Genomic DNA, 69,587 nt, shown 5'->3' with positions numbered 1-69,587 from the left:
CTATGGATATTATCTGTCCCATACAGGAAACAATGGCCATTCAGCTGCAGACTGACCCGTTTAAGTCCTCATAAGGGCCTCATTTTATGGCCAATAGCTGCCAGTCCAAAGCATTGTTGGCTCCAGTCTAGGTATGGGGAATCTGTCACCAGTAGAGAACAACCCCCTTATGGTAATTGGCTATGGTGCACTCAGTGCGGTCAGGTTGAAGGTTCATATACATGGTGACTACCCTGCACTGACATCTATTCACATGCTAGAAGTCCTCAGCCTCACATGACCACTGAGACCAATCATCAGCCTTAGTGGAGGCTGGAGAGGAACCACTGATGCGCTCAGATACGTCCCAATGACACGGACATAGTTGAATTATAATATTCAGCCATCTTTCTATCAGAGTGTCTCAGTTGGGAATGGGTAAAGTACAATGCCAACTGAAGTTAGTACAATTCTGACTTTTTGTAGCAAGCATTACTTTTAAAGGGGTATTCCCACATCGCATACTCACCAGTCTTCGTTGCTGTAAATTCTTCTTTCTTCCGGCTTTATTGCGTCATTGGTGGGCGGGGTTACATATGCAAAGCCAGCGGCGAGATGCCGCTGGCCCTGCGTGCACGCTCATAGACCAGTCTAGCCTTCACAATGTGAATACAGACCCGGCATCCGCCTCTCTCTATTACAGTGGATGCTGGGTTTGCATTCGCATTGTGAAGGCTAGACTGGTCTATGAGCGCGCACGCAAGGCCAGCAGCATCTCGCCGCTTGGCTTTGCATATGTGAATACAGACCCGGCATCCGCTGTAATAGAGAGGCGGATGCCGGGGAGTGTAGACGCCGGCACAGATGCACAGATGCCTGCAACATCGCTATGCTCCTGCCCTGCGTGAAGCCAGCAGCGGCAGAAGCGATGCTGTTATTCTGCTCCTCCGCTGCTGGCTTCATGCAGGGCAGGAGCATAGCGATGTTGCAGGCATCTGTGCTGGCATCTAACCGTCCCCGGCATCCGCCTCTCTATTACAGCGGATGCCGGGTCTGTATTGGTGGCCCCTTCCCCCAAAGGGTAAACTACCCCCCCCCTCCCCTCCAGGCTCGCTCCCGTGCACTTAGCCCCTCCTCCCTCTCCCATCAGAGCAGCAGATACATCACTTGACTTATGACAAGATAAGTCAAGGGATGTCTCCCAAAAAAATGAATAAAGTAAGATAGTGGACAAACAAAGCAGTTTTGCTGAAGCAATGTATTTAGGAAAAGTCTTACATTCACATTAGCAAACAGTATAGATAGGATCCTTGTGATGGGACAACCCCTTTAAGCCTTGCATTATGTCGTTGGCAATTGTTCTTATACTATCATGACCCCCACACTCATCAGTAACAATTCACCCTTTCCATGCTTTGAGGTGCTTTCATACATGTTGAATGACATAATCTTACAGGATGTAATGTGGTGCCATTCAGAACTTGCAAAAACACTTGTAGTCTGAGCCAATAGCAAACTGTAAACTAAGGAAATACATAGTGGATAAGTGTCACGGAGCAAAAGTATACGTCCTTCCTCCGGAAAATATCTTGAATCAACAGGGACGCAAGAGGCCGGGAGACAACAGCAATTTATTGTAATCCACAAAGTTAGTAGCCGGCGGCGGTCACATCAACCGTAATAACAATAAGTCCACAGAAGTCACAATCCAATGATAACTTTGGTTCCTTGGTCCTGTAACTAAGTCCTGGCTCTCTGCAGAGCTGTGCACAGGCCGGCTAACCCATACTAACTGCTAGCTACATCTATATACTAAACTGTTACTTCCTATATCTGGAGGTGGGAAGGGCTGAGTCACAGATCCTTCCCCCCTCACCTATGCCAAGGAGAGCAGACTCCCTGTCTCTTTTGAACAATGCACAGTCCAACATCTTCTTGGAGACACTGATCAGATTATCTCCACCCATTGTCCTCACTAGTTAGAGGTATTTGCATACAATGTGCTAACACACTAGACCCTAATCAGCCAACTACACACTGATGTTTACAACAGGTTAGAGAATACATTCCACATGAAATATATATTACACATTGCCTATTGCCGGACTCTAACCATCCCGTGACAACCCCTCCCCCTCTCAAAACATGTGCATGACACAATTGGCCTACACAGGTAAATTGGGGAATGCACATCAGTCTCTATAGCTCATATGTCCTCCTGCCGGGATAACCCATCCGCGTTCTGGTGTTGGCTCCCTCGGCGGTACTGAATGGTAAAGTTGTAGGGTTGAAGGGCTGGCATCTGTCAGAAAATCCGGTGGATCCATGTTGGCTTCTCCCTGAGCTTGGCTTCGGGTCACTGCTTCCACAAAGTGGCACTGTAGATTTCCAACATCGTTGCCTAACAGAACATCGGCCGGCAGCCCGCTCATCACACCAATTGTGCATCGTTTTGGTCCATAACCATAGTCGAGTTCCACGGTAGCTTTAGGAATACGTTTCCGAGTACCCCCTGCCAACTTGATAGAAATGCCAGGGCCCTCCTCTAGGGCCTCGGGTCGCACAACTCGGGGGTCCGCTACCGTTAGGAAAGCTCCCGAGTCCCGGAATCCAACAACTGTTCGGCCATCCAGTAGGACCTCCTGCAAGTGCTTCCGCTGAAGGTTTGCGGGATGTGTGGCGGAGGGCTGAATCCCATAGACCCCTGGAGGTGGAACAGATGGGTCATTCATGGAGTCATCTGGAAATGGGGCCAAACTTTCTGTCCTAGGGGTGGTTCCCAGGTAGTGAATAGGCCGGGATGCCACGGTGGCCCGTGCCCCCATGTTAGCAGGGCAACTAGCTTGCAAATGTCCAGGCCGCCCGCACCCAAAACATCTGCGCTCTAGCATTCTTCCAGTGGGTCGTTGTCTAGGGACAGGGTTGTTCATAGCTGGAGGCCGATGGGCTGGGGCAGGGGTAGAGGGGGAATTGTAATCCTGAGGCCGGACACGAAAGGTGGGTGGCTGGCTGAAGGGTGTCTGGCGGACTGTGGTAGTTTTCCGCTCCTCTGCAAACAACCTCTTCCACTGCGGCTTGATGGTCAGGCCCTCATCTGCAAGGGAAGCAGCTTGCTCCACTGTGGCTGGGTTCCGTTCCAGCACCCACTCACGGATCTCAGCGGGGCACTGGGAAAAGAACTGTTCCTTAAGTATGACTTGGAGGATCTTATCGACTGTGACAGCCTCCTCTCCTTCTAGCCAGCGCTTGCATGCTTGCTTCAACTTGTGGGCGAACATGTGGAAGGAGCTTCCCCCATTGTAAGACAAAGAGCGGAACTGAACTCGGTAGGTCTCTGGAGTGACTGCATAATACTTCTGCACTGCTCTTTTAATGGCCTCATAGTCCCGCTGATCACTAGGGTCCATGGCTCTGAGAGCTTCCGCAGCCCCATCTCGTAGGTGCCCCACCAGATACCGGACCCAATCCTTCTCTGGGACTTCCATCAGGCGGCACTGGTGTTCGAAGTCCTGAAAATATCCATCAACATCCCCAGCCGCTTCATCAAAGGTCTTGAAGTGTTTATGGGAGACATATGGTGGTTCTCTCACTGTTGGGCTGGGGGTCGACGTTTGATTATAATTCCGCGTAGTTATCTCAGCCATTCGCATTTCATGCGCCATTCTTTCCTTTTCATGCGCCATTCTCTGTTCCTCCTTCTCCGTTTCCTGAGCCCTCTGTAACGCTCTACTCCTTTGCTCTGCAGTTGCTCCTAGCCCCAGCACTGCCAATTCCTCCTCATACAAAACAACCCATCTGCTCTTTTGGGTCTGTACCTGCCACTCCCGTATCTCTACTGTCTCCTGGGGGCAGCCCTCCTCATGGTCGCTTTGCAGGGTCATCTCCTCCAGTGCCTCGATCAGTTGATCTTTCGTTCTTCCCTGGTAACTCAGGTTTAGTTCCCGGGCCCTTACTTGTAGACTTGCCATAGTCCAGTTCCTGTATTCTGAGGTTGTGGCTCCATTAATCGCTGGGCTGCTGTAGTCCATCTCGCTGTCCGCTGTTGATCCCACCGCTGCCAACCAGTTGTCACGGAGCAAAAGTATACGTCCTTCCTCCGGAAAATATCTTGAATCAACAGGGACGCAAGAGGCCGGGAGACAACAGCAATTTATTGTAATCCACAAAGTTAGTAGCCGGCGGCGGTCACATCAACCGTAATAACAATAAGTCCACAGAAGTCACAATCCAATGATAACTTTGGTTCCTTGGTCCTGTAACTAAGTCCTGGCTCTCTGCAGAGCTGTGCACAGGCCGGCTAACCCATACTAACTGCTAGCTACATCTATATACTAAACTGTTACTTCCTATATCTGGAGGTGGGAAGGGCTGAGTCACAGATCCTTCCCCCCTCACCTATGCCAAGGAGAGCAGACTCCCTGTCTCTTTTGAACAATGCACAGTCCAACATCTTCTTGGAGACACTGATCAGATTATCTCCACCCATTGTCCTCACTAGTTAGAGGTATTTGCATACAATGTGCTAACACACTAGACCCTAATCAGCCAACTACACACTGATGTTTACAACAGGTTAGAGAATACATTCCACATGAAATATATATTACACATTGCCTATTGCCGGACTCTAACCATCCCGTGACAATAAGTATCTAACAGATTATAAATATCTTTCCAGTACAGCGCTATAATGAGCTGAATATGTGATAGCACTGATGACTCCTTGTGATTCGGTCCTGCCATCACACATGGAGAGGATGAAATATTTACATCAGCAATCAGCAGATCCTTCTGTGGCAATCAGAGCGCTAAAGTTGTCTGATGACGCAATTATGTCTGATGAAAGGTAAGGATCTCCCGTCTACAGTTCATCAGGTGAATTGAGGGATAGCCATGAAAGTAAATTAACTTACCAACCTGGTGACTTCTCCTTCCACATGCCGTTATCTGTTCTTCTTACTTAGGTCGGGGTTATACACATCTTGCTGAGGGACATCTGCATTAGATACTAATCTATTAAATTACATATTGCCCAGATTTTTTTTTTTACAAGAGCTACCTGAAACTCAGTAGCGTTATACGTACATGTTATGGGCCAACAGAGGCAACACTTGTAGACAGGTGTAGATAGACTCTAATGAAATGAAGCAATAATATTAATAAATTTGCTCTACAGATGTGAGGTACAGAATCTTAAGGCTGGATTCACATTGCTTATTTTAATATATAATGGCAGTAATGCCCAGAACATTACTACGAATTTCACCTGAAAAGTCATAGGCACTGCTCCACCGATTCTGGTGACAGTGGAATGTTATCTCTAGCTCTGACTGTTCCCAAGCCATCAATGCAGTTAGTTTTAGTAGATGTAATAATAATAATAATAATAATAATAAGGCATCTACTGTCCAGTGGGCAGTCTTAGGCAACAACAGGATCTGGGTGTGAATCTGATCTCTGGTACTGCAATGGATAGCGGATCATGGACCCATTATACAGATGACTGTTCTGACACGTTATAATGCTGCTTATGGGAAGACAGGTTGCAGCCATGCACTTATTTACAGGTACATTAACATTCAACTACCAGTGATAGCTATGTCTAAGCGGTATACTTTGTTAAAATTGGTGAGAGATTTGGGCTGCCATGGACCATTCGGGAGCCTTTGGGCCCCAGGTAGCCACCCAAAAGGCCATATTTTAATTCACCGTTGGTACCAACCAAGAGCTGGGCAGTAACTACTTGGAGCCATCTGGCCATTTAAGATAGCAGGTGCAACATATACCTGCAAAGTGCCTTGGATGTAGCCTAGTAAGCAAACAATCTGCTGAACCACAGGGGTGCAAGTGAACACAGCTTATAGAAAATCTCACCAACTCCAGTTTTAGCTATGAAGTATATTCTAGTGGGTGGGGTGATAAAGAAATATGAAAAACTATGTAAAGAAGTAAGTGTGCCCTGACTGTAGCTGTATGGTCCCCACAATGGTACAGCTAGTGGCTCTTATCTCTATGACACATCTGCCCACATCAGGAAGCATGGCCGCAGCCAGATAATAGGTTTATCCTGTCTAGAGGTCAGGGGCTAACTCTCTTGCTCCAGCTCCACTTTATCCCAGAGGAAATAATGGCATCTGGATATTCTGCGTTGTGATGTCTCCATACTGTATGAGTGCACAGCTTTTATACTTGACATCACTGGTGTCCTAGGGGGATTTCATGCCGTTAAAGTGACATAATGAAGGGAGGATTTCTGTAATGTGGCTGCCTTACTTTCCTGCTGTCCCCCGCACTCTCCTTCACAGCAGGGCGGCTCGGTAGATGGAAAGACAAATAATTTCGTGTATACAATGGGCCATGCTGTCAGCCTGTGATAGAGAATGAGACGACACTCGGGGACAGGCTGTCTCTTCTATTCATACTGTACACCGTGATGGTGACAAAGTTAATGAAGACGCTATTCACAGAAGTCTGTCATGGTAAACTCCTGTCACTCCGTGATATTATTAGTTTATTGCCATTGTTACCACAGCAACCCGAGACCGTAAAAACTAGCAACGCAACCTCTCAATATGGAAGGTAAACTTGCAGAGAGCAATGAGTGACTGCTTTACATAAGGCTCCTTACCAATAAAACATTATCAATTTCTATATTGCAAATTATACATATGCAAATACATTATAGAGCAACGTGCAATATGGACAGATAGCCAAGTTGTGTACAGGGACTGCTCGGTGTCTGGGATTCAAAGAAAAGATGGTCGGGACCCCAGGTGGCGTTAACACTGTGGGGTTTGGCTGCAGCAAAAAATTGGTGTTTTACAATCGTGAATCCCATCCACACACTGCGGGAAAATATACGCAGCGGACATGCTGGTATTTCCAAAACTGTTGCGGTTTTGGAAATCGCAGCATGCCAATTATACCTACAGAAATGCTGGCAATTTCCCTATAGGTATAATAGAAGCAAAAGTCTGCAGAGTAAACCCCTGAAAACTGCAGCAGGAAAAAACGCAATGCATTACGGCTTTTCCCCACAGCGCTTTTTTGCTGCAGGCCGCTACATGGATCTTAGCCTCAGGCTAAAGCCAAAGCTTGTGGAAATGCAGCAGAAAGAAATCTCTGGTTTATCCATTACTAGCAAAGTGAATAAGATTCCATTCATCTCATGCACATCTTCAGCCTTAGCCTGAAAGTTGTCCAGGATTCTGCAAACGTGTCTGCTTCCTTTCAGCACCACACCTATCCTCAGGTTAGGAGTGATATTACAGATCATTCACTTAAAGAGGTTCTGCTATAAAAAATTATTTAACTGTTCTCTATGAAGGATCTTTGACAAGCCTAGGGAGCCTACTGAAGCTTCCACGGCTTGTCATTGTATCACGTCTATTGCAGGCTTCACGTTTATTCTCCAGTTCCATCACAATCTGATTTTTTTTCTCCAGCTTCCCAGCACATCGTGCAGAATATTAAATGGGACCATTACAAAGTACAATTTATCCCACAAAAGCTAAGTGCTCATATGGCTCTGAGAATGAAAAAAAAAAAATCAAAAAGTTATGGCTTCTGGAAGGTGGGGAGTCAAAAATAAAAATCGCAAAATGGCTGTGGCAGGGGTAAACAAAGTGGATCTGCAGCACTGGACACAACCATGGACATGTGTGACACTGTTCTTGGAAGAAATCAGCCATGTGTCTATAATCTTTGGGGACTTTATCTTCTTCTTAAAAAATAAGCACAGTGGATGAAAGTTTTTTTTTGTTTTTTTTTAAACATTAGTTTAGTGATGAAGGATGTAAAATCCGCCATTCTGACCCCAGGAAATTTAACAGCCCATACAAAACCAGTCCCCAAGTTGTTTTCTGTAATTATGGATAGTGTATGGACCCATTCATTTCTATCATCAGAGGGAAGAAGCCAGCGGCTCAGGATGAAGATCTGTGCTCACTGGTCCACAAATTGGACCGTCAAACAGAATAGATATATTGAATGCCCTTTATTTGACAGAAGTGTAGTTCACAACGCGTTTTGAGGTCCACAAGCTCTTCTTCAGGTACATAATTACTTGCCGGGTGAGGTCAGATGCATCTGATCTGATGAAGAGCTTGTGGAGCTCGAAACGCATTATGAAGTACACTTCTGTCAAATAAAGGGCATTCAATATATCCATTCTGTTTGACGGTCCAATTTGTGGACCATTGAGCACAGATCTTCATCCTGAGCCGCTGGCTTCTTCCCTCTGACTACTGTCTGGTCCTCGGTGACCAGTCTGTGGATTCTGCAGCCACCTTCTCCTTCTATGCCTCCATTGGTGTTGTGACCTGTTTACAACACCTGAAGGTGAGGGACCAACTGGTTCATTTTTATTTCCACAATTTAAGGCCAACACATCTACACTTCATTGGTCTCCCCTTTTTGTCTTCATTCATTTCTATGGCCCCAGAAACCATCTGCAAAATATAGAGCAGGTTGTACTCCTGTCTGTATTTGCCACCTAGACTTGCCCACACAAGTTTACAGGATCATACAAGTCTTTGGATCTGATCCGACTCAGACCTCTCCCTCAATGCACTAGCAGACTAGATTTCTTTCCACTTCTGACTGCTTGTGTTATTACAGATGTATATAGGCACAGACAGTACACAGCTTTCCTTAGATCTCCCTTTTTGTGTATGAGATCTTTTTAGTTACATCGTGTGTTTTGATCTTCTACGTTATGTTCTCTTGACCTTTTCTCAGCTTTTTCTTTATTATTTTAATTATTCCTGGACTTATTACATGTAGAGACCCTATATAGTGCACACCACGAGCCCAAGGGAGAAAAGTAAAATGTGCTGAACCTGTAATAGGGATATTAGCAGTAGAAAACCCTCTAGGACACCAGAGAAGTCCCAGCAGTACTGCCTATTTTAATAGGGAGACTGCAATATGAATGGACTGGTTTGCACAGCTGAATGTAAAGTTCAGGCTTTCCATACATCTTTGTTCTAAAATGGGAATTGATCCAAGTGAGAAAGGGAAAGAACTGCAATACCAAATTCAGGGCACAACTTCTACCTCCTTGTAATCTCATCAGCAATAAAAATTCTTAATATCTACTATCCTCTGAAACAATATAAGCATCAGGAAATACCTATGCAGGTCAAATGCAAGTAGTAAAAAAAAAATAAAAAAAATAAAAAATATTATATTAATAGAATAATGTGACTACATAAAAATAGGTTTATGGCGCTACCATTTACTTATAGCATTAATGGATATAGGTGGAAATTATTGGACATTAGCTTGTTCAGTAGAAAAATCTTGTCGTTATGGAAACAGACTTATTAGTGAATATTCCGGTACAATCCATCAAGGAATGCTAGATAGAGGTTTCTTTTTGTCTTGCAATTAGAAATGTCAATCACTAAGTTGGTTACGTCCATGGGAAAACCTTATTTAAATTAATTGACAAATAAAAGTGAAACATTTTTGTAAATATTAGAGTTGGGCGAATCAGTTTATAACAAGTCCGATTTTTACTGAATATTTCAAATTGTCCAGTCTTTAACAAAACCAAAGAATTTGGGATTCGTTTCGGATGAACTAAAATGGTTGCCGCGAATGGATGATCACAGGACCACGGCCACCATTATTAGCAAAGGTTCTGCCGTCACAGAAGAGCCAACTGAATGAGCTAGTGGCGGCAGCGGCTCTCCTGTGATTGGTCCATCCCAATTTAGCATCAGAACAGCTACTTTGGGGCTAAATTTAGATGAGTCACAGGAGAGCGGCTGCTGCTATTGAATCCAATTTGTGGGGGTGAATCACAGCAGAGTTGCCACCACCATGTATAAACATTTTGAGCATTTGAATCTAGCGCCAAATTCAAATGGGGGAATCACAGGTTTCTAGTGCCCTCCAAGAGTATTCTCCACTAGGTGTTAAGCCAAATTAAGGTGTGGTTCGGACCACATTTGTAGACCCAAAACTATACCTGAGGGATAGACCCATCACTAGTAAATAGAAGTCATTAAAAAGGTTTAAAGATTTTCTCTAACCCTCTTAGATGTGACAATGTTGGTCAGATCCTTTGGCAACCGGAGTGTGGGAACGGCCTATGCTATGGCACTTGTCACAAACCCAGCAATGATTTCCTTACTGTGGCCGGGTTATCTTTATATACATATATGGACCCTGACTATCCACAAGGAAATCCAGGCCGGGTTCCTGACACGTGCTAAACCATAGAAGGTTCACCTATCCTTGGTCATATCCACTGGTTAGAGAAAAGCAACTACCATATTTTTATATTTGTAGGCAATGAAAAGTCTTTTGCACATATAAATAAAACACATTGTAATGTTCCCATATTTACTGAATATAGTAATGTTTATTGGAAAACCCCTTTAACTGGGGGTGAAACATGTAGAAGGAGTAGTACGTTATGCAAATATTCTTGGGATACGGTCAGGCCTGGTTCACATCTGCGTGTGGGTTTCTAAACCTATACGCAATAAAAAAAAAAGCAGTTACCTTCAGACCCCTAGACTCCCCAAACGCAGATGTGAAAAGGGCCTAAGTAGTGGGCACTCCATTAATATTATGCTTAATCTATCGGAGGTTGATAGGGAATTTGTAAATGTAACCAGAAAAAAAAAAAAAGGTTATACGTACATCTGAACGCCCAACCACTGCTCCAGTAAAACAACTCCTTGACAAGACAACAATGGGGATGGAGAATCAGGGCTTCCCATTCTGTCAAACCCCTCCAGTCTATCATTTATTGCCCCTCCAGTATGTAGGTGATGTTTCAGGTTGAAATACTCCTTTAATAAAAGGTCTGTGTCAAGTCCGTGCTAAAGGTAACAGATCAGCATTATTTGGAGCCAGTTTAAAGAATACAATGGGGAATTGTATAAACAGACATTTCCTAATCTGGTAGAACATTACAGCTGCTCTCCAATGATAAAACGCCCAGTTAACCTGAATATTATTCTTTGTACTCCTTTTCTCAGCAGAAACCTCATGTCTAAAGTCCACAGACAGTAATGGCTCCTGGTTACCCAACATACTCAGACCTTGGTTTAGGGTCAGTGCACACAGTTTTTTGGCATAGATTTTGACGCTGAACCCGCCTCCAAAAAAAGCCTTTGTATTTAGATACGAGACTAGGAAAGAACATTGACTTCTTAGGGTCCGTTCACACGATGTAACGCGCCGTTGATTCTGACACGTAAACTCGTGTCAGAGTCAGTGCTGCAAAACAGAATCCCACTGACTTCAATGGGTTCGGTTTAGTGCACCTCACACATTGAAATCAATGGGAGGCTTTTTAACCCATTGATTTCAATGTGTTACGTGCGCTAAACGGAACCCATTGCAGTCAATGGGATTCTGTTTTGCAGCACTGACTCTGGCATGAGTTTACATGTCATAATCAATGTCATGTTACATCATGTGAACAGACCCTTAGAATGATCTTCACATATCTCATTTGCTCCCCCTTCCTTCCCTAGGGTACGTCCTTGTACTTTCCTATTATCTACCCATTAGTACGGAACCACAATAAGTTAATTTACAAGGAAAAATTCACCAACAAGTAGAAGGATCATCTTTGTAAAAAACGGCTTGGTTTATTTTACATACTGATGGCCTGCAGTTCTCCAGGCATAGAGTTTAACATAAAATGGTGTTAAATATAAGACCCAACAGCCTGTCATGTCCATTAGATATGCGTCATCATAATCACTTAAAATAAATGCACTAATTAGTGTTTTAATCCTTTACTATACAAACGATATTACATGATTTGTTTAGTGGTGAAAACACAGCGAATGACGGCGAGGCCGCCAAACACGGCTTTCCTTTTACTTAGTACACAAACTTACAGAATTCGAGTTAAATTGGCTTTGAAAAGACTTATAAAAAGATACAATTCCATAGTTTCTGTATAAAGCCCTTAAAAAAAATGATTTGCCTCATTAAACAGAATGCAGGTAATAAAGCGGAATGATGGCACCGCCATAAAAGAGGAGAAACAAGAACATCTCAGGCGCTGTAAACAAAACACATTACCAAATGCCTTTCTGTCCTAGAGAACCCATCTCAGACCTTTACACGTTGCATCATCAAATGTAGCATAGGATATACCGGAGCTTCATGATGTATTGTTAGATAAACAGATTTGTGAAGAAAAAAAATAAAATAAATGTTTATTGCCAGATATGTGTCAGCTGCAATTGTGAAATTTTGCATGAGCATACATGACCAGCCAGCTCCGCACTGGGGATCATATGCTTAAACCACAGTAAATAAAAGTGTCATTAAAAACATTCACATTTTGTCTCCAGTCACCTCACGCTAGTGTTCGTTGTTACCAAAGAAAAGCCAAAAGTGCTGTGGCAGCGAGCCCTGCACTAATGGATGGGATAGGCTAAGGACCATATTACTCAGGAGGGGACAAGAGATGGGATAGGCTAAGGACCATATTACTCAGGAGGGGACAAGAGCTGTAGATATGAAGAAGGATTCAGTTTTCTGCAAATAAAGATCATTCCTTGCATAATTGTACACAATATCCAAAAGACTTTCAGTATCAATTCTTTTTCTTCTTCAAGATCCCTGCTGACTGTCCTGGTCACATGGCTATGACACATACACAGCTTGGTGTGGTGCGATACCTGGCGACACAATGCGCCTTCAGCCCACAGCTTTCCCTTTTTATCCCTCCATACGCGTGTGCTTGGCTGAGTATCATCTAAATAACAGCAAGGGGGTAGAAAGCTGCCCCCAGACACCCCAGAGAATGACCACCACCCCCCACCCCTGCAGTACACTTCATTATACAAGGAATAGGCTTTATTATGTGAAACTGGAATACCCCTTTAAAGCCTTCTCTATAATAATAAATGTAAGATTGCATACACACGATTATCTCCACTTACACTCACCACTCCAGATTAACCCTCTGTAGTCTGCAAATGCTCACCATAATATATGCCGCCATTATGATGGCTACACAACCGCCCCCTGAAACTGCCATTCTTTAGAGACATGCAGAGCAGTATAAAAGCCTATAGAGGCAAACCCGTGATACTGCAGATAGCAAGAATAAGGTGCTCAGTACCCTAAAGGACAACAGTGACAGTGGCGCCACCTATGGCAACAGCAGTACGTTCTTCTTTGACCCCCACCAGTTAATTTCTAGTCTATAAATAATTTGCACCTAAAACCTTCAGTGGCTCATATAGAATAATGGGTTGAGTAAGAAGCATTGCCACTGCACCCACTGACAGGCCTTTATATAAATGGCAGTAAAAAGGGATTTATTGTCAATCTGAGAGTCAGGAAAATAAACAGAATATATGATGACCAGCATTTAATAAAATAAAAAAAGAGGAAATTTTTTTGTAGAGGAATGAAATGTTTGGTCCAGCGAGCTCCGATTTATGACCTTGAAATGTTGGGCTGGACAATACTCTCATGGCTTTCTTCACCATCAATACCAAGGAACTTTTCTTTGGGACCTGCTCTGAATCACATGATTTGTCCATTTACAATACTTTCAAAGTGGTTTTGTGCAACCGTACTGTGGATTTCCAGTTCGCCATAAGCATGCAGAGTGATCGCGACTCTCCTTTTCCTTTTAGAAACAGGTAAGAATTTATGTAAAGTCTTGCTTCTACTTTTGGCAGATTTGTGCATTTGATGTCTAGTCTGTAATCTTATAGATTGTCTCCAGGTTGGTACTGTGGCTCTGTTGCAGTAAAGTAGTCTTCTAAAAAGGACTGAATGTATTCAAAGGTTGGCCTTTCATCCGGGTCCTTCTTCCAGCACAGTTTCATTAATTCGTGCAGGGATTCTGGGCAGCCTTGAGGGCAGGGCATCCTATAGCCCCGCTCCACTTGTTCCAGAACTTCCCTGTTCACCATCCCTATAGAAAGGAAGGAACGCCGTTACTACATAAAAACTACCATCACTATATGACCCCCGGAAGAAGGCTTAGCGTGCCGAAACGTGCGTCGGGCTGACAAACAGACACTAGGTGTTCTTGCCTTACATCACAGTGATTCTATATGGGTAAGATGGCATATTTCTTCTTGATGTAGACCTATCCTTATTGTATTTTACATTATGTGTGCATTATACCTGCGGCTCGGACTCCCTGATGACAATATGTTGTAAACATGGGTTTATCCCTGTTCCTGCTTCGGAAATACATATTATTGGCCATTTTCTGACTTTATGTGGAATTAAGGAGAGTGTTCTTTCTGCAATCAGGATATTATGACTATATACATGCTTAGTCAATACTAGGAGAGTAGTTTAGCTGCATTCGGGTAGTGTGATTATTTAATAAATTGTTTGTGGAGGTTGCATCAGGTGTAGTTCATCTTACTATATATGTGCAATACTATTTCACTAAGATTCATCTATGTGTACTGTTTTATACGGTGTTTTGCATCTGTCCAGTATATGTGTATTTCTCTATATTGATGTATATAATTTTTAACATTGTGTTAATAAAGGCATATATCTTTTATACTTGAACCTGTAGTTGGATATGTTGAGTGTCGACAACCATCTGGCCTGTTCCAGTTTTGTGTTTGTATATCTATGTTTGTGGTTTAAGACATGCTAGGTTTGAAGGGCTTAATGAGGGAGGGAGGTAGGATTGAATTATGATGGGTTATACCTATTCCTCCAATAGATGTGCTATACTTTTGGTATATTCATCACTATATAAAGAATTTTACTATGTATTTACAGGTTGTGTCTGTCTTTGTAACCAATTGTATTTTCATTCTTCCAGTCAGTTTATAATGAAGCATCTGTACAGTCATTATTAATAGCGATGAGTGAGTAGTATTCGATCAAATACCTCGCCGGAATAGGAATGTGTGTGTTTAACACCAAGGGGTTAAACACTTCGAATATTCAATGCGTTTAACCCCTTGGTGTTCGGCCGATTACACGCATTCCTATGCCGGTGAGGTAGTCGATCGAATACTACTCGCCCATCACTCATTATTAATAAAATCTCCTAGTGTAGCGTTTACAATCCCTGTCTCCACAGTAACAGACTACAAATCCCGTGTTGTCTGGTTCTACAGGTGTAATCCTCTTATATATTCTCCATACTACTATTTACCGTACTTCACACCGGCAAAGCAAAGTGTTATTTCTACTTGAAACCATCAAGCACTCAGAATCCGCCGAGGTTGACATTTCTATTATATAATGCCTCTCTAGCCATCCCTCCAATTTCTTCTGCCTATAATTTCATATACCAAATACCATATTCATCTTTTGATTCTGACCTACCTTATAAAAGTATAATAATTCTATATAATCATACACAAAAATACAGACATAGACCGGCATTGATACACTACCTGGATATGGCACTCTCCCTTTGGTAACCAGCTCTGTCAAGAGGATCCCAAATGACCATACATCAGATTTTATCGTAAATCGCCCATATAAGGCCGCTTCAGGCGCCGTCCATTTGATGGGAAACTTTGCTCCTAGAGAGAAAGACACGTCAGTAGGACCAAAAAAAAAAAAAATACAAGTCAACTGTTATCTGGTCTGTGTGATGAACAGTAAATGGGGCTTTGTACTAATGCGTGCTCTTATCTATAGGTCTGTCTATCTTACTTATACAATCTACTAAAAAGATTCTAGAAATAAAAGACCGTCCTATCTCAGCTGCAAAAAGCAAAGACAACAGCTAGTGTGAAACGTTCTAAGAAACTCTCTGGGTAGTCACAAAGGATATAAATGACTACACACCATACACACAATGCTACAATTACAACCACATACTTATTTTATTAAAATCACACAGCAGATTGTAATCTTTCTGACGAGTCGGTGCTGTATACCCATCTGAGAGAAGAACAGAAGTAATACCTTGTCTTGCTGTGTATTCATTATCTTCTATCAATCTGGCCAGGCCAAAGTCAGCAATTTTACATACAAGATTGTCCCCCACCAGGATGTTCGCAGCTCTGAGGTCTCTGTGGATATAGTTCATCCTTTCTATATACGCCATGCCATCTGCTATCTAGAAAACAGAAATAAGCTAAAATACTGGTTTTGTTGTATCAAGCCAAGCAGGACTTAGACAGGGGAAACTTCCATACCTGTGCAGCCATGTCAACAAGCTGTGGCAGCTTCAAATACTTCCCATCCCCCTCCTTAAGGAAGTCTAATAGGCTACCTGTGTTATAACAAGAGGAAAACGTGAATTAATAGAAGTATTGGTGCGGACATAGAGTAGAAAATAGATAAATTATCTGTTCCATGTTACAGGAATAGCAAAGTACCTGGGCATGGGTTGTATTTGGTATTGCAGCTCCAGTGAAGAGAATGGGATTAAGCTACAATACCACACACATCCTTTGGACAAATGTGGTACTGTTTCCAAAAGAAAGAAGTCATGCTTCCAATTGCTTTCAGGCCCCACTGAAGCCAGCAGAGTTTGCTTTCTACAAGCCCTGTAGTTTACTTATTATTGAAAGTCAGAACTAACAATGTGCTTACACATATACGGTACAGGGGAGGGTATACATTATGGAGTATGAACAACCCTCTGACCTTCACTGGCACCAGACCCTTTGCCTTATACACTCCAGGTCTGGCTTGATCATCGCCACCTGCTTGTTGATCTGAGAACTGCACTAGAACCTACTTTCTACATGATGGACAGCGCTTACTCATGAATAGAATACTCCAGAATGTAAACTAGAGGCACTCAGCTACTTTCACTGAAGGTCCACTGACCGGGTTCTGCCTTCAAGTAAAGGCGCAAGCTGAACACGTCCAGTGTTTGTAGTATTTTTTGTAAAAAAATTTTAAAAAAATAGATGCCTCCAATTAGAAGACGCTCCCCTGGTTTAGACCAGAACAATTTGGATAATTGCCTAACAAACCATTAATTATACTGTGGACAGGGGCACTAATAAGACATTAGTGCCCCAACAATGTATAATGCTTCATTATCATCAGCCCTCACATTGTGGAGGGTACTAAGAAGCATAAAGTATAATCCACCATTAGTGTCCCCTCAAATAATTAATACTAATGCCACATCCTGCAGCTGCATTTTTCTATTAGTTAGCATGGCCACTTAATGTAGAGTTCACACTACCGTTGGAGTCTGCTCAGAAGGTGTCCGTTTAAAAACAAAATGGACACCTATCATAACGGACACAAGCGAACTATCAGTTACTGTCAGTTAAAGTCCGTTGCCCATAGACTTCAATGTTAAAAAAAAAAAAATATATATTGCTGTCCGCTTTTTCAAACTGACAAAAGTCCTGCATGTAGGAATTTTTTGCTTGCTTGAAAAAACGGACATGGTTGTAAACAGACACTAAAGGACAGAAGATAAAATCCCATTGAAAGGAATGGAAATTGCAGACAGACCAGCTAGTGTCCAGTGCTAAAATCTTGTACAGACAATAGCCATGGACAATGCTGAGCGGACACCAAGGGTAGTTTGAACGCCCCCCTAACAGTGGCCGGGAGGAACATTCACCTCAAGACCGCTGTCCCCAAGTCATGATGCGTAATGCGTAGGAGGCAGAAGGAATCGCCAAGAGCCCTCATGTGTAAAGGCAGCAGTTATGATTACTGATCCCTGCTTCTGCCAGTGAAAGGGATCACAGTTTGGGGACAGCAGACGGTAGATGAAGGTTTCACCCATCTCTCTCTCTAATATATATTATATATATATATATATATATATATATATATATATATATATATATATATATATATATATATATATATATATATATATATATATATATATATATATATATATATATATATATCTCTACACTCTGCACGAGTAAAGTGGCTCCTCCTTACTGCTACAATGGGTTGGATAACTCTGCCATATAGCACCAGGCAATGTGACACCATTTTGGAAACTAGCCCCAAGGGGTATAGTGAGCACTTTGACCCTACAGGAGTTTCACAGAATAGGGCCAGTAAAAGGGAAAGTGACATTTTTTTTGCTATAAAATGTTCCTTTAACCCAAAGTTTTGCATTTCCACAAGGGGTTAAGAGAAAATTCACCCCACAATTTGTTAAGCATTTTCTCCCAACTACAGAAATACCCCACATGTGGATGTAAAGGTATTTCACCATTTCTGAGGCGCTGCGCAATATGTGCCCTAGGGAGGCCTCTCTGATTTCTGCGCACTGTCCCACAAGCTGCAGTTCCTCTGGAACCTAAAGAGTGGGATGCTGGTGTAAAGTTTTCCACATAGAAGTGATAACCCTCGTCCAGCAGTGGGTGCAGCAAATCCCACACTATTTTCCCACTACTTCCTAGGATTGGGGGGCAGTCTGGGGGGCTCAATCCTTGTGTCCCTTCCTTCATACACCCTAAACTTATTAGCGTACCCTGAGATGCTCTCACACAGCTTGTACATTTTGATGCCATACCGTGCCCGCTTACTGGGCAAGTATTGGCAGAATTTTAGCCTCCCTTTGAAACTGATCAGAGACTCATCAATTGCAGTGTTCTGATCAGGAATGTAGGATTCTGCAAATTTGGCGCTAAAGTGGTCAATGGCTGGCCTAACATGGTATAAGCGGTCAAAATTTGGGGCATCTTGAGGTGGGCACTGAGAATCAGCATTATAATGTGTGAACTTCAGGATCATTTCAAATTGCTTCCTGGACATAGCCGTTCGATAGATTGGAGTATTGTGTGAGATGTCTGTTTTCCAATACTGACAGGTTTCTTCACCATGCCCAGATGCAGAATAAAGACCCCAGAAAATCTTCATTTCTGCTGCATTTACTGGGGTCCAGGTCTGGGGCCTGGCATAGGAAGAGGTGGCGTTTTGTTCAAAATAAATTGTTGGGCGTACAAATTAGTTTGGGCCACCATAAAATCAACAAACTCAGAGAAAAAAAAAAAGATTTTGAAAAATTCATTTTTTCTGAAGCCCTCAGTCTCAATTTGTATTCCTTACCGGCCCTCAGAGTCAGGAAGCTGAGGTCCATAATTTTCTATGTATAGCACCAATCCCTGTCACTTATACAGAAACCTGCCGGCACAGATGCAATTGGTTGATCTGAATCGATCAGTCATTTGCAGCCATCCATGTGGAGGGGGTTAAACCTCCTGTTTCACATAAAGAATGTTGTCTGCTGTCATGGACAGCAGCAACCTTCATAAAATTTCTGTGTCTTGTGATACGGAGACCATACGGAGATACCGAGACCATTTAAGACGTAGTATTACTGCATGGTGCACGAATTACCTAGCGCTCATGACATAATACTACATCAAAAGTCGCTAAGGGGTTAAAGGATTTATTTCTTGTGCACACGTTGTAATTCTGTCTTCCTGGAGGAAAGATTTCTTCTTTACATTAGTCAATTACCACAACCTCTCTCTACAAGCCAACAATTCGGACCAACCTTTTGTCATGAACTCCGTTACAATATAGATGGGCTCTTCAGACACCACTGCGTAAAGAGGAACGAGTTTATCATGCCTGAGTTTCTTCATAATCTGGGCCTCTTGCAGGAAGGCTTCAGGCATCATTGTTCCCGGCTTTAGTGTTTTGATGGCTACTTTTGTTGTTCCATTCCACGTTCCTATAATGCAAAACAATCCAAACAAGAAGTCAACAACAATGGTAAAAAGGCAAAAGAATAAAAGAAAAAGCAACATCAGCATTCAACCATTCATCCATTCCACCTTACCAGAGGCAAATAGATGGCGCTACTGAACTGACCAAGAAAGGGAAGAAATCCTTCTGTACATCGTAAAAATGGATTCACACACTCGATTTTCAATGCAGACTCTGCACCAAAAATCTAAGGCAATTTAGAGTAAAACACATGTGTGTGCGCAATTTCAGAGTAAAAAGGAAGGCGTGGGAGGGACAGTTTCTTGAAGTGATGACCCAGTCAGACACTCATCAACAATATTGATGGCCTATCAATTTTAATATGCAAGTCCCAGAAAATCCCCTTGGATGGCCTATCCTTATAATAGGAGATTAATAGGTGTTAGGTGGGGGTATGACAGCTGCTTATAAGAGGCTATGACACTCATGTGCACTGTGGCCTCTTTCCTTTGCTGAGGACTTCACATCCATGTAGTGTTAGCCAAAAGTATTGGCACCCCTGCAATTCTGTCAGATAATACTCGTTTTCTTTCAGAAAATGATTGCAAGCACAAACTCTTTGGTATTAATATCTTCATTTATTTTGCTTGCAATGAAAAACCACAAAAGAGAACGAAAAAAAAAGTCAAATCATTGATCGTTTTTACACAAAACTCCAAAAATGGGCCGGACAAAAGTATTGGCACCCTCAGCCTAATACTTGGTAGCACAACCTTTAGACAAAATAACTGCGCACAAACGCTTCCGGTAACCATCAATGAGTTTCTTACAATGCTCTGCTGGAATTTTAGACCATTCTTCTTTGGCAAACTGCTCCAGGTCCCTGAGATGTGAAGGGGGCCTTCTCCAAACTGCCATCAAGAGATCTCCCGCACAGGTGTTCTATGGGATTCAGGTCTGGACTCATTGCTGCCACTTTAGAAGTCTCCAGTGCTTTCTCTCAAACCATTTTCTAGTGCTTTTTGAAGTGTGTTTTGGGTCATTGTCCTGCTGGAAGACCCATGACCTCTGAGGGAGACCCAGCTTTCTCACACTGGGCCCTACATTATGCTGCAAAATGTGTTGGTAGTCTTCAGACTTCATAATGCCATGCACACGGTCAAGCAGTCCAGTGCCAGAGGCAGCAAAGCAACCCCAAAACATCAGGGAACCTCCGCCATGTTTGACTGTAGGGACAGTGTTCTTTTTTTCCTGTAAACTCTATGTTGATGCCTTTTCCTACTTTTGTCTCATCTGACCAGAGAATATTCTTCCAAAACGTTTTTGGCTCTCTCAGGTAAGTTTTGGCAAACTCCAGCCTGGCTTTTTTATATCTCTGGGTAAGAAGTGGGGTCTTCCTGGGTATCCTACTATACAGTCCCTTTTCATTCAGACGCCGACGGATAGTGCGGGTCGACACTGTTGTACCCTCGGACTGCAGGGCAGCTTGAACTTGTTTGGATGTTAGTCGAGGTTCTTTATCTACCACCCGCACAATCTTGTGTTGAAATCCCTCGTCAATTTTTCTTTTCCGTCCACATCTAGGGAGGTTAGCCACAGTGCCATGGGCTTTAACCCTATAGAGACACAGCTCAAAAGTGACTTGAGGACCAGGCCTCTTTTTTCAAAACTGACATGTGTCACTTTAAATGGCAATAACTTTGAGACGCTTTAACTTACACAAGTGATTCTGAGATTGTTTTTTCGTAACACATTGTACTTCATGTCAGTAGTAAATTTTAGTCGATATGTTTTGTCTTTAATTATGAAAAAATAGGAAATTTGGTGAAAATTTTTTAAAAAATGCAGTTTTCAAACTTTGAAATTGCAAGCCTTTCAAATAGAAATCCATACTACCCAAATTTTTTCATAAATATAATTAATCATGTCTCTGATTTATGTAGCAGTCAAATTTTAATTACCCTTTCATTTTTTTCAGATATTATAAGGCTTACAAGTCAAGCAGTAATTTTCCAAATTTTCAAGAAAATTTCCAAAACACATTTTTCAAGGGACCAGTTCAGTTCTGAAGGGTACTTGAAAGGCCTCTCTAATAAACCCCCCCGAAAGTCACCCCATTCTAAAAACGTCACTCCTGAAAGAATCCAAAACAGCAGCTAGAAAGTTTCTTAACCCTTTCAGCATTTCACAACAATTACAACAAAATGGAGGTCAAATTTACATTTTTCAATTTCTGTCACTAATATATTCATTTAGCCCTAGAATTTACACATTTACTAAGGGTTAAAGGAGAAACTGCACCCCACATTTTGTTACACAATTTCTCCCGAACATGACAATACCCCATATGTGCTGGTACCCTAATGTATGGGCACACGGTTGCTCTCAGAGCGGATGGAGCGCTAATTGGATTTTGTAGGCCAGATTTTGCTACAATACTTTTCAGGCACCATGTCCCATTTGCAGAGCCCCCAATGTGCCAAAACAGTGGAAACCCCCAAAATGTGACCCCATTTTGGAAACTAGACCCCTCAAGGAATTTATCAAGGGGTATAGTGAGCCCTTTGACCCTACAGGTGTTTCACAGATTTTTTTACCGTTGATATGTGAAAATGAAAAATTACTTTTTTTATAATAAAATGTCACTGTAGCCCCAAATTTTTCATCTTCACAAGGGGTTAAAGGAAAAATTGCACCCCAAATTTTGTTACACAATTTCTCCCGAACATGACAGTACCCCATATGTGCTGGTACCCTAATGTACGGGCACACGGTCGCTCTCAGAGCAGATGGAGCGCTAATTGGATTTTGTAGGCCAGATTTTGCTAGAATACTTTTCAGGCACCATGTTCCGTTTGCAGAGCCCCCAAGGTGCCAAAACAGTGGAAACCCCCAAAATGTGACCCCATTTTGGAAACTATACCCCTCAAGGAATTTACCAAGGGGTATAGTGAGCCCTTTGACCCTACAGGAGTGTAACAGAATTGGCCCAACAAAAGGAAAAGTGACATTTTTTGCTATAAAATGTTGCTTTAACCCCAAATTTTGCATTTCCACAAGGGGATAAAAGAGAAAATGCACCCCAAAAATTGTCAAGCATTTTGTCCCAACTACAGAAATGCCCCACATGTGGATGTAAAGTGATGTATGGGCACGCTGTGAGGTCCAGAGCTGAAGGATCGCTATTGGGATTTTGGAGGGCAAATTTAGCTGAAATCTATTTCAGGCACCATGTTGCATTTGCAAAGCCCCTGAAGTGCTAGAACAGTGGAAACCCCCCTCCCCAAATGACCCCATTTTGAAAACTAGACCCCTCAAGGAATTTATCAAGGGGTTTAGTGAGCACTTGGACCCTACAGGTGTTTCACAGATTTTTTTTACCATTGAGATGTGAAAATGAAAAATTACTTTTTTCCAATAAATCGTCCATTTAGCGCCATATTTTAAATTTTTACAAGTAGTTAGAGAATTAAGAGCCCCCCAGTTTGTTACACAACTTTTCCTGAACATGGCAATACCCCATATGTGGTCATAATCTGCTGTATGGGAACATGGCGGGGCTCAGAATGGAAAGAGGGCTATTTGGCTTTTGAGGGCAGTTTTCTGGTGCCATGTTGCATTTGCAGAGCCCCTAAAGTACCAATACAATGGAAACCCCTCAAAAGCGACCCCATTTTAGAAACTACACCTGTCAAGGAATGTATCAAGGGGTATTATCATTTTGAGCCTAAAAATGCTTCCCAAAAATTAATGTACAAAATGAAAATTTTAATTTTTAAAGAAATATGTCATTTCGGTGCCCAATACGTTGCACCCACTTTGTGTTGTCAGAGACCTACACTCCTAAAACTATTAAGTGGGCCATCCCGAGGGTCAAAAAATTATATATGTGGGTGTAAACTGCTGCTTGGGCACACAGCAGGGTTCAGAAGGGAAGGAGCACTGCGCTTTTTAGCTTTTGGGGTACAGATTTAGAGGGACTTTCTGGGTGCCATGATGTTTTTGTAGAGCCCTGGAGGTGACAGTGAAATAGAATTCCCCAAGAAGTGACCCCATTTTGTAAGGGCAATTTTAGGGTCTCTGCAAAAGTGTCATGGCATCCAAAAAAAAAACCCAAACCGTCTAAGTCTGTGCTACAAAAACCAAATAACCTTCTTCCCTTCTGTGTCCGGCTGTGCCCTAATATCAATTTATACCCACATATGACATTACGTACATTATCCTGGTTACACCAGTATCATACATGTGTCATACATGTGGCATAAAATGCAGTTTGGGCGCACAGCAGGGCACAGAAGGGAAGGAGCGCGATGCGGCTTTTGGAGTACAGATTCAGATGTTTGGTATCTGGACGCCATGTCATGTTTGTAGCGCCTGTAAGGTACCAGAAAAGTGGATTCCCCAAAGGAGTGACCGCAGTTTGAAAACTGCACCCCTCAAAGAATTTATCAGGGGGTGTAGTGAGTATTAGTATCCGGACGTGACTGCACAGCGGATGGCGAAGAGGGAATATATAAGCGGTGCGGAGGACATTGGGAACACCACATTCCCTACTATGTCCCAGTAGCTCCTATAATTGGGGGAGTCACTCTGGGGGTCACTTCTGGTATATTTTCCCTCGTAAGCTCTAAATCTGGGGTGGCCCCTGATATTCGCTCGCACAGCTTATATATTCCCTACATGACGCAGCCAGTTGAGTTCTAATAATTTGGCGATTTTTGCGGGTTTTTGTTCTTGCATTACTAGATGCTATATTTTCTTTATTTTTCTGGTGATGCGGCCATATAAGGGCTTGTTGTTTGCGGGATGAGATGTAGTTTGTAATGACACCATTTTGGGGTGCCTACAACTTACTGAATACATTTTATTAACTCTTTTTTTGCTGGATTTAAATTAAAAAAATCAATTCCGGCATTGCGTTTTACCTTTTAAATTTTTCACCATGCAGCGTACAGTATAAGTAACATATTATCTTTATTCTGCGGGTCGGTACGGTTACGGCGATACCTCATTTATATTATTTTTTTTATGCGTAACTAATTCTGCAGAACAAAAACACATTTGGAGACATAAATCAATGTTTTTTGCATCGCCATCTTCTGAGAGGCGTAACATTTTTATTTTTTGGTTGACAGTGTTGGTTGGGGGCTTATTTTTTGCGGGACAATGTGTGCTTTTTATTGGCACTGTTGTGAGGTGCATTTGACTTTTTGATCACTTTTTATAGCACATTCTGTAAGGTGAGATGGCGAAAAATCACTACTTTCGGCGGGTTTTTTCCGTTTTTTTTCTCCGTCATTCACCGTGTACATTAAATATTGTTTGAGTTTTATTGTACAGATTGTTACGGATGCGGCGATACCAAATATGTATTGTTTTGATTAATTTTTAGGTTTTTTTTTTATAATTCATTTTCTATAGAAAAAAAGGGTTTTTGGGGCTTGATAACTTTATTAATTGTTTCAAAACACTAATTTTTTTTTCCACTTTTTTTTTTTTTTTTTTAACTTTTTCATGTGTCCCCTATGGGACACTTACATGAGTGAAGATTGCACCACTGATCTTGTTTACAGAGTGAGTCACAGGCTGCAGTAAGAGCCTGCACGTTATCACTCTGTAAACAGGAAGTGAGGCTCGGCTCGTGCAGACGGACGGGACAGCACAGCTCCAGAAGACACCGGCCAGGATACAAAGGTAAGTGGGACTCAGAGCTGGGGTGACTAATTAGACCCCTGGCTACATAGTAGGGATACCAGCACCCCCCGATCTCGCAGCGGAGGGTGCCGGGGATCCCTACAAGATCGGGCAACCCGTTGTTTGCCGTGATCATGTTTGATCACGGCAATCAACGGGTTAAAACCCAAAATCAGCACTCATGTCTGATGGAGGGGGATGGAGCAGGATGTTAGGTGTCAGATACAACTAACATCCGCTCCAAGAACGCCCGCACTGCGCTGCGGGGATTGTTTACATCCATGACGTACTATTACTTCATGGGTCGTTAAGTACCAGACATCCATGAAGTAATAGTACGTCATGGGTCGCTAAGGGGTTAAACTTCTTGATAACACTGCGCACGGTGTAGACAGGAACATTCAGGTCTTTGGAGATGGACTTGTAGCATTGAGATTGCTCATGCTTCCTCGCAATTTTGCTTCTCAAGCCCTCAGACAGTTCTTTGGTCTTCTTTCTTTTCTCCATGCTCAATGTGGTCACACAAGGACACAGGACAGAGGTTGAGTCAATTTTAATCCATTTCAACTGGCTGCAAGTGTGATTTAGTTATTGCCACCACCTGTTAGGTGCCTCAGGTAAGTAACAGATGCTGTTAATTACACAAATTAGAGAAGCATCACATGATTTTTCAAACCGTGCCAATACTTTGTCCACCCCCTTTTTTATGTTTGGTGTGGAATTATATCCAATTTGGCTTTTTTGACAATTCTTTTTGTGGTTTTCCATTGAAGACAAATTAAATGAAGATAATAATACCAAAGAATTTGTGATTGCAATCATTTTCTGGAAGAAAAATGAGTATTATCTGACAGAATTGCAGGGGTGCCAATACTTTTGGCAAACACTGTAGGTCATACAGTACAGCAACAGCTCAATTCTATTCAAGTCAATAGGACCGAGTTGTAATACCAATGTACTATGGTTAGTATTCAAAGAAGAGACTGCAGTGCTCAACCTGAGGGCTGCAGCTTCTTCCATCAACTGATCTAGGGGTTCAGGGTATATCAGCCCCACCAATCACATCGATCAGTACAAGTGCTAAAACCCCACATTGCGGCAACGCAGCTTGTTTTGGTGCAGGTTTTTCATGCGTTTTTTTTTTTTGAGCCAAAGCCAAGAATGGCTACTACTGGAATCAGAAATATATAGAAAGTGCTTACACTTCTAAGTTCTGCTCAGTCTAGTCCTGGCTTTGGCTCAAAAAACCACAACAAAATCTGCTGTGTTTCTGCAATGTGGGTCCTCAGCCTAAAGGGCAATGTCTTAGGAAGTCTGGTAACAAGTTGGAGATAAGAATCTGGGAGTAAATTTTATGGATGACACTCTTAAGTTGTCACATTCATTTGTAAAACAAACAATGTACTAAAAGCAAATCCTTTGGATTTTTGTCTTTTTTTTTTCCCTTATGAAAAAAATTTCAATAAAACTCGATTATACATAAAAGCAAATCCATATTTTTTTCAAGCTTAAATGGCAAAATGAAGATAGAGACTGGGTAGACACCACAGGCGTCATAAAGCCTAAATACATGAGATTTGGGATGCAAAAAAAAAAAAAAAAAATCAATGAGGTCAAACAATAAATTTCTTTGGCATGTAAAAACACTTCAAATTGAGTCATATCCAAAAGTTTAACCCTTCTGGATATAAATTACATTAGTAATGAAACATTTGCTCTTTGCAGTTCCTACATGGAAGATTTAGCCTTAATAAATTAGCTGCCTCGGTGAACATGTATCATGTACTACATGTTTACAGTATTATATGAGGGTGGTTGTGTAGTTTTAGTGATTAGTCTGTTAAAAAAAAAAAAGTCACATTAAAAAAACCTCAAAAATAAAAGTACTCTCACGCATCACAAACATTTCTAGAGTCAATAACTGGATCGACCAGCGACCATGTTGGAAGGGAGTGGACAGAGTTTAGTAGATGAATACGACAACTTTGTTTTATCAAGTCACTCCTTATGAAGAATTAATTTTAACTCCAGCCAGAAAACCCCTTTATGCCGGGGCCCCATTGGACGGAAATGCCACGATTTGTCTGCAGCAGAAACGCCATGGGAAAAATTGCGGTGCTTTACAGTACAGGCAAAGTGGATTGGATTGTAGTGAATCCCATGCCCTCTTTGCAGTAAAAACCTCCATGCGGACACACCGCGATTTCCGAAAACGGTGCGGTTTTGGAAATCGCAGCATGTCAATTACACCTACAGAAACGCCAGCGATTTACCCATAGGTATAATTGCCAGAAAGCCCGCAGAGGACAACTCCACGAACTCTCTGTTTAAAGCACTGCGAGAAGAACCGCGATACGTTCCTGCTGTGGTTTTTCCCGCAGCACTTTACTGCTGTGGCCTTAGCTTTAAAGACTTCCTATAGTACATTAGATTTTAGAAACATTTAACATTCAGGTGGGTATACGGATATACAGAGACATGCACTTTATACTTACCCATCCATACTTCACCAAAACATCCTTGACCCAATTTAACTTCAAGTCTCAAAGATTCTCTAGGAATTTCCCACGCATCCTTTGCTAATCCCTGGGTTTGTGGTTTCACGGTGGGGCATACAGTTGTTAACCTGTAGCACAAGCCATCAGCATGTTCTTTATAGGGGAGGGAAGGGGAAAAAAATTAATACACTGGAAGTATCAAAACACACAGATAATGTGGCAAATTTAGATCAGCTCTGTTTGGGTTGGAAATTAATCAACTGGATGGAGACGTATTAGTTCTTTTTCATGTGGATTTGTACATAAAGCTGTAATACAAATGTCCTATTGCTAATAAAATTAATGTTTTGCATTTTGTGTTTCTTTTCACTGAATTTTGTTGTGTAGAGAAACTCAAAATCCCTGAAAAAGGTAAGTTCACCCTACACTTATTATAGGTAGGTACAGCTTTAAACAAATGCGAGAGAGGCTGCCTTTGCCCGTGGTTTTTTTTACATTAGAGTGAATGGGTGCAGACGTAGACTGAGTGGCTCCATCGACACCAGTCCTTCTACCGCAGCTTAAGTTCATTGCTCGGTAGAAGGACAGTTGAGTGCAACAGACTAAACTAGCAGTGTGAACCCGCCCTAAGCAAGTACATCACCAAACCAGACCAGGTTATCTAATAAATCCGTGCTCTTACCGGAGTAGTGTTTTACAAGTTTCTGTAGTGATTCAAATTGTGCCCGTGTAGTGATGTAGTATCCTCCATTGTCAAGTTTTCTTATCTTGTAGTGTTTCACATTGTCACCTCTCACTTCATCCCAGTCCCGGATGGATAGTGAAAAAGCTCCTATGAAAACAAATGTGTACAAGAGATTTTACTAATCTATCATTACGTCAAGACAATGACTCTCTCCAAGATCCTGATTAGGAGTAGTTGTGGACGTGCATCACTGACAGCAGGCGGGACACACAATTCCTAGGAACAATGCTATGAGTGTAACTTTGCTCCATAACTTGTATCCCTTTCCCCACCTCCAATGTACATGAAAGGGTTTCTCTGTTTTCACAATAATATGTGCAGAGGAAACACTGTCAGAGCAGAGACTGGGATAAATAGATACTATGGGCCTCCTGAACACACGGCTGCATTTGGTGAATTCTTATTTTGGGGACTCTGTAATAACAGTGCTGACCTGTTTGATCCTGTTTAACCTAAAATACAGGTAGCAGAGGGTCCATGGAAAGCAGGAGTGTGCTGTGCCTGAGCTGTATTTTTGCAGAGCGCAGGTGTCAGAAAGATATGCTGAAAAGTAGTGAATAGAAACTTTCATACAAAAATCTGGTTTCACAGCATGTCATTTCTAAAATTAGAATTTATAGCACAGCGGATAGCACAGCTGAACCGAAACACAGTCTGAACAAACAGCAACTAACTAGTCATCGGCCCTCACAGTTATTAAAGGGCAAGTCTTCTCCTATTTCCACACCTTTAGGGCAAGTTCACACAGAGGGTTTTGGCCTCCACCTCAGGTTCTGGTCCAAAATACAGGTAGCCGCGACTGAATGCTGGTGCACTGCATCGGTATCCAGCTGCACACTCCGCTCCGGAGTGGGCCTAGTCGGGAGGAGGGAGTGTGTTCAGGCCGAATCGTGAGGCGAATCGGCCTGAAGAATGAGCACCTCGCTTCTTTTTCTGGGAGCCAGAACAAACCAGCTCACGGAAAAAAACTGACAGGCTCCCATTGAAATCAATAGGAGCCTGCCAAACTCTACAGCACTGGTAACCACCGGGGGGACAGGGAGCAGGTGCCGATTCCAATCATGTGACCCAGGGTTAGAACTAGCCCAGACTCTCATATACAGCATGACAAAAAAAAAACAAATATCCCCAGACATCTTCGTTAAACAACTGAACCTACCTTAAGTTTTCCTCTAAGTCCAGTGATTTAGGATAAGAACAAAACAAAACAGCTAAAAAGAGGAGTGTATGACATGCAATCCCCAAAACTACTGTTTTGCATTTTTGCCTCCCCCTTATAGGTCTTAGGCTTCATGCACACAACCATTTGCATGGTCTGTGTGCTGGCCATATTTTTCATCGCTAGCACACGGACCCCTACACACGCCAATGTATGCGGCAATGACATGTCCTATTCCACTCCGCTTGCTGCCCAGGCTCACTGAAGAAAGTGACAGTGCCATTCTATCCATCGTGTGCATGTAGCCCAAGGGGAAAACGCAGCATTTAAAGAAGTAGAATTAACACGCTGCAATTTTCAGAAATACATGTGCTTGTATGTGTTAATGGACTTTTAATATCATTTTCTTGGAGATTAAATAAAATCCCATCCCCCAAGTTGCAGAAAACAATGGAGTGGTTTCTGCAAAGAATGGCATTAGCTTTAGGAAACATTTATAAAGTCAAGTAGAGGTGGGCCAACTCCACGTCATGCAAACTGAGTATTACATTTAGTGCCCTTTATATAATGCTTGTGGAAATATTCCTGACAGAAAAAAGTAAGGAAATGAGATTACAACCACAATTCCTCTGCAGCAAGAAAACGTGACTATCTAGACACTCACTCGCTATCTGGTTTGCTGTAGTTACAACAGCTAACAAGATGATGAAAGATGACGTCTTTTCCTGAACCAAAGACTACTTTTTGCACAGCAATATTTTAACTAAAAGAACATTTTTCTCTAGTACAGTAAAATTCATTTTAAAGACCAATGAATTGCCAGATGATAGTAAACGGATCTCCTGAACAGCAACTGAAAGTACAGCAGGAGATGGGTCAAAGGGGGCCCAACAAAGTATTATCTTCCAGGAATTACACTAAACTGTGTGGTGAGCAGGTGGGGTGTAAAAAACTAAGGCATACTCACCTGTCCTCAGAATTCTGTTGGCTGCTGATGGGTGTTTATTCTTGCAGGGTTGCCTGGTTTCGGGAAGTCCTGCACCTAAAGTGACTGTGGTAACATAAGTGACATCACTGTTCCCTCTCTAGGGACTGCAAAGGCCACTGACTGTACTCCACAGGACTTCCAGCACCCTGGTACCAGTAAAAGCGGTGATTGACAGGTGGACAGGACAGGGGAGTATGCTTTGTTTTACATCTTTCAGGCTGGTTAGTCCAACTCCTGGACAGGCATTAAAGGGATTCTACCACTAAACCCACATTTTTTCTAATTACCACTTCGGAATAGCCTTAAGAAAGGCTATTCGTCTCTTACCTTTAAACGTGGTCTCCGCCACGGCGTTCCTTAGAAATACCGTTTTTTTTTTACCGGTATGCTAATGAGCTCTCCGCAGCAATGAGGGCGGGCCCCAGCGCTCAAACGCTGATGGGGACGTCCCCACTGCTGCCCGAGAGCTCTGTTCCAGCGACGCCTCCATCTTCAGCTGCAACCCCGCCTCTTCTGTCTTCCGACGTGGCCCAACTTCCGACGCCTGCGCAGTAGGTTTCTGTATTGAACTACAAGAGCAAGAGCAGCCTCCCAAAAAATGACCGCCGGCCATTTTTGGGTGACTGCTCTTGCAGTTCAATACAGGAGCCTACTGCGTCCGGCGACCATTTTTGGGAGGTCGCTCTACGCTCCTGTATTGAACTGCTCAGGCGTCGGAAGTTAAACCGCTTCGGAAGACAGAAGAGGCGGGGTTGCAGCTGAAGATGGGGTGGGGCGCTGGAACAGAGCTCTTGAGCAGCAGTGGGGACGTCCCCATCGCCGTTTGAGTGCTGGGGCCCGCCCTCATTGCTGTGGAGAGGTCATTAAGGAACGCTGTGGCAGAGACCACGTCTAAAGGTAAGAGACGAATAGCCTTTCTTAAGGCTATTCCAACGTGGTAATTAGAAAAAATGTGGGTTTAGTGGTAGAATCCCTTTAAAGTTGCTGCTGATAGTAAAAAGGCTATTAAGAGTGTAACTGACTTGGAGGGGTAGACGGCTTCTAGGCATGAACAAATATCGATTTTACATAAGTACTATAAAAATGAATAGCCCAAAAGAAAAGGATAATTTGTAGATTAGAGAATAGTTAAATGGCTTGATAAGGATAAACTGGAGACTATGAGAAAAGAATTGTGCGAGACTGAATCATTATCATTTCATGGTGTAAGGAGACAAACAGATCACAATATTTTACAGGAATAAGAAAACCTTATAGCATTACCTTTAGTGGTTTCACTCTCCCTAACTAAAAATGTTCCTCTCTGATTCCCGGGGCTGAGCAGTAACCGCTCTGCATCTTTTCTCCCCATTTTGCCAAAATACCATCTGTAAATAAAGAAGTAAAGAATCTCACACATTCAATAAAACAACTCCTTATTTATAGCTCTTCTTTAAAGAGCTTTTTATACATCTTAGGGTGAGAGGCCAAACAGTGTTTGCAGGAAGATTTTGAGGCAGAATTTGCCTCAAAAAAAAAAAAAAAAAAAAAGCTCCTACTCAATGGGAAGCTTTAGCATTTTTTTTCCCCTCTAGTTGATTTTTTCAGCTAGAAGTGAAGGGAAAAGAGAAAAACAAAAAAAGCGACATTACTAGAGATGAGCGAGTACTATTCAAAACTCCCGGGAGCACTCGAATAGCACTCGCTTATCTCTATTACCCGTCAAACTGATTTAACCTGGAGGAACCCACTGAAATCAAAAGGTGAATAGAAAAAAACAAAACAAAAAGAAAAACACAACATGGTTTTTAGATGAAGTTTTTGAAAAATTGATATCAATAACAGCGTATGTTTTATTAAGCTGATTTTCTGATTTGTATAGGAAAAGGTTTCCCAGAACAGGTCCCATTATACATTGGGATCTTACAGAACTATAGGGCGCAATGTGATCTGTAAATGGGGTATGGTCACTTGGCTTAAAAAAAAAAAAAAAAAAAAAAAAAAAAAAAAGGTGAATTTGCAGCAAGTGTAAGCAGGACACTTTTTCAGGGCCCTGCTTTGATCTCGGATTCACTTTGATAACAATGGGAAGCAGATTTAGGACTGAATTTGCTGCGGATTTTGAGGTGGAAACCCCTTCACAATCAGTGTTGAATTCCACCATGTGAACATACCCTAAAATAGAGGGTAAGACTGCTTGCCATATTTGGCCTTGCATACTTCTTCTCCCTTGCTTTTCCTATACGGACAGTATCTGACCTGCTTTTAATGACTCGCAACAACAGACATCAGATGTGCGAAAACTGAACAACTGCATGCTTTGTGTGCAATGAGATGCCAAGGCTCCAACTCCTCATACACAGAACAGGTTATTTTGTGTCCAAGTATGTCTGCAGCTTACAGGGCATTCAAATGCAATGAGAAAGGAAGTGATGCATACATATGGGAGTGTTAAGAGTTATTAGAAGCTGGCCCTAGAGGGGAAGTGGGGGGACAAAAACAAACAAACCCAAAAACCCAAAAAAACAAAACCAAAAAACAAACAAAAACACAACTAGCCATTCATTAATATGCTTTAAAAACAGAGTGTGCCCTTCATCAGGTTTTGCCACTGAGGCCTCTGTCTTGGCAATATGCTGATAACTGCTTAGCGTTTCACGCATTTATACCCAGTTATAAACAACTTTACATAAATGGATAGTACAGGTGAGGTTTTTTTAAAAACAAAAATATGCTTCCTTCTTCACTGTTCATGCCAAGTTACTTTCAGCATAAAAGTCTATGGAGAGGGCAGGGGGAGGACAATGTTGTGGGAAAAGATACACAAATAATTGCTGCTGCTACACTCGGGGGCAGAACTCTTGATAATGCCAAGTCTTCTCATAACCAGCCTCCCCCCTCTCTGAGCTGGATCTCTATGTAAACAGTCTGATGATGGAGGTGGAGAGCAGCTGAATAAGTGGTAAAGGAAACCAATCTCCTTAATAAAATATATTATTACATTTCTAATATTCACATGTACTATGTACTGCAGTAACTGGAGGCACGCTTTATGCATTTGATACAATAAGAAACACATCCCATAATACTTACTCTTCAGCCTGTATAGAGTCCGCTGGGGCTACATAATTACTGGGTATATACCCGGTTTTTCCAGTGGCTATGGATCTAGCTTCCCACCAGTCTCCTTCTCTAAATTGAGAAGAAAAAAAATAGAATATAGAATTTAGACAATCGTAGCAATGACTAATCCAACTCAATGGCTTCTATTTCATCAGGAGTGTGATACGCCTCATTGACTTCTGCCTCCTCTTATAACCTCAGAGGTTAGGAACAAGGAATCACAGTTAGCACTTTGTCAGTAAATATTGTGATGGTGAAGATAAATGTGTAGGTAGTAAAAGTCTATGTATAGCAATTACTTGTGTGCCATTAAAAGGACAATTTCAACCCCAATCAATACTAACCAGTTACTGCACAGTCGTCATGTTAGAAAATAGGGATCCGTGATTTCCCTGGTGAATTTAAGAAGTGCTTTAAAATGAATTTTTTTTTTTTTTTTTTTTTTTTTTTTTTAAATGTGCATCCAAATAAACGGTAGTCTGTAGAATGTATACATCACAACTCAGGATGCAGCAATGCTTAGAAAAGGATGGGAGTCGTGGAAGTTGCTTTTCTCTATTTAAGGGACACTCCACCCCAAATCTTATGCGTTTCATTGAAGATGATCTCAAGTGGAAATAATTATCATCAGTAACTGTGACGCTAGGTTCACATCTGCGTTTGTTAGAGGACCAGAACAGCAGACACCAATGGATCCCACTGACTATAATGGGGACCGTAAGGTGTCTGTTAAAAACTGAATCCCCTAGACAAAAGAGTTGGACTTGCATTAGTTATTTCGCCTGGTGATTTTAGGTAGTCACTGCGACTAAGTCTCTAAACGGAGACTCCAGGACATATGTGAACCCAGCCTTACATGAGGTTTTTTGCCCCACTGTGGAAAACTTGTGTGGATGAGCCTACGTATTTTCATCATGCTCACATGGGTGACACCAAGACCACCAGACATCCATGCCTCCACAATCTGATTCACACTGTCCCTAAATCACACCCCAAATCTGATATATAGAAGTAGAAGCACCAATAAAAAGTAAGATACTGACACACAAAATACCATCATGGCCATATAGGAAAGTTCTGCATTTCTGTGCATCAGTCTCTCATCTGTTCTTTTTCTTACCATACTTGGCATATACAGTAACAATGAGGCTCTGGTGATCTCCAATTCTACTTAAAGTATATCTGTGTGTCACTTAGGAACAGGAAGGATAGTGTACATGAGAAGAGTTTAGAGGACTGGGAAGGGGGGGGTATTCTATGTAGGAATGGGGAGTTCCTCAAAAAATATACTATGTAAATGCTATTTAAGCCATAAGAGAACATGCATCAGGGTTAGTGAGATCACGCCAAAGAAATATGTGCATATGTCAATGCAATGTGAAAGACAAATTTAGAGTTTTTTTCCCCCTCTATACTGGCCTTTGATATTTGTAGTTTGTAAAAAGGGGGAGGAGGGGGATCAGGATTTCCTATTACTGAAGCCGCGCACTGGACACGCCTGTAGCAGGACAGGAAGCTACTTACGTGTTGTTGATGATCTGGAATCTTTCGCCTTTCCTGAAGGAAAGATCTTCCGATGTTCTAGCTTCATAATCATATAAGGCCACGAAGACAGTAACACCCCCTGTGAAGATCACAAAATAACCAACAAGGATAAGTCGCTTTCTAAATAGGTCAGGATTTTTTTTTCTTACAGACAAGTGTGATATGGAAATAAAAGTTTAATTTTCTACACTGGTATAATAGGCATCACTAAGGAAATACTTCATAACCTCCCGACTGGGTTGCGATTGGAGGTAAAATTACTGCCTATTGTTCGGTCATGAAACATGGTTTTTATGGGCCATCAAGTCAGTTGTAACCTCTGACAATCTATTAAATGAGCTAAATGTCCTAATTCTCAGATTTTATATGGGGTTTTCCTGTTTTTGTTTTAATTAAAAAATAAAGCCTCTGAATGGCCTAGTAAAAGATAAAACCCATTGTGATAACTTACCTCCCGATCCCCTGCAGCCCCACTACTACACTTATTCGGTCACACCTGGTCTTTACTTCTTGAGAATTCCTTGGCTGAGCCAAGTCTCCACTGCGGCTAGTGTTTGGCTTCATGTACACTTACTGTCTGTCATGAGGGAGTCGGAAGTAAAGACCAAGTCCCAAAAGAATGGAAGCAGCGGCGTTTATTGAGGAGATTATCACTTATTTATTTTTAATGTCATTCTGAGCCTGTTGAATCTCCTTTCACATACCACAATCTTTATAAGGGCATGTACACATGGTAGAATTTGCCGCAGATTCTGTCTGGATATTGTTTCCCATTGTTTTCAGTGGGAGGCACATTGCAGCAGGACACAAGAAAAAAAATAAGTGTCCTGCTCGATCTTGCTGTGGATTCCAAGACTTACGACTATCTGCTGAATAGGCCTATTCATCTGGGCCTAATCATCGGCATCCCATAACAGCTATACTGTAGCCAAATGAAGAACAATTCATTTTTCGCTATGTGAACATACCCTTAGAATAGACAAGAGCGGGAAGCAGTAAAAAAAAAAAAAAAAAAAAAAAAAAAAAGCAGGTTCTCCACCATCTGAAGGATCCACCTCATCCACCTTGCATTACATAGTGATGAACCTCGCCATCACTGAAGGAGCTTTTACATGCACTAAGGTAGGCTACACTAGGAAACCCCTCCACATGAAGAACTATACCATCAATGCAATATATAGGTTTCTGAGAAGATTAAAGGGGTTGGCCACTTTCACACCAATATTGAGAGACAAATGTTATGGTTTGTATATTAAAAAGTTGTACAATTTTCCAATATACTTTCTGTATCAATTATTCACAGTTTTCTAGATCTCTGCTTGCTGTCATTCATTCCATTATTTCAAGTGGATAAAACTCTGACCATGGTCATGTGATCTACGGTCCATAGTCATGTGATATACACAGGTGTCGCTCGTTATAGTCACAGCACAATAATCAGACATCTGCCTGGTAATCAGCTGTGCACCTGTGTGCTCATCACATGACCATGGACCGTAAATCACATGACCATGGTCAGAGTTTTATCCTCTAGAAGGAACAGAATGAATGACAGCAAGCAGAGATCTAGAGAACCGTGAGGAATTGATACAGAAAGTATATTGGAAAATTGTATATCCTTTTATTGTACAAACAATAACATTTGTTTCTCAATATTGGTCTGAAAGTGGCCAACTCCTTTAACATAAAAATATTGTATTGTGGGACACAATAGTAAATCTTAAGTAAATCAGAGCTAATTGACGGAATCCTATTCTCCACAGCCTGACTCCTTCATAAATGGCTGATAAGCATGGTAAAGTAGTAGTAGTAAAGATCCTCTAATTCATGAAAAAGCTTGTAACTGAATTGGTATGAAAGTAAATATGTAACAATATAAATCTCATATATATATATAGTGTGTATGTTGTTGTTATTATTATTATTAGTATAATATAATTAAAAAAAAAAAAAAAACCCAAATGGGTGGTAGAAAGATGCACCAGAATTACCACCTGCATCAGTCTCATTTTCAGGCTGAAGAGTGAAGGAGTTGTCCACTTTATTTTTATTATCTATTCTTACGAGATATCGACAGATCAATGAGTGTCCAAGGTCTGGGATTCCCACTGATCAGCTGTGTGAAAGGGCTGTGGCACTTGTGTATGCGGCACCGCCATTTCTTCACAGTTTACATAGCATGGTGTCCCTTTCACTTCTATGGGAAGAGGCTATAATTACATTGCACAAAGCACTAGAAATCAGATGATGCACCATCTACACAGTGAAGAGGTCATGGCATGAGGCACAAGGCAGTACCTTGGACAATTAATCCTACGTTAGGTTCACGCTAGCATTTGAAGGAAACCTCTTAAAGACCTGATCTTTACATGTGATCTGATGAGGATTACAAAACACCACAAACATACAGCAAAAACTTACCGGTCAACCCTCCGGGGTAAGGAACTGGCACTGGTGAAAATAGGGATGTAGCCCCTCCAAACGGAGTCATTCCAGAAGACCCCCCAAATGGCGTCATGGAATGACTGTTGAAGTTTGTAGGCGGTCCTTTAGGTGCTGGTGACTGTGCTGCTTGTGTGGGGTCGCCACCATATTGTTGAATAGGTTCTTGTTTGGGTTCGGATCTGTACTTGATCGAAGGACCTTTGTCCGCCTTGCTCTTAATACAGCCCATTATATCTAGTCAAAACAAAAAAACAAAACAAATAGATTAAAGTGGTGGAGTAGGTGGCAGAGCTGAACAGAACAATGCATCACTACCTTAGAACATCCCCCTGCCATGTATACAAACAACATTGTGGCTAATAATTTATTCCAGACAACAGTTATAGGGGAATGGAAAGTTTCCCTGGGCTCAGACAAATGCACACGCTCCAAACATGACCTTGTCATTCCAGTTCTGCAGGTTGCCTCTGTTATAGCAGTAGTAACATGGCAGAAAGTCCTACACTTGTCTCCTAAACAGGGCAAGGATTATATTGGCTGCACTTAAATAGGTCTAATTCTTGTGTGGACATACAGCAAATCAAAGTATACTGTTGGTTTGAGCCAAAGTTGAGAGATTATTTAAAAGGGGAGAAGGGCAAGTGTTTCCTTTAAAGTTCCCATTCCTTTTGAAGCCACACTTGACTTTGCCAATGCCAACTTTTGCCAGTGTGTGGCCTCAGCCTTAAAATGGTCAGGGTACAGTATACACCTTTATATGAACTTGATTGAGGAACACAAACATCCAAACTTACACATTTATAATATTAGTAGGATACCAACCGCAAAACAAAGATCAGTTAAAGTTTTTCTAATATTTCCTCAATATGCTGCTCCAGATAGGATGCCATACACAGATTGGGGAAAATGTGTCAAGCTTTTCCTGCTGGAATTTTGGTGGGCAAATTTGCAATTATATATATATTTATTTATTTATTTGTTAATTTTTTATTTTTTTTTCAGGGGAAATCAATGATGACACTCTTGTGGTGTGAAAGTCACAAATTGGGGAGTTGCAACTGAGACTACTTGCAATTAAAATACTTGCAAGAGGTGATTTTGCACCAATGTTTCTACTTGACCGAATGTGACCCGGAATGCCAAATTTATCATCATGGTGTAAAGGATGGTAGAATAAAATGGTAGCCCCAAAGCAGATTTGTGCAAGGACCCCAGGGGAACTGCTTAAGTCGTGATCACGAATTCCCTTTGTAATTTTGCTCACATAAAAGTTACAAGAACTGATCCAAGTCAGGTGGAAAGTACAGCAATAGAAGTATTAGAAGAAATAAAAAATGCACCAGATTTATCAAAACATTGTTCCAGATTTGATAAATTTCATGTAAATAATGACGAGGCAGACTACAGCAAATTGGACTCTAAAGGTAATGCTTTACCAAAAAGTTACCTATTTTTTTTAAAATCAAGTCTGTTAAACATTTTTAAAGAATATTTTTGTGATTTTTTTTTTACATTTTCCATATTATCTATATTTAAAAAAATAAAATAAATTAAGTATCCTAAAGATCCTGCAGTTCTGACTTTGTCCACTAGGCCATAGAATATGCTGAGACTTCCTGTAGGAGATTTCTTTGCAGCAGTCCTCTCATGACCACAGCCATGGAGTATATAAAGATAAGACACAGAGTCCACCAGTCACCATAGAGGGCTCACAGCTTATCTACTTCCCCATCAGTACAATGACGTCTGCCCCCAGTCACAGAACATGCCTCGAAAACGCCATACAAGTGAGTGGGGTCAGCTGCAGTACATTGTGTCTATGGCCCATAGGCCTTCTATAGGAAACAACAAGTCACAGAATGCTTTAGTGGAAAAAGTTAGATTTGCAAATTATTATTTTTTTCTTAAATATGGACAAATTTAGAAAATTAAGAGTCATCAAAAATTCTTTAAAAATACCATTATAAAGGTGATTTATACAGTAGGTCATTGCCTGATGACACATTCCCTTTAAAAACTGAAAAATCGCTGACTAAAATCCAGGTGACTGAAGCTGGGTGTGGACCTGTTATAAATGTCAATACCTTCGGCGTCCGCCACACCTTCTCTTGAAGTTTTATCTCTTTCGGCACAGTGGATTTAACCCAAGAGAAGAGCGGGATTTAGGCGAAGATCCGAACACTGTCTGAACTGAAACTAAATAATGAAATCCATCTGTCCTGATGTCACATCAGCCAAGGCTAAACAACTGCATCATACTGCCTGGCAGTGCTAGCCTTCAGGGGACCTGCTAGGGTGGATGATATCCCCACACTACAATGATTCATGGTTTGTTACATTATTAATTACTAGTGAACCCGTCCTGTCCAAACAGAACGTTGCAAAGAACCAAAAGTCAGTCAGAGCTTCCAAGGGTCACAGGAGAGGAATGATCTAACTATTGCAGTAGATAAAGTGGACGCTGCTTGCAAGGACTAAGCTTTCTAAAAACCAAGCGCTGCAAGTCCTTCTCACAAACCGCTCCTTGGTTGCAATTTATGGACAGTAATCTTGAACGGCCCAGCCTGAAATGTCTGCTTAAAGGGGTTGGTCACTTTCAGACCAGTAAGGAGAACCAAAAGTTATTGTTTGTATAATAAGTTGTACAATTTTCCAATATACTGTTTGTATCAATTCCTTAGTTTTATAGATCCTTGCTGTGTGTCCTTCACTCTGATTACCTCTAGTGGATGAGATTCTGACCATGATCATGGGATGTACATTTCATGGTCATGTGACTGACAGGTGTACAGCACAGTAATCAGATATCTGCCTGGTAACGAGCTGTGTACCTGTGCTCATCACATGACCACAGACTGTAAATCACATGACCATGGTCAGACATATCCACTACAAGTAAAAGAATGAATGACAACAGATCTAGAAAACTGAGGAATTGATACAGAAAGTCTATTGGAAGATTGTACAACTCATTACATAAACCATAACGATGGGCTCAGTTTTAGTCTTTATAAGAAACAGTAAAGAATCCAGTCTCTTATTGGTCTGAAGTTTCGGAGCCCAAACATTATACACTTAGCCTCACGGACTAGGCCTTACCCCTCACCTGTCTGTAAGGCTGTAATGGATCGGACTTTGATTAAATTAACTCCTTTGTTTCCTGCAGGTTTCTACAAAAGTAGAGATCCCCCTCTGTGGACTTCCTGCTTATATCTTTATACCACAACGTGGGGCCTCAGCCTAAGTCAGGGTGCCTAAGTGTGCGGAAAAGAAGAGGTCTGTCCAAGCCAGGGGCTGAATCAAATTCATGTCTGATCGCAGAAAGTGCATGAGGTAAGAGAACCCCCCTCAGGACTCACCATTGTTAGGACAATGGCCTATATGAAGCCTACAGATATCTGCGCTTCATCTACTTTAATACACTCTAGCAAACATCCTTAAGATTCCATTAGGGGCCTTAAAATAACTGTAGAAAATACAAGATGTAAAATGTGTCACAAAACAGTAACCCAGAGGCAGTGTCTGTACTCCAGGGATATTCTACACACTATTTTCAGCTCTGTACTGAAGAAAACAAATTCTAAGTCTTACCACTTAAGAAGCTTACTTGTAATCGGAAAAGCCTTCTACAAACCTTCCTGTACACATCTCCACACAGATACAAGAGCGTTATACCCCGAATATGGATGTACTGCCCTCAAAGAACTGAAGGAAAATAGGAAATACTATAATTCATTATCAAAGGGGGTTGTCTCAAAAGAGAACCCTCAACTTCATAGGGGCAGGGGTCCAGCTCTAGACCACCACTAAGAGCAGGGGTGGGCAATTAATTTTCCCATGGGGCTGCATAAGAAATTGAAACGATGCTAGAGGGCCGTGCCACTGCATATTTAGCTCCACCCACTTCTACGCTGACTCCGCCCATTCCCAATCATCTTTCCATGTGCCCCCACACAGTATAATCCTCCTACAGTCACCCCGTACATTATATGCCCCCACACTATAATGTTCCCTTCCAACTGCCCCACAGTATTAAGTCCCTCTCCTGGTGCTCCAGTATAAACTGGTGGAAACTAGAGGACACGAAACTGGAGCAGCTGGAGGGTGACATTAAAAAGTGGGGGTAGTTGGAGGGGGGCAATAAATTGACAGCTGGAGCGGGACATGAAACTGGGGGCAACTAGAGGGGGACATTAAAATCGGGAAGCTGGAAGCAGTCATTAAACTGTAGGGGTAACTAGAGGCAGACAGGTCCCCCTCCACCTACCTCCACGATTTAATGCCTCCTCCAGTTGTCCCCAGTTTAATGTCCCCCCCAGTTTAAGTGTCCTCTTCATCTCTCCCCCAGTTTCATGTCCCCCCCTCCATCTGCCATCTCTGCCCTAGTATAACATTCCCCTTCCATCTCTGCCCACATATAGACAGACACAGACACATATAGACACACACACACAGACATACACGTACACTCTCTCTCTCCACCCTGAATCTCACCTTACATCTCTGACACACTCCACAGGTCTCCATCTTCTGCCGGCACTAAGACACGCCCCCTCTAGTCAAGCTGTGCGGGCCGGACTGAATCAGTCACAGGGCCGGATGTGGCCCGGGCTTTGACTAAGACTGTTGTTGTTGACTAAGACTGACTAAGACTAAGACTGACTAAGAGCCAGAAAGAAAATCTGCTGCATCATGGACAACTATTCAGAGTAGCTACCATGTAATACCACACTGCCTTGCTGGCTGCGCCTTCCAAGGAAAATAAGGAGTTTGCAGGGCATGGGAACCAGGGTTCGCATTTTTTAAAAGGGGGTCACCACATCCTATACAATGTCTTGCTAAAAAAAAAAAAAAAAAAAAATCATTAAACTAGTTCAAGTTCCAGCGGTGCAATAGTAAAAGGTTTTATCCCATCAGGAAGACCATTTATCACAAGGCCTATTAAAGACATCCAAATATCAATACAGTGGGTACATCCCCTTTAAGACCCCTACTAGCTAGAGAAGAGCCACTGAGAACACTGCCAACTCCGCAGTCAGCAGCATAAAGCTGTATTACATAGCACTCTAAGTCTTTCAATAGCAGCCAGGTAACGTTTCCCTTGATATAAGGATATATTGAAGACAATGCAGCTGAAACCGCACAGAAAACACCCTGCATGTGGTTTTAGGCTAAGGCCCCATGTTGGAAGTGGCAACAAGATGCTGCGGGCGGGTGGGGGGGGCTCCTCTAACAGGTGCTGGTTAAGAGTCATTCCTCAGCGCAGTCTTCACAAGCCTATAACATTTATGACCGTGCCTGCTAATACACATCTATTTCTGACCTCAACAGCAATGACAAAAGACAGAAAGGCCACAGCTAACCAAATACACAGATGTAACTTTAGATTCCCTTCCAACAGTGCTAGGAAACAGATGACATTTTGTCAGACAATCCCAACAAATAGGAGAGCTTTCTTCCACCATTAAGGAGACATATGTGCCCGGGAATTCTCACAGCAGGTGTGAACATGCCACAACAACACTGCATCGCCAGAGTCTCCTACAAGGTCTGTACTCAGGACTTGTCACAAAGATACTTGGGGTAGATTTCTTATAATATATCTCGCTGTAGCCGTTCAGGTCAACTCTGGTCCGTCTGTATCTCTCTAATATTCAGCTTTGTAGTCTCAGTGTAAATGAAGGTTTTATTCATATGCAAATGAGGGAAAGCGCCTTGTCTAGGGACTAAGTCCAGGCAGGCTAAGACACATCGCATTTTTCCTATCATTTGCATATGAATAAAACAGCAATTTACATGAAAATGAGGCCCCAAAGTTAAAAGACGGGGGGCATATTTGTAGAATCACCTCTACAAGGTTCTGGAATTAGATTCATCCCCAGATTACTGCTGACAGACTCCCTTTATCAGGATAAAAAGATCACGATCTGCACAGGAGCCTGGCCACTGCTGTACAACCAAGACGGTTATAGGGGTTGGCCACTGTCACATCAATACTGAGACCAATGTTATTCTTTGTATAGTAAAGACTAGCTAGCTCTTTGCTTGCTTTCATTTATCCATGTCATCACATAATTATCTAAATATCAGATCTAAAAAAACAAAAAAAAAAACCCCTGAGGAATTTATATAGAAAAGTATATTGGAAAATTGTACAACTTTTTACTATACAAAGAACAGCGGTCTCTTACTACTGGTCCGAAAGTGGCCACCCCCTTTAAGTCCTTTGGCCAGTTCCCAGGTGAACAGACATCCATTAGTTTTATGTGCGATTTCTATACCTTTTCAAGAACAAAGTAATGCTCTGTTCACATCTGCTTTTGTATCCCGTCCGTATGGAGACCCGACCCCCCGAAAGGAATACAAATGCAATTGCAAGCACTGTTCTGTAAAAGCACACGGACGGACCCCATAGACTATAGTAGGAACTCTATGATGTGAACTATGTTATGATGCATTTTTTCCACATGGATTCTGACACGGATTCAGAGTCAAAATCAGCACCCAAAAACTCTGTGTGAATGGACCCTTAGAGTAAAGGGGTTTAATGTGTGCTAGCAAGATTATAGAAACTGGTTTTGTGAGCAGGCAGCAGCTCCGCACAGCCCATCTGAGTTATACTGTATGCGCAGTGTGAATGTTACAGAAACAGCGTGGTTGTGACAAGCTGCTGCTCTCCTTTCTCCTATATGGGAGTAATGAAAGCAGCACAGAATTACTGCTCAGCTTTTCTTACAAGTCCAGCCCTAGAGGTTGGGATTTGGAAGCAGCTACACCCATCTAGGCAGTGATTTACAGAGAGGAATAAAATAACCCTTTTGTGGCAACTTTACTTTTCAATGCAGATTATTCATTTATTTCAATTACACAAAAACGATGCGAAGATCTGGAATGGAAACACAAATCAACATGCCCCAAGAGAAGAGTAAGGAGCCACTAGGCATGATCTGCAAAACTCTGTAGAGATTTCATCGGGAACAGTTATGTCGCTGACACAGGCCAGAAGGTGAACAATCGAACACATGGCATAGAAAATGCTGACTTACATTCTGGCCTCCTCATGAGGTGCAGGGTTGTCAAGACGCAGAAAACCATCTTTCACCAGAAACACACGTGCCATGTTATTTCGGTTTGGCTTTCTAAGGGTCCAGGAAAAAAATAATTGTCTTGGCACTTCCTTGGACAGGTCAGAATTCACTATTTATGACCCAGGTTCAAAGACTTGGTTGGAACACAAACCACGGCTTTACCCCGAGTGAATAATAACCAGATCTGATGCATCTTTCAGGAATCCTACAAATAATATATTCAAGGTTTTATACCCACCCCACAGAGTAGTGCAAACCCCACGTGTAAGGCCACCCAAACAAAGTGCTGAACATGGACAATACATCACGTAAAATAAACCAACATGTCAAACACAACCTACCAAAAATATTACCATCTGTAAGGAATAAATACACAGCAGCGCTGCCCACATCTGCTCAAAGTTAGGAGAGCCTGCCATGTAGCTGACACTGGCAAATCTGCAATTTTTCCACTGGTCAGATTTTTATCCTTTAACATTCGGTCCAGAAAGTATCAAGGGGGGGGGGGGGGGGTAAACCCACTCTCTTTCGCATGAAAATCACATCATGTGATGGCGTTAAATTTACTCAGTTTTAAGTCCGGGCACATTGATGCGGCAATGAAGTACAAAGAAAGTTCAACTGCTTGGCACATGAGAAGGGCACTGGAAGTAGCAGATAGGAAGGGCAACTGTTCATGAAGATATTTAATAAACCCTCTCCGCACTGCAAATGAAGGCATCAAGGTTGCTACGGAAACCATATTTTTGGCTGATCTGCTTTCTTGGAAGTGTGTGAAGACTGACAGTGAAGACGCGTCATCAAGCGTTTGCCAATATTCCTGCCATAAAAGGTCAGGATTACTTCAAAATGAGATATATCAACTACAACAGGATGGGGGAAGGGGGGGAGAACACAATACTGATATATTACTATAGACGGGAGTTATACTGCAACCCTGTCAGCTCGAAAAATGATAAACTCACCTCAGATCTCAAAATCTCTCTCCGGGGTTAGAAATCCTGAATAAACGGAAGCCTCTACAACTCCTCACCCCAACCGTGCGAGAAAAGGACCCAAGATCTCAAAGTCTCTCGCAACTCCTCATAAACCATCATAAATGGTTTATATAATGTATAGGTAGAACGGTAACAAAGCGTGTATTTTCAGGCCCATTAGAAAGGGTCATTTACATTGGTACTGTCAGAAATCACACATTGAACTATCCAGAATACACAAACATCCCTTCGTACATTTGTGAGCCAGTTTAATGCACAATTGTTCTAAATGTCACAATTAACCCAAATCAAATTAAATGTTAATAAGCGTCCAGGCCTATAAATAGCAAAGACATTTATTCAGAACTCCCCGCTAGTGAGGAAAGACAATAGAAAGCGAGGACACAAACACATTAACCTAGAGGATGTGACAGGGCCCAATTACTGGAACACAGAAAACCCCCTAAACATTGATCTACATCTGCAATTCTACAATAGGGATTATAAATGTATGGTAATAATGAATTATTACATGTATGCAAGTATGACACATGAACCTTAACACGGGCCTTCAACTAAAGGGCTAAACTACTAGGAGCAAAACTGCCAAAGTCAGCAGCATTAGACCAGCGGCCCTAAGAATATGCCAACAGCTGTTCATTCCTGGCAGCAAATGGCGGTTTTTCCTTCCATTACAGGAAAAAAAAAAAAAAGTTTGGCATAAGCAGATTATAATTTGTTCAGTGTCTAATAAAAATACGTAAGGAGTGCAGTCTTTACATGAAGGGACCTAGTATCACTGGGATATCGTATGGTCAATGTATATGGACCGTTCCCATTAGTACAAGTCTACACTACATAACCAGAAAACCTCGCTCACCACATAGAACGCTTAGCACTTATTCACACGACAAGCTTTTATCGCAATTGCTAGCAGTTTTTTAATGGACAGCACAAGGCCAAAAAAATAAAAAATAAAAATTGATCACTTCACGGTCCAGTTGAGGGATTGATGACAAGCATTTACCCTCAGATGTTCACTCGGCCCTAAAACACATCAGGCTTTATTCACACGTCAGTGTTTTGGGCAATGATTTGCATCGATGGCTGTAAGGGTCCATTCACACTGAGTTTTGTGGCACTGGTTTTGCCACAATAACAAGTAATAAAATCAGCACTGAGAAACAGATTCCCATTGAGTTCAATGGGTTCCGTCTTCCAAGGACTGATGGAAATCACTGACCAAAATGCTAATGTGTTAACAAGGCCTAGGGGTGGTGCTACATTACGTACCATAACCGCGCCCAGGCCGCTGATGTAAGGACTTCTCAGTAAGTGAAATGCCAATTAATTTTGGCTTTATAACATTACTGGTCACACTGTTCTGTTATCACGTGGCCAGTGATGATATACAGATGAAATGAAGCCATGTGTTACTGCCAGCAGCCTGGGGGCTACATACGCCCATAGGTGCACCCAGTACATTGTGTCACACCACATTTACTCTACAGTGACCTCCATAATAAGAAGGACAACCAGGAAATAGTTACTGGCAACCTACCGAGGTGAAAAAGTGCTGAGTGCAAAGTACATATCTCAAGAGATTATATGCTACTGGGAAAGAATACATGCTATTTGTTTCCACTGTGTAAATAGCGACATTATCAGTACTGTACCTTATTATCAGTCGCAACACAAACCTACACGAGAAAGACTGTATGGAGCAGAGAACAAAGCAATGATGGGAATATGGAGAGTAGGAAAACAGAACTAAGTTATGAACGGTCCTTCACATAAGACAAGACACACAGCACCAACTGACTCTACTGACATATATTCGTGTCAGGGGTCTCGCAGAAAAACACATTCTCCAATGCAGACATCAATAGAGCTATACATGCTAAAAGCAAGGATGTGGAGTCAGTAAACCAAACGCCAACTCGGCAAAAAAACAAAAACGCTCACAGTTTCAGATAAATGCTCATCTATAGGAAAAGAAGCCACCTTAGGCTCAGACACAGGACTGGCTGCACAGTCAGTGTGCTAGACATGTTTTTCACAGTTAGCACACTGAACAATTCACTTCTATGATCCCATTCACTACTCTGCATTTTCATGGTCCTGTGTATGGGACCCCATGTGCAAAAGTCAGGACATGTACTACTATTCAGGTCCTGTGCTCACTTACCTCAGTAAATCGGGCCGAAGAGATCAGAGCAGCATACGGAGGTCATGTCGCCTCGTCCATGAAGTGGCAGAGCACGTAAAGTTACAGAGAAGGGTCCATAAGTGTTCAGATGCCTCAATAACTGGAGAGCTCCAAATCTCCTCTGGTATTAACAAAACAAAATCTGTGCCCGCCAGGTGCCGCATGCCATGAGTTTTCATGGACCAACATCAAATATATTGGTAAAGCATGCCACCTGGACTTTAGAGAAGGGAAAGTGACATTCATGAAGTGCAAAAATCACACTTCTCAATCTGGCCGCCTAATGGGAGAGTCTGAGTTTTGGGCCAATGCCAGGAGGTCATTACTTGACTGACTGCATTATGGAGGAGGGATAATGCGATGGGATTGCTTTTCAGGGTTTGGTCTAGCTCGCTTAGTTATACTGAAGAGAAATCTTAATGCTTCAGCATAGCAGGAGTTTTAAGAGCATTGTATGCAGAAGCAGCAAGTCTAGGATCCCCACATACAGTATAGGGACCTCTTTACAGCCCTAACATAGTATAAGGCCCCCTTTGTCTGTAATATCAGCTGTAAGGCCCTGTCACTGCTGTCAGGGTAGCTTTAGGAGCAGTTGCACATTACACTCAGACAATGGCAGTGCCAGGATGACATGCTCAGGAGCTGAAAAGGAGAAGCAAGATCACTCTGTTACTTAACGGAATACAATACAGAATGGCTGATATATAAAGCTGACTGTAGTATGTAGTCAGCAGGGAACCCCTCTGACCCCATGTAACGGTTTGGGTTCCATGGTTAGCAACATCGTCCCCAAATGTAGCCTTCCAACTTGGTGGGAACAGTTTGTGCCCCAGGTGAAGAGCTATCGGTCCCAGTACTGTAGCGCTTTACAGTCAGAAGGGCGTTCCTGACAGTCAGTCAGGAACGTCCTTCTCCACAGCAGCGCCTATAGCGCTGTACAGTGTGAGCGGGGAGGAACGCCCCCTCCCCTCCTGATAATACTCAATTCAGTGCACTGAATTCAGAGCACTGTCGGCTTTCCAGCAGTATATAGAACTGCCTGTGCCCAAATCCATGAAAGGTCCTCTTTAAAGGAAAAAGGTGTTACATTCAGGTGAGCCTGACATATCTGTGTTGCTAGTTTATTGTGTTTTTTCCCAGGTGAGCCTCCCTTCTAAGTTAACCTGCCACCATGTTTTGTGGCACTAAACCAGCAGGTCTTTATTCATAGGTGGTTTAGGATCTGAAATCTGCCTATTCCGAGTCTTTTTGCCCTAACGTGGTTTAATTTAATTTGTAATACTTACTAAGTATGAGTCAACATATACCAAAGAGGAGTCAATGACCACTGAACTCCCCATTGATGCCAAGTATATTTGTAGTGAAGCTGAGATGTGCTTATTTTGGTTTCATTGACCCAGTGTGCATGCACTTCGATCACCGTCCAAGTACTAACATAATGATCAAAACACCCTTGGGTTGGACAGGTATAGCATATACATGTTTCCTTCCATTAGCTAAGACGGCTACTGCTGACGGGCAGGCACTTCCTGGCTCTGACATCTACTACGGAAACTGTGCCCATTGCAGTTCCCATGCTACTAACCAAGTGTTCCCATGAACGCACTCTAAAGATTAGAGATGCATAGGAGAAAAAAAAAAAAATACATAATTTTTTTTTTTTTAGGTAATCTGTCTGTTGTGGATGTATCTCTATTCCCATAATAAATAATTTACCAAATCTTTTATATATTTGCAGGTAAGATAAGATAATCCTTTAATAGTACGGTCGCTGTATTATTAACATCACTTCACACAGAGAACTAAATGATCCTGCAGTGTGTCTGTTTCTTTTTTTAGTTGCTATGATTCCTAGGATTTCTCTATCTGCCATGAGCTTGTATGTGTTTCTCTCTTGTTATATACTACTGTACCATCTATGAAACTGTATCACTGAAATTTCCCCATTGTGGGACTAAAGGATCTTATCTTATTCCGAGTACATATTGGTGTCCTGATGTGAACTCTCCATGGCTCTTGTTGGCATGTTAATGCATGCATAACTAATAGAAAAGTCAGTAAAGTATATTGGCAGCCGCTTATCCCTTAGTATACACGCTGACTTGGCCAATCTGACTGTACAAGTTTATGGGAAAGTCAGAGGATATCTCGCTCAAGTATTACCTAAAGTCACATTAGAAGTTGGCTAGTGGACTCTAAAAATATTACAAAGAGTTTACAAAAACAAAACAGGTTTCACGTTTAAACGGTCAGCCTGAATATTCATTGTCTTCTTCAATAAAATCGGCCTGGAAAAGGAGGAAGGAAGTTCTGGAATCTGCAGTTTCCCAAGACTGCGGCTCCTCTGCCCATGCTTTGTTACTTAGAAAAAAAGGCAAAGCAAAAAAGGACTCTTCCTACTTGGTGTACATTTACTACATTCACTAGATCTCCATCACCAAGAACTATAGGCTTGACAAGTAAGGAAAGGGGCAAAACCAAAATACTAGTCACCTAATAAATCCCCCACCACTCTAGCGGACACCCCAGTAGTCACTGCCAGCCTTTATTTAGGAGCCATACATGCATGGGTCTGCTGTAGCACATGACAGTATTTAAGACCACCGGCAGTTAATTGGAGAGGACTATTTATACATCTAAAAAAAATTTTTTTTTTTTTTTAAAAAATCCAACATTCAAACAAAGCAGGAAGAAAACTGCTGTGTCCAGGCAAAGAATAAACAGTGCAAGGGCGGAAACAAAAGCACAAAGTTACAATATAAACAAGGTGGAACCAGAAAAGTTTCCCAGAAGTTCTGAAGTTTCATGGCGAGAGCATATGTTAATCCAAAGACAAGAGAAGAAATTCAGCTTTGGTCTTTTACATGTCAATTGACATGAAACATAACAGATCAGTCAGCATGGAAAGCTGTACCAATAGCAAGCAGGAAAGTGATCAGGAACTCCACACCCTGCCTGGGAGAAGGATATCTAGTCCTGTTACTGCAGGAAGTCTACAGCTGACTGGTCATACATACCACAGCTATTTGTAGCCCAGTGCCATCCCTTCCCTAAGGTTCTCTCTGTGCTACTGCATATACCCACCGGGAGTTACCGGAGAACCCCTGACCCACACATTTCATTAGGCTGCGTTCACACAGAGTTTTTTTTGTCAGGAAACTGACTCAAATTCCTCCTCCAAAAAACGTCTTACCATACAGTCCTATGTGAACGCCATAATCTCCATGTGAAGTCAGCCTTTAGGGAGGGGGATTTATAGCAGATCATTTTCTAACTGGGTGCTGGAGAATCATTAAGGTGGATCTCACTCCAGAGTCCAGGGAATGAAGCCGGTTTATTAAAGGGGTTTTCCAGGATACACTGTTTTTGGCAAAGATGAACCACACCAAACTCACCTGTCCCTGATGCTCCAGTGTCTCCCACCAATGTCTCTCCCGGTCCAGCGGCACTTCTCCTGGTGGAAGAGTCCTCGCCTCACATGACCACTGAAGCCAATCAGCGGCCTAAGGAAAGGAACTGGGATGTCTTTTGCCTACATCACCTGTAACGTCCAGTGTTCTTTTTTTGCCAGAGGAAGGAACGACACAGGTTCCGAAACGCGTAGCCTTTATTTATACTTTGTCATCTGCTATTACCCTCAGGTATTCTGTAATGTTTTTACAATGAAGAAATAAAAGTTACATTTTAACCGCCTGGTTGATGCTGGACTTCTCCATCTACACGGTTCTTTTATACTGCAGATTAGCCTCAGCGGTGACAAGCGGCAAGGACTTCCATCAGATCAAGCCTGTGGGAGCAGCAGGAGATACCAGAGCAGGACAGGAGAGTATGGTTCCCTCCCATGCCTTCCAAAATATGGTTTATCCTGGACAGCTCCCTTTCAAGACTGGCATTTCATGCGCCATGGCAGAAAGTGCCAAAAAGTCACATTTTTTTGTGCAAGAATGGCATGTGCCAAAAAGTGTGATTTTTGTCAAGCCTTGTATATGAAGAAACTACTGTACAAGGCACGATAAATTGAGCACAACGCATTCCATGTAAAGCTGTTTGGGCCCTTTAAAATAGGACTTCAGGCTAAATAATGATGTCGGGTGATCTCCAGGTAAGGGAAACTGAAAATGCTGTTTTTGCTCAGTGCTGGCAAGGCTCCCAGCCACATCCACACTTTGCAATAGCAAATGTCCCATCTATATTCTCCATATTCTTCTTACTCTGACATAAATGAACCATCTGTTTCCTCCATCACCATATGTAGACCAGTTTACTCCAAGTAATCTATCATAGATACGTCAACTCTGGGAGATTAAACCGATAAAAGCCACGTTCCTGGCATAAAACCCAATAAAAGTAGTATATCAATAAAATCATCTATAGGATAACCTTTTAAAAGCCTAACTGCACATACCTAGTTGTGTACATATAGTCCACCGCACATAACCACATCTGCGTGGGACAGTGGGTAGAATCCCATAGAGGTCAATGATAGTCACACAACACCACCTCAGGAATAAAACGGTCACAAAACTGACTGAGGTACTTATAGCTATTCCTGGATTTTATCATTAACCAGAGAAAGACATTAAAGCAAAGTAATTGATGTTAGAGTGTACCAAAATGGTAAACTAGCCGCTCCTGTTCATAGTAACAGTTTGTTAAGGGTAAAGGTGAAAAAAAAAATATATATATATATATATATATATATCTCAATCAAGTCTACCCAGTTTAGCCTGTTATTGAGTTTGAGGAGGGGGAAAACCCCACAAACGTGTAAGACAATTTCCTCATTTGAGGGGAGAAATGCCTTCCTACTACAAACCTGGAAAGCAGAATAACTGCCTGGAGTAGTAATAGTAGCACAGAAACCTAATAACTAGAACCTGCGATACTGTTACAGTCATGAAAGGGAGCCAGGTCTTGAGTTCTCTCAGAGAATTCCCCTTTACAATGTCTTCTAGCAGAGATTTACTTACCCTGTCAGTGGAGAAGTTTCCTTTACTCTGCCTCTGTTTCGGTCCTGGGTATGACAAAATCCCGACAAAGATCTCGCTTTGATATTCAGATTATTTTCCATATTAAAGAATACCAGTTTTAATTCCATTTATTAGTGCAGGTGCCCAAAACTCTACACAACAGAGAGAAGGGGGTTCTATAAAAAGGGGGTTCCCTCTGCCGGTTAATCCTTTCCTACTCCTAAAGCTCTACTAACTGATAAGTGGCAAATTTTGGGTAAAAAACGCCACCAGTTTTACTCCAGAAAATTGGTGTGAACATTTTAATGAATTCATTACAATGTTCCGTGCATATATCTGCCAATGATAAACACTGCTACTACCATGATTGTGCCTGGTTACATAGGGTGACATTCAGTATGTCTGTATATAGTACTTCCTCAGCTGCCATGATTGCATGTGAATGCTGATAGTTTCTGAGCCGTTCCAAACAACTGGGTATTTGCTGTCTGTTTTAATTCATTTAATAAATAAATAAATTCCACCTAAACTTACCACAAAAAAGCATATGTGGAAAGCAGGAGAAATCCAAGCTCACCAATGTACTAGGTAAATGGGGGCTTTTCTTTTGATGTACATAAGAGTTCTTACTATTGTCCCATCAAAGTCAATCTGGTTCCTTCTTGGCTGGACTAGACAATTGGCAGCTCCATTATGTAGAGGTCAGGTGGGTTTTACCTAAAGCAGCAATCCAATAGGGGCAAGTGTGTCACAGTAATAGGATAGAGATGTATTACCAAGAAACATCTTCCCATAGAGAGCTCAGCTTCAAAGGGTTTGTCCGAAAACAACCTAAGAGTGAAATCTGAGATGTCAAGAATGTGACTGATATGGATGTGGTGCATATACCTGATGAGGCCCAGATATAACTACATACACATCAAACACCATACAGGTGGCCAGAGATAAGCAGTAACTCAACACTATACGGCTTGGCTCAGTTTGCACAGGGAAGGGTTAAATGCCTTTAAATGACTGCATTAGTCCATGTAAAAGAGTCCCTAAGGGTATGTTCACACTGAGGACTTTGGAGAACCTACAGCAGGACTCCCCCATCTGCACGTGATCATCCTCATACAATGGGCAATGTGCAGCACTTCCTCCGTGACGTCACTGTGGAAAACATGGCAGGGGTGAGCATTACCATTCTTTACTTTGCATGCTCAATCGTCCATCAATAGCTACCACTGAAACAGGGCCAATTGTGGAGAGTATTTTGAGGCAGAAGACCACCTTAAAATCCTTAACATAGTATATACAGGTCATCAGTATGTGATTTAGGGGGGTCAGTTTCCTGGAGCTCCCTCTGGGCAGGGAATAGCCTGAATAGCAGCGGCCTGTATACGCTCCATGTCCAGTGCTGTAACCTGCAGAGGCTGCTGATCTGGGCTGGTATATAGTAACAAACGGACAAGCTGGTCGGCTCTGCCAAACAATGTGAACAAGAAATGCAGGTGCGAGTCGCTGTGGCTGTAATACAATTGTAAAAACAATAAAAGTTGCAACTTCGGACTTACAGATACAATTTGAACAACCTGTAGACACCAAGAAGCCCATATTCATGTGCCCTTCTATGCAGTAATGTTATTGGTGCTACTGGTGCAACTTTTTGTCTGCGCTGGAATAAGTTCTCAGTTTGAAAAATCCATTTGGGGCCAATCAACCCCTTAAATTCCTCCATGTGAACATACCCTTACATATTAAAGTCAGTAACTACGGTTAAAAATCCCCCCCCCAAACAAAAAAACAAACAAACACACCCCTCTTCTCTATGCCTAGCAAAACTCAAAGCTATGGCTGGTTCCCACTGGTTTTTCACTTGCCCTGCGGAGATGAAGCTTTGTACATGCCACATTACCCCTGCTGTCAGTCACTAGCCTCAGTTGTTGCATGCTCTATATGCAGGCATCATATCATAATAAAAATCCCAGACAATACCATTAAGAAACTAGATTTACTGCAACAACCTAACATAAGCCTAATGGTCGCATTCAGTAGGGCACTGACAAAATACATGTCCTGTGTATACAGTATAGAAGCCAGGATTCACTAGAGGTAGTCACAGTTGCAGTTGTGCTTCAGTGTATACACAGACATGCTCACGCTGTCCTCTTCAATCATTCAGTAAGACTCGGAGAAGAAAGAAGCCTCTGAGCCCTTCCAAGCAGTTGTTCCCAGCTATCAGCAGACAGGACAGCAGTGCGTTTGTATGGAAGGATGTGAGAGGAGGGAGGGGGAGCCTGTGAATGAATTCCTTCCCTCCTTCTCCATGACTATTCATGTGGAAGAGGGTCAAAAGCAGGATTACAGGATTTGTTTCCTCTTCCAACAGGCAACGCTATTAACCTCTTAAGGGCCATTAGCAAAACCTCAAGTAACCTTTCATCGTAACGTATGGCCCTAAAACAGAAATAGGACTGAAATATCAGAGCACGTGAAGTTTACTGGAGCTGCACACAACGGAACGTAAGGCTTAGTCACATGCTAGGAAGAGACCATTACTGCCACAAAACGTGCCACAACTTTGCCCATTTCTCCACGGTAGGGTCATGGAATTGTCCAGTATAGCAGCCTATACCCATCTCGCCATCCCACACAGATCACAGCATGGATGACTTACCAGATCAGCACATAACCACCAAAGACTGACACTAGGCATTTATCAAGCTATTTTTTTTTTCTCAGACCAGGTTCACATCCGCATTCGGGATTCTGTTCAGGAAGTCTGCATAGGCACCCCCATGAACGGAAACCTATACGCATAGAAAAGTGGTTACCTGGGAAAGCACACAGACCCAATAGACTATAATGGGGTCCATGTGGTTTCCGTTCCTGCACGCAACATGTGGAGAGAAAAGTGGTGCTTGCAGTACTTTTCTCTCTGCATGTTTTGTGCGGAAACCACATAGACCCCATTATAGCCTATGGGGTCCACATGTTTTCCCAGGTAACTGCTTTTCTATGCATATAGATTTCCGTTCAGGGGGTTCCCAAGTGGACTCTCCAATGGAATACCGAACATAGATGTGAATCGGGCCTAATACTAGGTTTACACTTGCGTCATGCTTTCAGTGGTTTGGTGCCCACGGTGGATCTAATGACTAAGGGCTCACTCACATCTGCGCCTGCGTCTCCGTTCTGCAGGTTTCCGTTTCCTGCACAAAACAGGGGCAAGAGATGGAAACCTGCCGGCATGTTTCAGTCCCATTCATTTGAATGGGTTTGAAAAGTGTCCGGCCGGAGAGCGTTTTATGCTCTCCGTGGTGAAACCGTGTTTTTTTTTTTTTTAACCGGACACAGAGTCGGACATGCAGTACTCTGTGTCCGGTTTAAAAAAACGTTTTGCCGCGGAGAGCATAAAATGCTCACTGGCGCTCACGGCCGGACTCAGCATGACAGGTTTCCATCTTTTGCATGCAGAAGACGGAAACCTGATAACGGAGACCCGAATGCTGGTGTGAACCCAGTGTCAGATCCCACCTACTAAAACAGCGGTTATCTGCAGACCTTATAGACTATAATGGGGTCCGCCGGATTACCGTCGGTTTTATACTGAGACTTGTGGAGAGAAAAGTCCGCCAAGCAGGACTTCTCTCCGCCAATTTTTAACAGAATCTGTGAGGGAATCTCTTACAGTTGTGGATGAAGCCTAATTCTAACTTTTGCAGGGCTGCGGAGTCAGAGGAGTTAGAGTCAGTGGTTTGGCCTACTATCTTTCCTTCACAAATGGCTGATCGCCTTAGTGAGAAGTAGTAAAGCTCCTTTCCATTCATTAGAAAGTTAGTGGCTGAATTCCTATAAACATACAACAAGCTATGCATCTAATGAATGATACAATATTAGGGGTGGGGTCACTACTGTTTAATGTCCATGGCTCTCAACCATCACAGGATGAGAGCAACGGACATAAAAAGACAGATGCAAACGGAGTCCCCTCTGTTGAGGGTCTATCTGCATTTAACCAATGTAAAAAAAAAAAAAAAAAAAAAAAAAAAATAGAAGCTTTCTTGCAATTATTTTTTCACTTTACTTGATACTAGAAAACGTTGTGCATGCAGGACTTTTTCGTCCATTACAAAATTAGACAAACATGATGGAAGACCGTGTCTGCCACGTTGTTTACATTGAGTCAAAGAACAGAGGGGGGGTTCATCTGTGTATGTTACATTGCTACAGTTTATGACCGTTGCTGTCATCTAGAGACAGGTGACAACAACGAACATTAACATCAGTAGTGTAAACACAATCATTGTATAAAAGGATTATAAAAAAAAAAAACACAACACACCCACATACAAAATACCTGACACAAGTGGATTCACAATTTCCCTGAGATGAATTTGCACAGGATTTAATGCGTATCTTGCAATTATTTAGTAAATTGCGCTCATGAAAAAGAGGGCACAGCGCCAAAGAGGGGCAACTAGATGCAAATAAAATCCCTCCCACTATGTGGGAATTTTCCAAACCCTATGTGGCAGTTTTCTGGCATCAAAGTCTCAATAATAGATTTTTGCAAGTACTTGGACTTTTTACAATTCTATAGGATTCAGGTCATATTTGTAAATAAGTGCATGTGTTTTGGGAAAGGGCTATATGGCAAATGGGTTACAATACGCACGACATCTTGTCAGTACGTAAAAGAGGAGGCCAATGACTGGCTGCAGTGGTCATGTGCCGATATAACATGTCCCTGCCACTGCGGTGTAAAAGACTGATGGGGACCACAGGGACATCACTGCTGGATTTCATAGGCAACTACAGGCTGCCTTGTTACTTTGGCACAACTGCTGCTAGATTTATTCAATTCCTTAACAGGTTGTGTTCCTAAAGGGAAGGATGTCTTGGAATTCCTTTAGTTAATGGGATAACATGCAGGCGGCTACCATAGTCACCCTTACCATAACACTCGCTATATACAGGAATACAGAGACTTTAGGGTACATCCAGCTTTCAGGACTTCTTCATGAGACTGATGTACCAAAAAAGATCCAGTGCGAGTCGCTGGATTGCTGTAATACATGGCTGAAAATCTGTGTGTAGCCAGGACCCTACAAAGCCTTAGTAACATCTTTAAAGGAATATTCACAACTTTTTTCCGCAGCTTGATGCAGCTTTACTAGCAGGATTTTCTGAAGTCATGGCTACATACACATTTTTGTTGCACAGTGAGAGACTGAAAAACCAGTTGCATCTCAGCTGCTGGGTGTGAATACACCCTTAAATGTTACCAGTTAACTGCATAAGTCCTCACATCCATGTTTTTGGCCATTTGCCGCTGCTAGGTGGGATTGTACCCTAAACTGCAACGACATTTTACGCTAAAAAGACTAAGGCCTCCTTCACGCGACCGTACTTTTGAACTACAATTGTGGATTAACGTAAGGACACAAACTTTTATGGGCCAACACAGAGATGTAGCTTTGTGGCTGTATGTCCAGGCCAATATTCAGCAGGTCCTATACCTGTCCGAATTTGCGGCTCCATCCATTCAATTCAATGTTTTGGTCAGTATAAAGCACTGATGACACGGATACCAATCCGTTTGCCATCTGTGCCACTTTTACTGACCTGTACATTGTACATGGACTTGTGTAGTTTTTTTTTTAAAAAAAAACACATTGCGTTTTTTATGCTAGTCTTAGTACGTGAGAATTACTAAGAGGCTCTGGCCTCTCGATAAATCAGGCACACAATCCGTTTGCCAGAATCAAAGTCTACGCTAGACAGGAACTACCGTATATACTCGAGTATAAGCCGACCCCCCTAATTTTACCACAAAAAACTTGGAAAATGTATTGACTCGAGTATAAGCCTAGGGGGGGAAATGCAGCAGCTACTGGAAAATTTCGAAAATTAAAATGGTCAGAGTTTTTGGGTGCAGTAGTTGCTGGGTGCTGGGAAAGGGGAGGGGGTGTTTTGGTTGTCTGTCTGCCCCTTCCCTGAGCTTGGGGACTGTTTTTTCTTTCCCCACATGGAATTCAGTCTGGCTGAATATAGGGTATCTGCAGTGCTCCTATTAACCCCTTCCCGACGGAACAGGAGCACTGTAGATACCCTATATTCAGTAGACCGGGCACTTTCAGATACAGGGATACCTAATGTGTATGTGTTTCACAGTCATTTTCTACTTCTGTATGTATTCTAGGGAAAGGAGGGATTTGGAACTCTTATTTTTTTTAAATCCTCTTATTTTTTTTTTGCACTATTTTATGGGAGATTCTATATATTAGTATTGTGGCTGGTCATAGAACCCCCCCCCCCTCCTAAAAAAAAAAAAAAATAATAATAATTTTGCTGACGAGTATAAGCCGAGGGGGGCTTTTTCAGCACAAAAACTGGGCTGAAAAATTCGGCTTATACTCGAGTATATACGGTAATATAGAATACCTGTGGGTTATATTATATGTGTTATGCCAAAGGATCTCCTCCCCGCTCCACCCACATTCACCGAAAGTGAAGAGAAGAGGGGATGCGTCACATGGTCCACATTATCACACATCAACGCCAGAAAAATGGTTGAATTCCCCCAATGATTCACACATCTGTTTGTTTGTTTTCTTCCCTCCATAGTTTTAACAGGACTTGAAAAAAATTGGACGACCTATTTTTTGTCGTTTTGACGACTATAATAGAAATCAATGAGTTTTTTTTTTCAGATGGAGACACAAAGGGTATGACACAGATGTGTAACAGTCATAGGTATGAACTATTTCATCCGTTTTTCACAACAATGGTGGTGTGAATATAACCTTAGTGAAAAGAACTCCTGCAAAAGAACCGACTAGATTGCTCTCTGCCATGGAAAACCATGAAATAACAGGAGACCATTAGTAAATCAGCATCTGCCTTTCTCCAAGAGTCATTCTAGACACTTACATTGTGACAAGATGCAAACAGATCTTTATGCTGCAAATCTTACTATCTGCACTGCATTAAAACCTGCTGCATGCCCTAAAATTCCTGTAGACCTCATGTTTTACATGCAGATTAAGTATATCCATATAACCCTATTAGGTAGCATTGTAGTGTACTGGACAGCGGACAGGTATAAGGGTTCAAGAAGCTGTAATGTCCATGTTCACACCTAGAAGATTTAGTGCACAAACTTCTGTAACTCAAATCTACTTCATATACCCGAAGAGCCGTTTCAATATAGAAGTCAGATTTTTACAATCACCTTTCACGTGTTTGTAAAGAATTCTTGAAACCATAGTAATAACTTCCTCAAACTCAATCTTTGAACATGCATCAAGATGGCTTCTTATGGAGACCAAATTCTATGCCAATAGGGATCAATGTAAACAGCCAATCGGCAATAACTGGATAGTAGCCATTAGAGATGAGCAAACACTGTTCGGATCAGCCGATCCGAACACCACGCACCCATAGAAATGAATGGAATCACCTGTGACGCCGGCAAAGTCAGCGTCACAGGTGCTTCCATTCATTTCTATGGGTGCGTGCTGTTCGCATCGGCCGATCCGAACAGTGTTCGCTCATCTCTAGTAGCCATGTCTTCCTGTGGCTGATGTATAGGCAGAGCAGAACCAGAGGAAGCAAGTCAGCCAGAAACCCAAGAGACTGCTAGACACTTTGTTGCCAGTCACTGAAGAAAGAGAATTTTTTTTTTTTTTTTTTTTAAATACACTCGTGAAACTCAAAAGACTCACTATAGTTATATTCTACATGGCACAACCAGTTTTGACATTTTTTGTGCATTTTGTAGGCGCCCTTAGCTGAAGCACACCCAGTGGGACATATTGTATCTCACAGCCTATATTAAACCAGGTTGTACCTAATACTGCCCATTAGATCATACACAAGGTCCACTGTAAGGAAGCCCCCATGTTGAGTGATGGCTGAAAGTGGCTTCTTAGCTAAGGCTGGGTTCACTCCAGTGCTTGAATTCCGTTTGGGGTTTCAGTCACCAAACCAGTTTTAAAAAAAAATGCAGAGAGAAAAGTGTAGCAGGTAGCGTTATTCTCCCTCTGCATTTTTCACCCTTTTCGGGTGGAAACCTGGCAGACTCCATTATAGTTTATGGGGACTGCGGGTTTCTAAGTGGTAACTGCTTTTTCAAACAAATTAGGTTTTTGTTCGAGAATCCCCGAACAGAAACCCAAACACAGGTGTGAACCTAGAGTAAAGGACACTGAATTCATCCGATGTAATATAACATTTTACCTGGACAGTTTTGCCTGTAATGTACACGCATGTAGCAGCTGATCCCACAAACATCCATTATGGACAACGCTGGTATGATTTTGGGGTGTTGCCTTCATAACTAAGGAGTCACTGGAGTTGAGCAGAATTATGGTCACATGGCGGCGCTCTAATAATTGTGAGCCATTAGAGCAGTAATGTGAAGTGTATGGGACCAGACCCCTCCCCTAAATATAATGTATTGTTTATTGAACTGGTTTCCTCATATTGGGGAGAGCCTCATCAGCCCCTTCTGTATAGCCATAAGTTACGCCCCAGCCAATCATTAGGAGTTTTCAGACCATATAACTATAACCAGTTCCATTGGAAACCATCTGATGAAAAATTTGGCCTTGCAGGACTTTTTTTATCCACGGATCTCTGACAAATCTGCAGTGGCTGGACAGACGTCTCTCTGATAAAATTGGGATCAATTCCCTTCGGGTTGTTATTTTAATATAAAGACAGCCCTACATAGTGTGTGTAGTGTGAACACTGCCTGAAAAAACTGGTAAAGAAGCCAACCAATTTGTAGCACTTGATGGGGCTGACATATGGTCAGTTGTGTGTGTCGGCCATGTTTAGGGGGGTACATTTAGCGCAGGCCATCGGCTATCCTTGCCGCCATTGTATAGGGTGACCATTTGGGTCGAGCACAGCTTTTTTCTTGTCCGGTCTACACACAATATACATTGCCTTCTTCCTTAGCATGGTCATGTATAGAGGACACTTGTGTCAGTATGGCACATGGCTGAGGCTTATGTCGGATGCACACGCTGACCCCAGGCCCGCAACATGTGCTGAGGCCGAGCAGCCCCTTCATAGGGGGTGGGGTGCAGCATATGGCACCATTGTTCCCTGTGTAGCCAGGTGGGCTATGGCTAGTGAGGCAGCTATATTGGCAGGAGCTGGGCTCCATAGGCATGCCTGGCCTGCAGCACACCACAACATGGGGCAGGCCTCTGTCATAGGCAACAGGGTCTACAGCACATTCATTGCCAAACTTGGCACAGGGCACCCAACTCGGCGTGAAGTTATACCTCCAGCCCGGCCACATCCTCTCCACCTGGGTGAGTCACCGGCCCGAGTACAGGCTTTCCTGAGGGCTGGATCAGGAAGGAAGAGCAGGGAAGGGGTGGGATGCGGGGCCTAGTCTCGGGATTTCCCGATCCCTGCACAATAAGATGGGGCGGACAGCGGACCTGACAGACATGTGCCCTGAATACACACATACATACACGGCCTTCATACGTGCTGACAGGAGCGCGGCCGGGGTGGGGGCGCTCTGCTCTTACCTGGATCTCCTCCAAGCCCCTCGCATAAGTTACTTGCTCCTCGGAGGGCTGGTGCAGGGGGAAGCGGGAGTGCGTCCTCCTCACTATCTGAGGGACACGGCGGCCATGGGAAGCGGAGGGGCGGCCAGCAGTCACTCCATGTCGCTCCTCAAGCCCTGGGCCGTGCACTTTGATCTCTTCCCTCCTCCTGCAGGAATCACAAGCTGACACATCCAGGGTCCGGTCCTGTGATCTCTCCCACCCTCCCCACACAGCGGCTCTCCAGTCCAGGGGGCGGGAAGGAGGAGGAGACAAGAGGGACGTGGACGACGGAGCGCTGGAGTGGCGGGGAAGCGCAAGACAACGCACACTAAGTGCAAACTTGCCGGGTGTAGTCGGTGTGACTGGTGTGCGGGAGCCGCCTCCTCCTCCTGGGCATGGACGGCTCCCAGCTCTGAGGGGAAGAGAAGGAGGGGCGGCTGAGCTGGAGATAAAGCCTGTGTCCCGCAACATGGCTGCCTGCGTGATGTTACCTCAGGGAGGGGATCCCTACACAGGCACTGTACACACTAGTCATCTGCTGCCCCTTATCGCACGGCCATCACTATAAAGTGACATTATATACAACCGTGTTATATACAGTGTGTAATGTCATATACAGTAAGGTTGTACAAAGTCTATACACTGACCTTATAAACAGAGTGATGGTATACACAGTATATACAACGACATATATAGTATGTATTGACATATACAGTAGTCTACTCACTATATACAGTGACCCTATAAATAAAGAGATATACACAGTATAGTCTACGCACTATATACAGTGACCCTATAAATAAAGAGATATACACAGTATAGTCTACGCACTATATACAGTGACCCTATAAATAAAGAGATATACACAGTAGTCTACGCACTATATACAGTGACCCTATAAATAAAGAGATATACACAGTATAGTCTACGCACTATATACAGTGACCCTATGAATAAAGAGATATACACAGTATAGTCTACGCACTATATACAGTGACCCTATAAATAAAGAGATATACACAGTATAGTCTACGCACTATATACAGTGACCCTATAAATAAAGAGATATACACAGTAGTCTACACACTATATACAGTGACCCTATAAATAAAGAGATATACACAGTATAGTCTACGCACTATATACAGTGACCCTATAAAGAGATATACACAGTATAGTCTACGCACTATATAGTGACCCTATAAATAAAGAGATATACACAGTATAGTCTACGCACTATATACAGTGACCCTATAAATAAAGAGATATACACAGTATAGTCTACGCACTATATACAGTGACCCTATAAATAAAGAGATATACACAGTATAGTCTACGCATTATATAGTGACCCTATAAATAAAGAGATATACACAGTATAGTCTACGCACTATATACAGTGACCCTATAAATAAAGAGATATACACAGTATAGTCTACGCACTATATAGTGACCCTATAAATAAAGAGATATACACAGTATAGTCTACGCACTATATACAGTGACCCTATAAATAAAGTGATATACACAGTATATACAATTACATAGAGAGTGATGTTATATACAGTGTGTAATGTCATATACAGTAAGGTTGTACAAAGTCTATACAGTGACCTTATAAACAGAGTGATGGTATACACAGTATATACAACGACAGAGAGTGATGTTATATATATATATATATATATATATATATATATATGTATTGCCATATACAGTAGTCTACGCACTATATACAGTGACCCTATAAATAAAGTGATATATACAGTATATACAATTACATAGAGAGTGATGTTATATATACAGAGATGTTACATTAGGTTCACACTAGTGTTCGGCTCCACTTTTGGACCCAAACAGTAGAAACCTAATCCACTTAAAAAGGGGTTTCCCGCACACCCCATACATTGTAATGGGGTTCACTGGGTTTCACTGCTTACAGGACTTTTCTCTCCACATTTTTAAGCGGATTCGAGACGGAAACCCCGAACATAGAGCAGGCATAGGTGTGAACCTAGCCTTATATCAAGTATAAGCAGGAGAAGAAGGTGGTGCTGGATAGCTTTCTCGCAGCACTGGGGACGCCCCCAGTGGAGAAGACATCTAAAGGTAGGGGAAGAATAGCCTTTCTTAAGGCTATTCTGACTTTGGTTTAGCTTAAGGCTGAGGCCCCACATTGCGGAAACGCAGCTTTTTTTGTTACAGATTTTGATGCAGTTTTTTAAGCCAAAGCCAGGAATGACTACAAAAGGAATGTGAAATATATAGGAAGTTCTTATACTTCTGCCTTCTGCTCATTCCACTCCTGGCCTTGGCTCAAAAAAATGCAACAAAATTTGCACCAAAAAAAGCTGCGTTTACGCAATGTGGGGCCGTAGCCTAAGACAGATTCTAATGATAGAATCCCTTTAAAGGGATCCAATCATTGGATCCCCTTTTTTTCTTCCTAACACCTAGGAATAGCTTTAAGAAAGGCTATTCTCCTACCTTTAGAAGTCTTCTCCGTGCCGCCATTCGGTAGAAATCCCGGTTTCCCAACAAATGAGTTCTGTCGCAGCACTGGGGGCGTCCCCAATGCTGTGAGAGAAATCTCCAGTGACACCTGGAACGCCTCTCTCCACTTCCTCTGTCGTTGGGCTTCAAACTTCTAGGCATGCACAATCAGTTCTTCCAGTAGGCCTCAGGCAGAGCCGACTGTGCATGCTGCGGCCATTTTCTTGTGGCAGCTTACACAGCCTGAGGCTCACTGTTAGAGCCGGCTGCGCATGCCTAGATGTTTGAAGCCCAGGCAAAGATAGAGACGTCGTTGGAAATTTCTCTCGCAGCATTGGGGACGCCCCCAGTGCTGCGAGATAACTCATTTGCATACAGAAGAAAACTGAAGAAGAAAAACTGGACTGTTGCATGGAGAAGACATCTAAAGGTAGGAGAAGAATAGCTTTTCTTATGGCTATTTCGACGTGTTAGGTAGAAAAAAAGGGAATCCAAATATTGGATCCCTTTAAGGAAGAATGTAAATGGAAAGTAAGGCTTCGGTTCCCAGTTCCACTTGAAATATGTGGGCCGACACCCAGCACACCTCATTCTGGTCTATGGGATCTGCGGGTAATCGCTTTTTAAGCAGATTGAGTTTCTTTTTTCTGGTCACCAAGTGTAAGAATATTTTTAAAAAAAGTGGTAATAGTTTATTTTTGTCAATTAACAAAATGCAAAGTGAATGAACAAAAAATTCTAAATAACATGGTTTACAGTATTGGTCTCCTCATATCCTTGTATTGGGAATAAACAACTTACAGTCTCCCTAAGGGCTCGTTCATAAGGAGTTTTTCGGGCATTGGATTTTGACGCGGAATCCACCTCAAATTCCGCTGTCAAAAACGGCTCCCAATGATTTCAATGGGAGTCGCTCATTAGTAGCGGAAAAAAGGAGCGAGATGACCCTTGCCGCGGATTCCAGCACGAGATTTTCTACCCATTATTTGGTCCTAATTGGTGCACTGCACCGTCATCCCGTCACAGCTAGCCACGCGGAATGTTCACATGCAGAATGCAAAGTCCGCATATGAACATACCCTTATACTCCTAGGCCCTGATACAACTGCACACTCTACATCCCCTCAAGTTCTGCCCCTGTTTGTCAACATGTCAGTTATTGCTGCACTTCTCATCCACAGTCTTCAGCCTTTGAAATGCAAAGGCTAAAAGCTACAGAAGACCTATTACTGTTCCAGAAGTTTTACCAAGGTAGAATCCACCCAAATTCGAGTGTTGTTTGCATTGGTGGCTTTTAGAGGAACCCAGTGTTGCTGTGTAAGTTGCGCTGCCAAGAGGCTCACCGAGGCTCTATCACCAAAGGGTCCATTGGCTGCTGTTATGGGGAGGCAACCAAAGGAGCACCAACCTAAGGATATTTACAATTAATCATGTAAGATTTTATATATATATATATATATATACATATATACATACTGTATATATATATGTGTGTGTGTATAAACTGTCCTCAGAAACACTTGTAAGTGAAAATGTGTGACTCAGAATGAGTTAAAATATCTGAGTAATATTCACCTCGGCAATCCCCTTTGACTCTGGTTTCAGCACTGCCTGGGTCCCCTGCAGCTAGTACCTGGCTGGGAGCCATTTAGTGTGTTTCTAGAGGGACCAGGGAGTGGAGACCAGTGGGGCACCCTGGCAGATCTGTAGGGGGTGCAGCAGGCATCGGCGTGGCAGGAATAGCTTATTTTACGGTTTTCTAAACCATTTTGAGCCTTTTATCAAAATTCTTGCCTTGCTGGAAAACCTTTTTTAATATATCTACCACAATTACAAAATGTCAGCCACCTATCGACATCTCTTGTGTCATTTATCACTGTTGTGTGACACTTGCACGTCTGGAATGATAAATGACAAAATCTGTGACATTTCTATTGCCTTCTATGGTGGATAAAAGACATTGTATGATGTGAAGTAATTTACTATTCTAGTGCCAGACATTGGACATTATAAAGTGTCGTTGAACAGGATATGTTGGTATATTTCATCCTAACAATACCTCTGATTTATGGCAGAATTGATATGGACATAGATATGACTTTGGAAAAATGACCTTATAGACAGAACTGGATCATCAAAGCAGTATATATTATTAGCATACACTGCCCTATGGCCTAGAAAAGAAAGCAACGTTGTGCAACTTATACTGAACCTGTTCCAGTTCTGCCCCTGGGTATAGACTATAGCACGTGCAGGAAGGTGACTGCTTTACATGCTTTCTGTACTGTTTCCAGGAACACACTTACATGTCATACTAGAGGCACTTTCAGTGAATGCCTGGAAATTGTGTTCAAGTCACCTACGGCACTGTTCACAATATTCTGTGGCTACTATTGTGACTGCTGTTTTTAAACTGAAACTGGCAAAAAATATATTTTTCTTCGCTGATTTTTGCTGGAAAGTGTGATGGAGTCTTGTCCTACCACTATAGGCAGGAGCTATTTATTTAGCTGTTTATTGTTTTTGACCATCTAGTTTTCATATGTAAGTTCAGTAAAGTCCCCTGATGACTGGTGCATCACGGTACTTGGAAACGCGTAGGGACTATGGACAACTAGGGTCTTAGTAGGGTCAGTTTGGTACTGCCCTTGTAAGGGCGGGAGTCACTTGGGGTTGAGGGTAAGCTTTTGAGGATTGCTATTAGGGATTGTCCTTTGTCTTTCCGGGTCGTACCCTCAACCATGGTCTCTCCAACCATCAGAATTTGGTAAGACCTTTTCAACATCCTTTCTTGATTGCTATATTGCTTGACAGACTTCCAGATTATACTTTATGGTATCTTTTTATTGGTGTCTTCCAACTTATTATATTTTATGACATTCCTATGGTGTTTATCTTCTTGACTACCATTTGCATGATATCTGATGGTGTTTTTTACGCATTTTTCTATAGGGACCTTATATTTTTTAACATAATTATTAAATGTTAAGTTTGAAGTATTTGCATCAGTGCTTTGCAGTATATTACAATTAGTCTGTTGCATTAAGTGTACGTCTTTGAACCACAGAAGGTACATTGTTGCTCATTTAACTGCCTGTGTATATAGTCTTAACGCTAAGAGACCAGAATGTAGGTCTTGAAACACGTAGGCTTTCTTATCTTATCTACTGATCCATGCTGTAAGATTTTTATCTTTATATGAAGTAAAAGTTACATTTTATCCTTTTTTTGAAGATTTGGGTGCGCTGGATGTTTGTTTTTTTTAAACTTTTTGCATATATTCTATGTCCTATCAGTCTGGGACTTCCGTGCATCCCCCATTATATAGTGCTGTTCCTGGTTTAATTTTAGGGTAGAGCGGTTTTTCTCTTTTTTCCCTCTCAGGAGGTATTTGGGGCCACTCCTCATGAGCAAACTGCTCCAGTTGTCTTGAGTTTGAAGGGCGCCTTTTCTAGATGGCATGTTTAAGCTCCTTCCAAAGATGCTCAATAAGATTTAGGTCAGGGCATATAGACGGCCACTTCAGAATAGTCCAATGTTTTCCTCTTAGCCATTCTTGGGTGTTTTTAGCTGTGTGTTTTGGGTCATTATCCTGTTGCAAGACCCATGACCTGCAACTGAGACCAAGCTTTCTGACACTGGGCAGCACATTTCTCTCTAGAATCCATTGTTAGTCTTGAGATTTCATTGTACCCTGCACAGATTCAAGGTACCCTGGGCCATATGCAGCAAAGCAGCCCCCAGAACATAACAGAGCCTCCTCCATGTTTCACCATAGGGACATTGTTCATTTCAAGATATGCTTCATTTTTCCCTCTGTGAATATAGAGCTGGTGTGTCTTGCCAAAAAGTTAGATTTTTGTCTCATCTGTCCATAAGACATTCTCCCAGAAGCTTTGTGGCTTGTCAACATGTAGTTTGGCAAATTCCAGTTTGTCAGATTCAAGTTATTTCTGTGACCATTGTGGGTTTTTCTTTCATTAAACGAGGGGCAACAACAATTTTGTCCACATCTCTATATACAGTGCTATCCACATTTTAAGTGAGTCAACTGCTTTAAAGTGTATATGGTGCCAATTTTTGGTTTATGATAATTTATCCTGCTTCCAGGTCTTTTCTCTCCGCATTGCTAAAATGGAATGGGGAACAGAATCCTTGAGCAGAGACAGAGTGTAGGTGTGAATCTAGGCTAAGTTTGTTATCTTTCCGTTCACAGAACCATATGAGGAATTAATGTTTATGGGCCAAATTGTACTTCATAATGGTACCATTTAATATTCTGTATGACATACTGGGAAGGTGGAAATTTTTTTTCTCCAATTCCGAATGGGGGGAATTGGAGAAAAAATGCCTTTGGGTGACTTTCTTACGACCTTTGTTTTTACGGTGTTCACTGTGCAACCAAAATGATGTGCTGCCTCTATTTTATGGGTCATTATGATTGGTCGTTATTAGAGATGAGCGAGTAGTGTTCAATCGAGTAGGTGTTCGATCGAATACTACGGTATTCGAAATACTCGTACACGATCGAACACTACTAGCTGTTCG

The 69,587-nt window shown here is 42.2% G+C and overlaps 1 protein-coding gene across 1 annotated transcript; it reads right to left on the bottom strand.

Annotated features, from left to right (window-relative positions):
- Positions 1–11,578: 11,578 nt before the first annotated feature.
- Positions 11,579–62,943, bottom strand: YES1 (YES proto-oncogene 1, Src family tyrosine kinase). Its single transcript, XM_075270648.1, has 12 exons — positions 62,526–62,943; positions 37,719–37,976; positions 35,277–35,376; positions 33,723–33,821; positions 31,914–32,017; positions 28,441–28,590; positions 27,756–27,911; positions 19,412–19,591; positions 16,110–16,186; positions 15,877–16,030; positions 15,357–15,488; positions 11,579–13,894 (listed from the first exon to the last, which is right to left on the bottom strand). The coding sequence occupies exons 2-12, from the start codon at positions 37,969–37,971 to the stop codon at positions 13,686–13,688; spliced, it is 1,614 nt and encodes a 537-aa protein (XP_075126749.1). The 5' UTR covers positions 37,972–37,976; positions 62,526–62,943; the 3' UTR covers positions 11,579–13,685.
- Positions 62,944–69,587: the final 6,644 nt, after the last annotated feature.

This window comes from Leptodactylus fuscus, chromosome 4 (assembly GCF_031893055.1).
Source record: "Leptodactylus fuscus isolate aLepFus1 chromosome 4, aLepFus1.hap2, whole genome shotgun sequence".
Taxonomy (NCBI): domain Eukaryota; kingdom Metazoa; phylum Chordata; class Amphibia; order Anura; family Leptodactylidae; genus Leptodactylus; species Leptodactylus fuscus.
This window is presented reverse-complemented; position numbering and strand designations above follow the sequence as displayed.

What these genes read in the sequence shown, in the direction of transcription:
- YES1 (XM_075270648.1), bottom strand. Translation starts at nt 37,971, where the DNA reads ATGGGCTGTATTAAGAGCAAGGCGGACAAAGGTCCTTCGATCAAGTAC. An exon ending in GGAGAGTGAAACCACTAAAG is followed by an intron (nt 28,591 to 31,913) that starts GTAATGCTATAA and finishes TTGTTTTCATAG; the next exon opens with GAGCTTTTTCACTATCCATC. An exon ending in AGGGAGAGTGCCATATCCAG is followed by an intron (nt 13,895 to 15,356) that starts GTAGTGTATCAA and finishes TCCTTTCTATAG; the next exon opens with GGATGGTGAACAGGGAAGTT.